Source organism: Triticum aestivum, chromosome 7A (genome assembly GCF_018294505.1).
Source record: "Triticum aestivum cultivar Chinese Spring chromosome 7A, IWGSC CS RefSeq v2.1, whole genome shotgun sequence".
In the NCBI taxonomy this organism is placed as follows: Eukaryota; Viridiplantae; Streptophyta; class Magnoliopsida; order Poales; family Poaceae; genus Triticum; species Triticum aestivum.
The window spans coordinates 393,335,338-393,407,426 of NC_057812.1; the positions used below are offsets into that span (position 1 = coordinate 393,335,338).

Genomic DNA, 72,089 nt, shown 5'->3' on the forward strand with positions numbered 1-72,089 from the left:
ACCAATACACCAAAGAAGGAGTAGGGTTTCACGCTTCTCAGCGGCCCAAACCTAGGTAAAAGACCGCAATGCCTCCTATTGTTCTTTCTCTTTGCGTTTAGTGCACCCCCTCGCCGAACCACAAAGGGGTTGAGCCACCCCATAGATCGTGGGTCCACGCCGACAAGCATCGTCAGTAACCTGAGGATATTTGTTTAGTGATTGCTAAGGCACAATGTGGGTGCACGTTTGTAGTTGGATCGTTAAAGTCGTCTCCACCAAATCGATAGTTATCATCTTACTGAAAGATCAGGACCCTCGCCTCTATCAAGTGGTATCAAAGCTGCTTTTGGATCCCCACTTTTATCAATACTTCACATATATTCGCAATATTCAAATTGGACTACCATATTCTTGCTTGATTTTCGATTGCATGCAGGAATAGACATTCGTGGTCAGGTTGATCGTGTGAAGGCATCATCAGTAACCTCAGGAGATTGGTTTAGCGATTGCTAAGGTGCAACGTTGTTGCACGTTCGTAGCTGGATCGTCAAAGTTGACTCCACCAAATCGATAGTTAACATCTCATGAAAAGATCGGGCCCCTCGCCTGTAACGCCCCGAGACCGACGCGCCAGGTGTCTTCCAGTTATTCACTGGCGTTGCCATGTCATTTGCTTGCGTGTTGCATTTCATCATGTCATCATGTGCATTGCATCATCATGTTTTCAAAACCTGCATCCGTTCGGGTTCCCCCAGTGCCATCTGTTGTCCGTTCTGAGCCCAGACACACTTGCACGCGCCCGCGGCACGTCCGAAATATTATTTTATAAGTGGCCGGAAAATGTTCTCGGAATGGGTTGAAAGTTGGCATGCGGTGTTGTTTTGTTGTTAGTAGGCTGCCTGCCAAGTTTCATCGCATTTGGAGTTCATTTGACGCCCCAACGTTTAACTATAGCGGCAATATAGTCGGTCTAACGTCGGACGTTTTCGGTCTCCGGAAACAGTCGCCGGTCCTCCCTCTCTTCTCTTCTCTCAGCTCGAGACCGTCTACACAGCTCACAACCTACCGCCAGGTCCAACCTAACCTCTCTCGTCAGCCCACGGCTCTCCTCGCGCGCGCGTCCGAAAAATTGTCCCGGACCCGACCCGAGCAGTCGTCACCGTCGTGTCCGGATCATCCCCAAACATCTAGAAAGCGTCTCTGTTTTCTCATTTGGACTTCCCAACCTATATTTTTCTTAGCCGTCCATTTACGATCGTAGGGACGTGATTGCCTCTACCCTAATCCCTTTGCAATATAAATAGTGGGCAACCCTGAAACCTAGGGATCTGTCCCATCCATCCCGTGTCCGCCGCCGCCACCCACTCGAAATCTCTCGGGATCCATCCCTAATTCCTTGTCCCATCAATCCATCCAGCCGGAGCACTCCACTCCTCCCCTCGATCCCTCTAAGTTGCTACTAGAGGCCCTGCCTCATGCGCCCACGCAAGGAGACGAGCGCTCTCCTTCCCGAGCAGGCGAGCACGCCCGTCGCTGACCCAAGCTCCACTTCGCGCCATCCCTTTTCTCTGTCCTGAGCAGAGCTCCGCCTCCGCTCGATCTGCTGCCTCACTGCCGCGCCGGCGAGCGAGACGCTGGAGGACCACAGGTCGACGTCCCTCTGTCCATCCTTCCCCTCTTCTCTTCCTCTCCTGCATACTCCTCCTTCTCTCTCAGTCCTCTGCCTCTCTCTGTACAGGACGAGTAGGAGCTCCCATGGTGCCGCCGCCGTCTTGGCTACCTTCACCGGAGAGCACCCAGCCACCGCTGTCTCTGCTTCGCTGGAATCCGCGGGGTCTTCTTTCGCTTCACACCGCGCCAGGTCATCGCTCGCATTGACCTTCTCCTGCCTTGCTCGCCCGCCAACCCCGAGTGCTCAAGCCCCGCCCCGCGTAATCTTCTGCATCGCCAGGATCCGGTTTTTTTTTCCGATTCTTCAGAAACGATAGAACTAGGAGCTCGCTCGTCCCTCGTTGACCGCGCTCCCGCACCTGGGTCGCGTGCCATGAGCGGGCCCTCCAGCCGCATCAGGTAGGCTCGGCCTGCCTCCATCTACCGGGCCAGGCCCGCTGGGTGAGCTGCCTTCCCCAACGCTTGTTCCTGATGGGCCAACTAGATCCAGCCCATAGTTATATTTTTTCTGCTGCTCCGAATTTGCTTTTATTCCAGTAAAACGGTTTTGCAGAAAACCCCCCAAGCATCATGCATTTTATAACTTGCCAACCATGCATCAGTTTAAAACAAACTTAATGTGAAACTTGCTTAGATTTTCATCTAGTTTAATAATATGCAACTTTCATCTATGTTTAAAATGTTTAAAATGATGTTTGTTTAAATTTGCTTAAATAACTTGCTAAAATGATTTATTTCATAACTAAATAACCATAACTCGGAATTTAATAAACTTTATATGTAAATGGGGTAGAAAAATGCCTAGTTTAACGTGGTGACATTTCTTTGCATGTTTAACAGCTATAAAATATGGTTTAGGGCAGAACAGTACCATAACCAAAATATGCACATGAGGAGTTTCCGGACTTGTTGTTTGTTGTTCCGGCCTCATTTAAACTTGCCCAGATAGGTAGTTTTCATTTGCTTCACCCTCTTGCCATGTTTAACAACATTTAATATTGTTGGGTACATAAACGAGATCGAACTAAATAACTTGAACGTGGTGTTTCGTCAATATGCAACAGAGTTGCATATTGAGCTCCACTTAATTTGTAGGATTGCTTGTGCACTTTGCCATGCCATGCCCTCTTTAAATCGGACATGCATCATACTTGTTTGCGCATCATGCCATGTCTATGTGGTGGTTGTTTACTATGTTGTTTGCTCTTTTCTGGTGTTGCTTCTTCGGGTTGGTTCCAATAACATCGCGTTTGTGAGGATCCGTTCGACTACGTCTGTTTGACTTCTTCATGGAATCGTTCTTCTTCCTTGCGAGATCTCAGGAAAGATGACCATACCCTCAAAATCACTTCTATCTTTGCTTGCTAGTTGCTAGCTCTTTTGCTATGCCTATGCTGCGATACCTACCACTTGCTTATCATGCCTCCCATATTGTTGAACCAAGCCTCTAACCCACCTTGTCCTAGCAAACCGTTGTTTGGCTATGTTACCACTTTGCTCAGCCCCTCTTATAGCGTTGTTAGTTGCAGGTGAAGATTGAAGTTTGTTCCTTGTTGGAACATGGAGATGTTGTTCCTTGTTGGAACATGTTTACTTGTTGGGATATCACAATATATCTTATTTAATTAATGCGTCTATATACTTGGTAAAGGGTGGAAGGCTCGGCCTTATGCCTGGTGTTTTGTTCCACTCTTGCCGCCTTAGTTTCCGTCATATCGGTGTTATGTTCCCGGATTTTGCGTTCCTTACGCAGTTGGGTTATAATGGGAACCCCTTGACAGTTTGCCTTGAATAAAACTCCTCCAGCAATGCCCAACATTGGTTTTACCATTTGCCACCTAGCCTTTTCTTTCCCTTGGGTTCTGCAGACTCAAGGGTCATCTTTATTTTAACCCCCCGGGCCAGTGCTTCTCTAAGTGTTGGTCCAACTGAGCGATGTTCGGAGCTACCAGGGGCAACTCTGGGATGGCCCACCCGACGTCTTGCTCATCCGGTGTGCCCTGAGAACGAGATTTGTGCAGCTACTATCGGGATTTGTCGGCACATCTGGGTGGCTTTACTGGTCTTGTTTTACCATTGTTGAAATGTCTTGTAACCGGGATTCCGAGTCTGGTCGGGTCTTCCCGCTAGAAGGAATATCCTTCATTGACCGTGAGAGCTTGTGATGGGCTAAGTTGGGACACCCCTGCAGGGTTTTGAACTTTCAAAAGTCGTGCCCGCGGTTATGGGCAGATGGGAATTTGTTAATGTCCGGTTATAGAAAACCTGAAGTTGATCTTAATTAAAATGCATCAACCGTGTGTGTAACCGTGATGGTCTCTTTCCGGCGGAGTCCGGGAAGTGAACACGGTGTTGGAGTTATGCTTGACGTAGGTTGTTCTAGGATCACTTCTTGATCATAGTTTCCTCGATCGTGCTTTGCCTTCTCTTCTCGCTCGCTTTTGCGTATATGTTAGCCACCAAATATGCTAGTCACTACTGCAGCTCCACCTCATACCTTTACCTTACCCATAAGCTTAAATAGTCTTGATCGTGAGGGCGTAAGATTGCTGAGTCCCCGTGACTCATAGATACTTCCAAAACCAGCTTGCAGGTGCCGTTGAACCGTGTAGGTGACGCAACCAAGCTCAAGGAGGAGCTCGATGAAGATCTTGTCCTTTATGTTGTTTCGTTCTAGTTGATCAGCAGTGGAGCCCAGTTGGGGTCGATCGGGGATCTGTGTAGCATTTGGGGTAGTCTTCTTTTTATTTTGGTTCCGTAGTCGGACCTTGATTGTATCTGGTTGATGTAATGATTTCTTCATGTAATTGTGTGAAGTGGTGATTGTAAGCCAACTATGTAACTCTTTCCCTTATGTATTGCATGGGTTGTGTGAAGATTACCTCACTTGCGACATTGCTTTCAATGCGGTTATGCCTCTAAGTCGTGCTTCGACACGTGGGAGATATAGTCGCATCGAGGGCGTTACATCGCCTCTATCATGGGTTGCATGGATCGAGACTGGGATTTGTCATTTCATATAACAGAGAGATATCTCTGGGCCTTCTCCGTAATACAACACCATGAAAAGTTTGCAAGCAAGTTACTAATGAGTCTAGTCATGGAGATCTTGTATTATGGAACTAGTAAAGAGACTTGCCGATAACAAGATTGGAGTATGGCGATACTGATGATCGAATCTCGGGCAAGGAACATATCGCAGGACAAAGAGATTTGTATACATGATTATCTGAATCCTTGACATCGTGGTTCAAACCGATAAAGATATTTGTTGAATATGTAGGAGTCAATATGGACATCCAGGTCCCAGTACTGATTATTGATCGAAGAGGTGTCTGGATCATGTCTGCATGTTCTCGAACGCGCAAGGTCACACACTTAACATTCGATAAACGCTAGGGTAGTACTGGGATATTAATGTTGGCAAGACCGAAGGTAGTTCGGAGTCCCTTATGGGACCTCGGACATCAAGAGCAGCTCTGGAATGGTCCGAAAGTAAAGATTTATATATGGAAAGTGGGTTTCAGGGTACCGGAAAAGTTCGGGGGGTTACTGACATTGTACCGGGAGTCTTGAAAGGTTTCAAGGGTCCACCTACCTCGAAGAATCCTCATGGACCCTGGGGAGGGCACACCAGCCCAGATGGGCCAAGCGCCACTCCGCGTAAGGCCCATGCGGCTGGGAAGGGGGCATCCACCCCTTGGCTTGGAGGGGTGGCCAGAGCTAGCCACACCCCCTCACCCCCTATATAAAGGGAGGAGATAGGCTAGGCACACCACCCATCCCATTGCTAGTCGCCGCCCTCCCTCTCCCTCCACTTCCCTTCACCCCAGCGCTTGGTGAAGCCATGCAGAAACTCCACTACCACCATCACCACCACGCCGCCGTGCTGGCCTAGATCCCATCTACCTTTCCACCCCTGCTTGCTGGATCAAGGAGGAGGAGACATCGCCGAGCCATACGTTTGAACATCTCGGAGGTGATGTTCGTGCGGTGCTGGATTGGATTGGATCGTGAAGGGAGTACGACTACGCCAAGGTAATTATGAAGTGTATGAACGAGCTGTATGTGTGACACTTTCGGTCTACACGGGTATGTAGCCTCTCCCTCTCGTTGCTAGCATCTCCATAGAATATATCTTGAGTGTTTTGCAGAATTTTTTCCATGCAACAATCCCCATCATGCGCCCCCTGATAAATACCAATCCCCCTCCTAGGGTTAACCCACACCCAATGCTTTGTCAACCTTTTGATTTCCCTAGTTTGAACCCTCTAGGGCCACAACATGGGCATGATCATATCAGGATGCCGACATGGATGATAGATGAAGATGTTCATTGGGCTTTTCAGCAGCCAATCCAATAATAATGTGGCACTTGATAATGACTGTGAATGAGAACCTGCGGTAAGTTGGTGAAGAGGAGGCTCTTCATATTCAGGATGAAAATAATAGTATTACCACTACTGTTTGTTTATTGGATGGGGCAATTTCAAACAATATTCAATTTGGAGGCAACCCACTGAATGAAGAGGTTAACCAGACGGCTCACAATGTACCTGTTAACTTACATGTTTTTGCTCCTAATGATGCTCATAATCTTGGAGTTGATATGCTTAATATCATGTTGGCTTACCCACACGATGAATTGATTGACCAAGTGAAAATCATGCCTGTTAATGAACAAGAGGCTATTATACCGCTTCCTGGCTTGCCTCCAGCTGTAGTCCTCCATATGCAGCAAGAGGCACCTGTTGCTCATGTGGCCGCTGAAAATGATGAAAATTTTATTGAAAATATTGCATCTATCATGCTGCACTGCGTGTAAATATTATTTCAGTCGATTCAGTCTCCTTGTATGTCTTTTATCAGCACAGATTGGCTGATGTAACGTTCATCCAATTTTGTAATCTAAACTCAGGCCTCCTTTGGTTTGTAGGAATGTTATAGGATTTCTATAGGATAGGATTTGCATAGGAAAATTTCCTTTGAGGCCCTTTGGTTTGTAGGAATGGATTCCTATTCCTATGTAGGATAGGAATCAATCCTTTGTTATGCTTAGTATAATCTCATGCTAGCAACATAGTTCTGTTTTTCTTTCTGTTTGTAATAATGTGTGCATGCGGGATGATGTGACCCAGACATGCACGTAGCTAGGTGGTGGCTCAAGTGCCGTAGCATGCACTGACCACTTCTCCCTCTCCCGTTTTCTTTTCTTGGTGGGCGCATGCGCTGTGAGTCATGGCCGTGGGATGGCGCAGCCATCGCGGATCATGGCGCGCCCGCCGGGAGGTAGCTAGCTAGGTTGTTGCAACTGATATAGAGAGGAATGGAAAATAGAAAAGCAGCGCAGTTGACGGCGGCACAAAACTCACTCTCTCTCTCTCTGTCGTTCAAGTTCATAGCTCTCGCCCTTTCTTTCTCTACTCGATCGCGTCTGTTGGCAACGACAATTGGCATCAGAGCCTGGTGTTTGATCCTCCTCCGGTGGCCGGTGGTGTCTGATCCGCGGCGGCGCGCATATGCCGGGCGACGAGTCAGACGGGAAGAGCAAGGGCGGCGCGAGATCTCCAATGCAGACGCCTTCGTCCAAGGCGCCGGTCGCGCGCCTCACTGGTAGCGGGAGCGGCGAGTTCGGCGTGGTGGAGCGTGTCGTGCGCGAGGAGTTGGGGGCGTCGCTGATGCTCACCCGCACCAATTACCAGGAGTGGGCACTCCTGATGCAAGTGAAGTTGCAGGTTGCCTACGTCTGGACTGCGGTGACCGAAGACAACGCCGACGAGAACGACGACCGGCGCGCGCTGCAGATTATCCTCACCGGTGTCCCGCCGGAGATGCCGCGCGTGCTGGCCGCGAAGGACATGGCAAAGGTGGCATGGGAGGCCATCAAGACGATGAGGATGGGCAGCGCGCGCCCGCGAGGCCAAGGCACAAGTGCGCCGGCACGAATTCGAGGATCTTCGGTTCAAAGACGGAGAGTCCATTGAGGATTTTCGGCTGCGGCTCGCCGCCCTCGTCGCCGATCTCGAGCTGTTCGGCGACCCCGTCACCGAGCACAAGGCTATGCAGAAATTCCTTCGACTGGTGTCGCGCCGCTACCGGTCGATGGCGATGGCGATCGAGTCACTCCTCGATCTGAAGGCCATGACCATTGAGGAGCTCGTCGGCCGCTTCTCTGCGTGTGAGGATCACTATGACCTTGACGACGGCGCGCAGACTGGTGGGCGCCTCTTGCTCACACACGAGGAGTGGTTGGCCCGTGAGAAGGTGGGCAGCAGCGGTGGCTCGTCGTCTGGCGGCGGCGGCAACACTGGCAAGAACAAAGCACACACCAAAGCCAAGCCTCAAGGCGGCGGCAAGGGCGCGTCGGGGAGCACGGGCTCGGGCGGCTCCGGCGGATCTGGCGACAAGAAGAAGAAAGGCAAGTGCCATCACTGCGGCATTACAGGGCATTGGAAGAAGGAGTGCCGAACCTGGCTCCGTGAGCAGGAGCAGAAGGGCAATCAGGAGCAAGCACATCTTGCCCAAGCTGGCGCTGAGCATGATCAGGGCCTGTACATGGTCGTGGTCACCGCTGTGGACACCTCCCAACTCGTGGCGCCCCAACATGTGTACCTCAACAAGGAGAAGGTCATGCCCGTCCCCTCGCCGCACGGGGTGTGGTTCTTCGACACAGGGGCGAGCAGCCATATGACAGGTGATCGACACGTTTTTTCTGTTGGAAATATGCCCTAGAGGCAATAATAAAGTGATTATTATTATATTTCCTTGTTCATGATAATTGTCTATTATTCATGCTATAATTGTGTTATCCGGAAATCATAATACATGTGTGAATACATAGACCACAACATGTCCCTAGTGAGCCTCTAGTTAACTAGCTCGTTGATCAATAGATAGTCATGGTTTCCTGACTATGGACATTGGATGTCATTGATAATGGGATCACATCATTAGGAGAATGATGTGATGGACAAGACCCAATCCTAAGCATAGCACAAGATCGTGTAGTTCGTTTGCTAGAGCTTTTCCAATGTCAAGTATCATTTCCTTAGACCATGAGATCGTGTAACTCCTGAATGCCGTAGGAGTGCTTTGGGTGTACCAAACGTCACAATGCAACTGGGTGACTATAAAGGTATACTACAGGTATCCCCGAAAGTATCTGTTGGGTTGACACGGATCGAGACTGGGATTTGTCACTCCGTATGACGGAGAGGTATCTCTGGGCCCACTCGGTAATGCATCATCATAATGAGCTCAATGTGACCAAGTGTTTGGTCACGGGATCATGCATTACGGTACGAGTAAAGTGACTTGCCGGTAACGAGATTGAACAAGGTATTGGGATACCGACGATCGAATCTCGGGCAAGTAACGTACCGATTGACAAAGGGAATTGAATACGGGATTGATTGAATCCTCGACATCGTGGTTCATCCGATGAGATCATCGTGGAACATGTGGGAGCCAACATGGGTATCCAGATCCCGCTATTGGTTATTGACCGGAGAGTCGTCTCGGTCATGTCTGCGTGTCTCCCAAACCCGTAGGGTCTACACACTTAAGGTCCGGTGACGCTAGGGTTGTAGAGATATTAGTATGCGGTAACCCGAAAGTTGTTCGGAGTCCCGGATGAGATCCCGGACGTCATGAGGAGTTCTAGAATGGTCCAGAGGTGAAGATTTATATATAGGAAGTCCAGTTTCGGCCATCGGGAAAGTTTCAGGGGTAATCGGTATTGTACCGGGACCACCGTAAGGGTCCCGGGGGTCCACCGGGTGGGGCCACCTATCCCGGAGGGCCCCATGGGCTGAAGTGGGAGGGGAACCAGCCCCTGGTGGGCTTGGTGCGCCTCCCATGGGCTCCCCTGCGCCTAGGGTTGGAAACCCTAGGGGTGGGGGTGCCCCACTTGGCTTGGGGGGCAAGTCCCCCTTGGCCGCCCCCCTTGGAGATCCCATCTCCTAGGACCGGCACCCCCCCTAGGGGCCCTATATATAGTGGGGGGAGGGAGGGCAGCCGCACCCAAGTCCCTGGCCCCTCCCTCTCCCCTCGTAACACCTCTCTCTCTCGTTGGAGCTTGGCGAAGCCCTGCCGAGATCACCGCTGCTTCCACCACCACGTCGTCGTGCTGCTGGATCTCCATCAACCTCTCCTTCCCTTTCTGGATCGAGAAGGAGGAGACGTCTTCCCAACCGTACGTGTGTTGAACGCGGAGGTGTCGTCCGTTCGACGCTAGGTTATCAGTGATTTGGATCACGACGAGTACGACTCCATCAACCCCGTTCTCTTGAACGCTTCCGCTCGCGATCTACAAGGGTATGTAGATGCACTCCCCTCTCCCTCATTGCTAGATGACTCCATAGATTTATCTTGGTGATGCATAGAAAATTTTAAAATTCTGCTACGTTCCCCAACAGTGGCATCATGAGCTAGGTCTATGCGTAGTTTCTATGCACGAGTAGAACACATGTTGTTGTGGGCGTTGATTTTGTCAATTTACTTGTCGTTACTAGTCTTATCTTGATTCGGTGGCATCATGGGATGAAGCGGCCCGGACCGACCTTACACGTACGCTTACGTGAGACTGGTTCCACCGACTGACATGCACTAGTTGCATAAGGTGGCTAGCGGGTGTCTGTCTCTCCCACTTTTGTCGGATTGGATTCGATGAAAAGGGTCCTTATGAAGGGTAAATAGAAATTGGCATATCACATTGTGGTTTTGGCGTAGGTAAGAAACTTTCTTGCTAGAAACCTATAGTAGCCACGTAAAAACTTGCAACAACAATTAGAGGACGTCTAACTTGTTTTTGCAGCATGTGCCATGTGATGTGATATGGCCAAAAGGATGTGATGAATGATATATGTGATGTATGAGATTGATCATGTTCTTGTAATAGGAATCACGACTTGCATGTCGATGAGTATGACAACCGGCAGGAGCCATAGGAGTTGTCTTAATTTATTTATGACCTGCGTGTCAACATAAACGTCATGTAATTGCTGTAATTACTTTACTTTATTTCTAAACCGTTAGCCATAGTAGTAGAAGTAATAGATGACGAGACAACTTCATGAAGACACGATTATGGAGATCATGATGATGGAGATCAAGATGCCATGCCGGTGATGATGATGATCATGGCGCCCCGAAGATGGTGATCAAAAGGAGCAAAATGATATTGGCCATATCATGTCACTATTTGATTGCATGTGATGTTTATCATGTTTTACATCTTATTTTCTTAGAACGGCGGTAGCTTAAATAAGATGATCCCTCACATAATTTCAAGAAAGTGTTCCCCCTAACTGTGCACCGTTGTGAAGGTTCGTTGTTTCGAAGCACCACGTGATGATCGGGTGTGATAGATTCTAACGTTCAAATACAACGGGTGTAAGCCAGATTTACACACGCAATACACTTAGGTTGACTTGACGAGGCTAGCATGTACAGACATGGCCTCGGAACACGGAAGACCGAAAGGTCGAACATGAGTCGCATAGAAGATACGATCAACATGAAGATTTTCACCGATGATGACTAGTCCGTCTCACGTGATGATCGGACACGACCTAGTTGACTCGGATCATGTATCACTTAGATGACTAGAGGGATGTCTGTCTGAGTGGGAGTTCATTAAATAATTTGATTAGATGAACTTAATTATCATGAACTTAGTCTAAAAACCTTTGCAAAATGTCTTGTAGATCAAATGGCCAACGCTCATGTCAACCTCAACTTCAACGCGTTCCTAGAGAAAACCAAGCTGAAAGATGATGGCAGCAACTATACGGACTGGGTCCGGAACCTGAGGATCATCCTCATAGCTGCCAGGAAAGCATATGTCCTAGAAGCACCGCTAGGTGATGCACCCATCCCAGAGAACCAAGACGTTATGAACGCTTGGCAGTCACGTGCTGATGATTACTCCCTCGTTCAGTGCGGCATGCTTTACAGCTTAGAACCGGGGCTCCAAAAGCGTTTTGAGCGACACAGAGCATATGAGATGTTCGAAGAGCTAAAAATGGTTTTCCAAGCTCATGCTCGGGTCGAGAGATATGAAGTCTCCGACAAGTTCTACAGTTGTAAGATGGAGGAAAATAGTTCTGTCAGTGAGCACATACTCAAAATGTCTGGGTTGCACAATCGCTTGTCCCAGCTGGACATTAACCTCCCGGACGAGGCGGTCATTGACAGAATCCTTCAGTCGCTCCCACCTAGCTACAAGAGCTTTGTGATGAACTACAATATGCAGGGGATGGTGAAAACTATTCCTGAAGTATTTTCAATGCTAAAATCAGCGGAGGTGGAAATCAAAAAGGAACATCAAGTGTTGATGGTCAATAAAACCACTAGTTTCAAGAAAGGCAAGGGTAAGAAGAACTTCAAGAAGGACGGCAAGGGAGTTGCCGCGCCCGGTAAACCAGTTGCCGGGAAGAAGTCAAAGAATGGACCCAAACCTGAGACTGAGTGCTTTTATTGCAAGGGAAAGGGACACTGGAAGCGGAACTGCCCCAAATACTTAGCGGACAAGAAGGCCGGCAACACTAAAGGTATATGTGATATACATGTAATTGATGTGTACCTTACCAGTACTCGTAGTAGCTCCTGGGTATTTGATACCGGTGCGGTTGCTCACATTTGTAACTCAAAACAGGAGCTGCGGAATAAGCGGAGACTGGCGAAGGATGAGGTGATGATGTGCGTCGGGAATGGTTCCAAGATCGATGTGATCGCCGTCGGCACGCTACCTCTACATTTACCTACGGGATTAGTTTTAAACCTCAATAATTGTTATTTAGTGCCAGCTTTGAGCATGAACATTGTATCTGGATCTCGTTTAATACGAGATGGCTACTCATTTAAATCCGAGAATAATGGTTGTTCTATTTATATGAGAGATATATTTTATGGTCATGCTCCGCTGGTTAATGGTTTATTCTTAATGAATCTCGAACGTGATGTTACACATATTCATAGTGTGAATACCAAAAGATGTAAGATTCATAATGATAGTCCCACATATTTGTGGCACAGCCACCTTGGTCACATCGGTGTCAAACGCATGAAGAAGCTCCATACAGATGGACTTTTGGAGTCTCTTGATTTCGAATCATTTGACACATGCGAACCATGCCTCATGGGTAAAATGACCAAGACTCCGTTCTCCGGAACAATGGAGCGAGCAACCAACTTATTGGAAATTATACATACTGATGTGTGTGGTCCAATGAGCATTGAGGCTCGCGGTGGCTATCATTTTGTTCTCACTCTCACTGATGACTTAAGTAGATGGGTATGTCTATTTAATGAAACACAAGTCTGAGACCTTTGAAAAGTTCAAGGAATTTCAGAATGAGGTAGAGAATCAACGTGACCGAAAGATAAAATTCTTACGATCAGATCGTGGGGGAGAATATTTAAGTCACGAATTTGGTACGCACTTAAGGAAATGTGGAATCGTTTCACAACTCATGCCGCCTGGAACACCTCAGCGTAACGGTGTGTCCGAACATCGTAATCGCACTCTATTGGATATGGTGCGATCTATGATGTCACTCACTGATTTACCGCTATCATTTTGGGGATACGCTCTGGAGACAGCTACATTCACTTTAAATAGGGCACCGTCTAAATCCGTTGAGACGACACCGTATGAATTATGGTTTGGGAAGAAACCTAAGCTGTCGTTTCTAAAAGTTTGGGGATGCGATGCTTATGTCAAGAAACTTCAACCTGAAAAGCTCGAACCCAAGTCGGAAAAATGCGTCTTCATAGGATACCCTAAGGAAACCATTGGGTATACCTTCTACCTCAGATCCGAAGGCAAGATCTTTGTTGCCAAGAATGGGTCCTTTCTGGAGAAAGAGTTTCTCTCGAGAGAAGTAAGTGGGAGGAAAGTAGAACTCGATGAAGTACTACCTCTTGAACCGGAAAGTAGCGCAGCTCAGGAAGATGTTCCTGTGGTGCCTGCACCGACTAGAGAGGAAGTTAATGATGATGATCAAGGTACTTCGGATCAAGTTGCTACTAAACTTCGAAGGTCCACAAGGACACGTTCCACACCAGAATGGTATGGCAACCATGTCCTGGAAATCATGTTGTTAGACAACGGTGAACCTTCGAACTATGAAGAAGCAATGGCGGGCCCAGATTCCAACAAATGGCTTGAAGCCATGCAATCCGAGATATGATCCATGTATGAAAACAAAGTATGGACTTTGACAGACTTGCCCGATGATCGGCGAGTGATAGAGAATAAATGGATCTTTAAGAAGAAGACGGATGCGGATGATAATGTTACCATCTATAAGGCTCGACTTGTCGCTAAAGGTTATCGACAAGTTCAAGGGGTTGACTATGATGAGACCTTCTTACCCGTAGCGAAACTGAAGTCCGTCCGAATCATGTTAGCAATTGCCGCATACTATGATTATGAGATATGGCAAATGGACGTCAAAACGGCATTCCTTAACGGCTTTCTTAAGGAAGAATTGTATATGATGCAGCCGAAAGGTTTTGTCGATCCTAAGAATGCTAACAAGGTATGCAAGCTCCAGCGCTCCATCTATGGGCTGGTGCAAGCATCTCGGAGTTGGAACATTCACTTTAATGAAATGATCAAAGCGTTTGGGTTTATGCAGACTTATGGAGAAGCCTGCGTTTACAAGAAAGTGAGTGGGAGCTCTGTAGCATTTCTCATATTATATGTGGATGACATACTTTTGATGGGAAATGATATAGAACTTTTGGACAGTATTAAGGCCTACTTGAATAAGTGTTTTTCAATGAAGGACCTTGGAGAAGCTGCTTACATATTAGGCATCAAGATCTATAGAGATAGATCGAGACGCCTCATAGGTCTTTCACAAAGCACATACCTTGATAAGATATTGAAGAAGTTCAATATGGATTAGTCCAAGAAGGGGTTCTTGCCTGTGTTGCAAGGTGTGAAATTGAGTTCAGCTCAATGTCCGACCACGGCAGAAGATAGAGAAAAGATGAGTGTCGTCCCCTATGCCTCAGCCATAGGGTCTATCATGTATGCCATGTTGTGTACCAGACCTGATGTAAACATTGCCGTAAGTTTGGTAGGAAGGTACCAAAGTAATCCCGGCATGGAACACTGGACAGCGGTCAAGAACATCCTGAAGTACCTGAAAAGGACTAAGGATATGTTTCTCGTATATGGAGGTGACGAGGAGCTCGTCGTAAAGGGTTACGTCGACGCTAGCTTCGACACAGATCTGGATGACTCTAAGTCACAAACCGGATACGTGTATATTTTGAATGGTGGGGCAGTAAGCTGGTGCAGTTGCAAGCAAAGCGTCGTGGCGGGATCTACATGTGAAGCGGAGTACATGGCAGCCTCGGAGGCAGCGCATGAAGCAATCTGGATGAAGGAGTTCATCACTGACCTAGGAGTCATACCCAATGCGTCGGGGCCGATCACTCTCTTCTGTGACAACACTGGAGCTATTGCCCTTGCCAAGGAGCCCAGGTTTCACAAGAAGACCAGGCACATCAAGCGTCGCTTCAACTCCATTCGTGAAAATGTTCAAGATGGAGACATAGATATTTGCAAAGTGCATACGGATCTGAATGTCGCAGATCCGTTGACTAAACCTCTTCCGCGAGCAAAACATGATCAACACCAGAACTCTATGGGTGTTCGATTCATCACAATGTAACTAGATTATTGACTCTAGTGCAAGTGGGAGACTGTTGGAAATATGCCCTAGAGGCAATAATAAAGTGATTATTATTATATTTCCTTGTTCATGATAATTGTCTATTATTCATGCTATAATTGTGTTATCCGGAAATCATAATACATGTGTGAATACATAGACCACAACATGTCCCTAGTGAGCCTCTAGTTAACTAGCTTGTTGATCAATAGATAGCCATGGTTTCCTGACTATGGACATTGGATGTCATTGATAACGGGATCACATCATTAGGAGAATGATGTGATGGACAAGACCCAATCCTAAGCATAGCACAAGATCGTGTAGTTCGTTTGCTAGAGCTTTTCCAATGTCAAGTATCATTTCCTTAGACCATGAGATCGTGTAACTCCCGGATGCCGTAGGAGTGCTTTGGGTGTACCAAACGTCACAACGTAACTGGGTGACTATAAAGGTATACTACAGGTATCCCCGAAAGTATCTGTTGGGTTGACACGGATCGAGACTGGGATTTGTCACTCCGTATGACGGAGAGGTATCTCTGGGCCCACTCGGTAATGCATCATCATAATGAGCTCAATGTGACCAAGTGTTTGGTCACGGGATCATGCATTACGGTACGAGTAAAGTGACTTGCCGGTAACGAGATTGAACGAGGTATTGGGATACCGACGATCGAATCTCGGGCAAGTAACGTACCGATTGACAAAGGGAATTGAATACGGGATTGATTGAATCCTCGACATCGTGGTTCATCCGATGAGATCATCGTGGAACATGTGGGAGCCAACATGGGTATCCAGATCCCGCTGTTGGTTATTGACCGGAGAGTCGTCTCGGTCATGTCTGCGTGTCTCCCGAACCCGTAGGGTCTACACACTTAAGGTTCGGTGACGCTAGGGTTGTAGAGATATTAGTATGCGGTAACCCGAAAGTTGTTCGGAGTCCCGGATGAGATCCCGGATGTCACGAGGAGTTCCAGAGTGGTCTGGAGGTGAAGATTTAAATATAGGAAGTCCAGTTTCGGCCATCGGGAAAGTTTCGGGGGTAATCGGTATTGTACCGGGACCACCGGAAGGGTCCCGGGGGTCCACCGGGTCGGGCCTCCTATCCCGGAGGGCCCCATGGGCTGAAGTGGGAGGGGAACCAGCCCCTGGTGGGCTGGTGCGCCCTCCATGGGCCTCCCCATGCGCCTAGGGTTGGAAACCCTAGGGATGGGGGCGCCCCATTTGGCTTGGGGGGCAAGTCCCCCTTGGCCGCCGCCCCCCCTTGGAGATCCCATCTCCTAGGGTCGGTGCCCCCCCTAGGGGCCCTATATATAGTGGGGGGGAGGGAGGGCAGTCGCACCCAACTCCCTGGCCCCTCCCTCTCCCCTCGTAACACCTCTCTCTCTCTCTCTCTCGTTCGAGCTTGGCGAAGCCCTGCCGAGATCACCGCTGCTTCCACCACCACGCCATCGTGCTGCTGGATCTCCATCAACCTCTCCTTCCCTTGCTGGATCAAGAAGGAGGAGACGTCTTCCCAACTGTACGTGTGTTGTACGCGGAGGTTCCGTCCGTTCGGCGCTAGGTCATTGGTGATTTGGATCACGACGAGTATGACTCCATCAACCCCGTTCTCTTGAACGCTTCCGCTCGCGGTCTACAAGGGTAAGTAGATGCACTCCCCTCTCCCTCGTTGCTAGATGACTCCATAGATTGATCTTGGTGATGTGTAGAAAATTTTAAAATTCTGCTACGTTCCCCAACATTTTCATCGCTCGACGAGACAGTGCACGGGTCGGTGAAGTTCGGCGACGGCTCGGTTGTGGCCATACGTGGGCGAGGCAGCTGTAACACCCCGGATATGATTTACCCAATATGTACTCCAACTCTTGCCATTTCCGGCGTTAAGTTATTTTATTTTCTCGGGTTCGGGTTTTTGTCTCCGTGTGTTGTTGTCATTGTCATGCATCTCATATCATGTCATCATGTGCATTGCATTTGCGTACATGTACATCACATGCATCCGAGCATCTTTCCCATTGTCCGTTTTGCATTCCGGCGCTCCGTTCTCCTCCGGTGGTCATTTCTACCTTTCTTTCGTGTGTGGGGATTAAAAATTTCCGGATTGGACCGAGACTTGCCAAGCGGCCTTGGTTTACTACCGGTAGACCGCCTGTCAAGTTTCGTACCATTTGGACTTCGTTTGATGCTCCAACGGTTAACCGAGGGACCGAGTAGGCCTCGTGTGTGTTGCAGCCCAACACCCCTCCATTTTGGCCCAAAACCCACCAAAACCCTCTGCATCATCTAGAGCGTTTGATCACGATCGCGTGGCCGAAAACCGCACCTCATTTGGACTCTCCTAGCTCCTCCTATGCCTATATAAAGAACCCCCTCCGAAATTCCCCTTCTCCTCCCCCCAAAAACCTAGTCCCCTTTGTCTCCACGCGCCGGCGGACATTTTTCTGTCCGGACGCGTTCGCTTCGTCCCACCGCCGCCATGTGTCGCTCCGGGAGTGGCCAGCGCCCGCGCCCACTTCGCCGGCCCGCCCGGGCCCAGGCGGGGCCCCCTGGCCCGAGCCGCCGCCTCCCGCGGGCCAGATCTGTCGCCGCCCGCGCCCTTCTCCTTCCCCGACGCCGGCGAGCCGCCCCGCTCCGGCGCGCCGCCCCGCCCGCGCTCCTCGCCGCCGCACGCCCGGGAAGCTCCGGCCATCTCCGTCTCCGCCCCGCGCCGACCTTCTCCTCCGGCAGCCGACTTCATCTCCGGCGAGCTTCAAGTCCCCGGCGAACCTCGTTATCCGTGCAGCCAGATCTGGATCCGGATCTCGGATCGGTTGACTTTTTATCCCCGAAACCCTAATATTTTGCCCTTGTTCATCGCATCGTAACTTTGCATCCGTAGCTCCGTTTTGGGCATATAGCATATCAAAATGTTCGTCCCAGAGAGCACATCATTTCATCTCATTGCATCATTTTCATTTGAGTTCATCTTGATGCCCGAAATGCTGTTGGAAGAGTGCTAGTTGAGATAATTGTCAGATCTGCTGCTCCAATTAGATATTTGTCATTTTTGCCATGATTATTGTGTGCATGATATGCCCCTGAGCTCTACATGTGTTTTGTTATATGTTTTGCCATCTATCCAGAGGTGCAACCCATGTATTTTTGTGATGTGTGTGGTGACTAGCACAAGCTTGCAAAGTGGTGCAATCGTTAATGCTGATTTTAGGGACTTAGCTTTTCCACTAAGTCCTTGATCTGTCTATTTTAATAAGCCATATGTTCATGTTGTTTCCTAGTGATTTGTGCCTCTTTTGAGGATGATCAGTAAGGATGTTTTGTTAGTCTTGTAGTGCTCTATCCATCCATGTCTTTGTTTGCAATTATGGAGCACCCTAGCTTGAGTCAATCGAGCTCTACTTTTGTCATTTCGTGAATCTGGGCAGATTGTCTACTTGTTAGCGATTTTGCCGAGGATGTTGTAGTTGATCCGTGCATGCTATGTTATTGTTCTTGCCATGTCTAGCTTGTATAATGTGTATTCTTGATGGGTGTATGCTTAGATTGTCATGACTTGCTCTGTAGTGAGTGCATCGAGCTCGTAAACATGCCTACTTGATATCTGATTTTGCATGCTCCAGTTTTTCACTAAGTCTGTGATCTGATTATGTTTTTGCCATGTTCACATGCTTGCAAATGTATTTTCTGATCCCTTTTGGCTCAAGGTCACTAAGGGACTTTTGTTAAGCTCTTTGAGTAGCTCCATGCCATGCTTTACTTTGCCATGTTCAGGTCCTGTAGCATATAGTTTTCATGCTCCAAAGTGTGCTACCTGATCTGAAATTCCAGACAAGTGTTAATTTCACTAAGTCTGAAATCTGTTTACCAAATGCATTTTTGCCATGCTTGTTTGAACCTGTTAATGGATGAATTGGCCGTAGCTCAGTGTTCATCTTTTGTTAAGCATCATGTATGGATCCCTGCCATGTATTTTGTTGTCATGTTTGAGTGCTGTAGCATGTTCATCTTGTTGCGTTTAGATGGCTACTTGTTGTAAATCGCAGACCGGTGCCATATTTGAATTGCTTGCCATTTCCAAACCGTGACTCCGATTCCGGCGTTCTTTATATCGTTTTCAAGCGATTTCATCTCACCTTTCCAGTGGCACACTTGGATTTCCAAGTTGAGGCCAGGTTCATTCATTCCTTGTCAAATCTTGCATATGCATCGCATATTGCATCCCGCATAGCATACCATGTTTGCATCATGTTGTTTGAGCTTTGCACGTGGTTGATTGTGTCCTTGTTGCTTGTTTGTCTTGTTTGGGTAGAGCCGGGAGACGAGTTCGCTAACGAGGAGCCCGTTGAGTTTGCTTTCGAGGATCCAGTCAACTCTGACAACTTTGCAGGCAAGATGATCATACCCTCGAAATCACTACTATCTTTGCTTTGCTAGATGCTCGCTCTTTTGCTATGCCTATGCTACGATGCCTACCACTTGCTTATCATGCCTCCCAAATTGCCATGTCAAACCTCTAACCCACCATGTCCTAGCAAACCGTTGATTGGCTATGTTACCGCTTTGCTCAGCCCCTCTTATAGCGTTGCTAGTTGCAGGTGAAGATTGGAGACCGTTCCTTGTTGGAACATTATTTACTTGTTGGGATATCATTATATTATCTTGTTATCTTAATGCATCTATATACTTGGTAAAGGGTGGAAGGCTCGGCCTCTCGCCTAGTGTTTTGTTCCACTCTTGCCGCCCTAGTTTCCGTCATATCGGTGTTATGTTCCCGGATTTTGCGTTCCTTACGCGGTTGGGTTATAATGGGAACCCCTTGATAGTTCGCCTTGAATAAAGCTTTTCCAGCAATGCCCAACCTTGGTTTTACCATTTGCCACCTAGCCTCTTTTTCCCTTGGGTTTCCGGCGCCCGAGGGTCGTCTTATTTAAACCCCCCCCCCCGGGCCAGTGCTCCTCTGAGTGTTGGTCCAACCTAGAGCCCCTTGCAGCGCCACCTCGGGGAAACTGAGGGCTGGTTTTAGTTGTACGGATTGCTTATCCGATTGTGCCCTGAGAACGAGATATGTGCAGCTCCTATCGGGATTTGTCGGCACATTCGGGCGGTGTTGCTGGATTTGTTTTAACTTGTCGAAGTGTCTTGTAGAACCGGGATACCGAGTCTGATCGGAATGTCTCGGGAGAAGGTCTATTCCTTCGTTGACCGTGAGAGCTTGTCATGGGCTAAGTTGGGACTCCCCTGCAGGGATTTGAACTTTCGAAAGCCGTGCCCGCGGTTATGGGCAGATGGGAATTTGTTAATGTCCGGTTGTAGATAACTTGAACCTTAACTTAATTAAAATGAATCAACTGTGTGAGTTACCGTGATGGTCTCTTCTCGGCGGAGTCCGGGAAGTGAACACGGTGTTGGAGTAATGCTTGCCGCAGGTTGTTCTCTAGTTATTCGTTCGCGCTTTGCCTCTCTTCTCGCTCTCTTTTGCGAACAGGTTAGCCACCATATATGCTAGTCGCTTGCTGCAGCTCCACATATTTACCTTGCCTTACCTATAAGCTTAAATAGTCTTGATCGCGAGGGTGCGAGATTGCTGAGTCCCTGTGGCTCACAGATTACTTCCAAACCAGATGCAGGGCCTGATGATTCCGTTCCAGATGACACACTTGAGATCAAGTGGGAGTTCGACGAGGACTCACGCCGTTACTATGTGTCTTTCCCTGATGATCAGTAGTGGTGCCCAGTTGGGGCGATCGGGACCGTGTCGCATGTTGGGTTTACCTTTTATTTTGGCGCCGTAGTCGGGCCATGAGTGTTTGGTTGATGTAATGCTATTTATGTACTTTGTTTGATGTGGCGAGTGTAAGCCAACTATGTATCTCCCCTTTTATTATCTATATTACATGGGATGTTGTGAAGATTGCCTAACTTGCGACATTGCTTTCAATGCGGTTATGCCTCTAAGTCGTGCCTCGACACGTGGGAGATATAGCCGCATCGAGGGCGTTACAAGTTGGTATCAGAGCCTTCCCCGACCTTAGGAGCCCCCATTGCTTGATCGTTTTTAGCAGCCGTTGTTGAGTCTAGAAAAAATGTTTTGAGTCATTTAGGAATTATATATCAGACAGTTTAGGAATTCTTTTTACTCCCCAGTCTCCTCATCGCTCTCGTAAGGCATCCTGACGTAGAGTTTTGACTCTTCTCTTCTCAAATTTCACTAAAAAAATTTAGGATCACGCGGGTATCTTGGAATCGTTCCGATGGTTTTGTGACGAGAACATTGTTCTTGGTGCCTCCTGTGTTTAGGGGTTGTGGCAGTGTCCCGGGGAGTTGAGCTCCGAGGTGTTGTCGTCACAATTTTATCGTTGCAGTTCTGGAATACCTGAGTTTAGTACGCCGACATCGAAAATCTCTTTTATGCAGTTCGTTGGTGAGATAACCTCGACGCCACCCAGTACTGGGGCGGGAGTTCGGGAGTATTGCCATAACTTGTATAACGGATGCTTTTCAAGGTTGAGGTAGATGGTTTCCGAAGTTTTCTTGGTTATGTGTTGAAGGATGGATACAGCTGAATGTAGGATTTGCTAGATTTGGGTGAGATATTATGCTTCCCCTGTATCCCCAACACCTGATTGCATAACCGGAAAGGTTCGGGAGTTTCATAGGTGGGAATTCTTGTAGCTCTAGTTCTTCTTCCACGGATATTTGGTTTGAGATTGGGATTTCTTACCGAGTATTCGTTCTTGATCCGTACCTTGTTGATTTATTCCTCTACCTAAATTCTAAGTGGCTTCTCAATTTATGGATATGTGACCATCTCAAGTGGAATGCATTCGTTCATTTTGTACGGATGTGAAGACTATATGTTGCAATTTCAACCCGTTTGATTCAGCTTCATTTTATCTGTCAATATGCTAACGGTTGTCACCCTCTTCAGGATGGCTCCCGCTAAGAGCAGCAATCAAATCAGAATCAGAATCAGGATCCGCCACCACCTCCTCCTCCTCCGGAGGCATGGCAAGCTGTGATGGCCGCAACCAATGCAAACACACAGTTGATCATGCAAATTCTTCAAGAGCGCAATCAAGCGGACCAAGGCAACCAAGGCAACAATCAGAATCACTTTGCTACACTCAACCAGTTCCTTGCTAACGGGCCAAAGACTATTAGCAATTGTGTTGAGGCAACTGATGCTGGCGATTGGCTCATGGATCTGTGCAAGCATTTCGAGTCCAGTAACGTCAGGCCTGAGGACTGTGTCAAGTTTGCTTCCTTCCAACTCAAAGACCAAGCTGCATAATGGTTCCAGCAGTACAAGGATTCCAGAGGAGGCCGTGTGATTACCTGGGATGAATTCCGTCAAGACTTCAAAGCTCTTCATATCCCTCAGAGCGTGGTTGAAAGCAAGCGTGAGGAATTCCGCAACCTGAAGCAAGGCTCTTTGTCTGTCTATGACTACAACAAGTTGTTTCAGAAGCTTGCCCGCTTTGCTAAGCAGGACGTCCCTGACGAGAAGAGCATGATATACCAGTTCAGGGGTGGTCTTAGAGAAGAAATCCAACTAGCTCTTGTTCTCTTTGAGCCCTTGAGGTACGATGAGTTCTACAACATGGCATTGAAGCAAGAGGCCACTCAACTGAGGTGTGATGCTTCCAAGAAGCGAGTCAGAGATGCTACTCCTTCTTCCTCTACTCAAGTGGCCAAGCAGCAGAAGTATTGGCTTCCTCCTCCTCCGTTCCGTCAGCCGTATCAGCAGAAGAGCAAAGGTAGCAGTGGATCTTCCCACCCACCCAACCCTGGCTTTCAGAACAAGACTTCGTCTCAAGCTCCAAGATCGAGTGCTCCGTATCACCGTCAGCTTTCAGAGGTCACGTGCAACAAGTGCCAACTGAAGGGTCACTATGCCAACAAGTGCTTCAACCAGAGGCGTCTCCCTCCTCCTCCTCCTGTGAGATCAGCAAGTACTGCTATGGTCAAGCATAACCCCAAGCACGCCAAGGTCAACATACTGAATGCAGCTCAGGCAGAGGACTCGTCAGATGTGATTATGGGTAACATTCTTGTTAACGATATTCTAGCTAAAGTTCTTTTTGACACTGGTGCATCGCATTGTTTCATCTCGAGACCTTTTGCATCTAAGCATGATTTTGTTACTCAAGTGTTGTCGAAACCGTTGGCTATTGTCTCTCCGGCCCGTCAAATGACATCTCGAGTATGCGTTCCGGATGTTACAATCACTTTGGGTGACTATAAGTTCTTGTCTTCTCCAAATGTTCTTGGTGACTCGGACATTGATATTATTCTCGGAATGGATTGGCTTTCTAAGCACAAGCCGCATCTTGATTGTGCTGCAAGGCAGATTCAATTGACTCATTCGTCTGAGGATGTAATTGTCTTTGCCGCTCGTGATGATACCATCCGTCTGTTTTCTCTCAATGAGAAGGGTGAACTGGATGCCATCTCGCAAATTCCAGTCGTCTGTGAATATCAAGACGTCTTTCCAGAAGAGCTTCCAGGAATGCCTTCGCACCGGCCAGTTGAATTCGTCATCGATCTTGAGCCTGGCACGGAACCTGTGTGCAAGCGTCCTTACAAGCTCGGACCTGAAGAGTTGAAGGAGCTGAAGAAGCAACTCGATATTCAAGAGAGAATGGGTCTCATCCGACCTAGTTCTTCTCCGTGGGGTTGTGGTGTTCTTTTTGTGAAGAAGAAGGATGGAACGGACCGACTTTGTGTTGATTACCGTCCATTGAACAAGAAGACCATCAAGAACAAATACCCACTTCCCAACATCAACGAGCTGTTCGAACAACTCAAAGGTGCCCAAGTATTCTCCAAGCTTGATCTCCGTATGGGTTATCATCAGATTCGAATCCGTGAGCAAGATATTCCCAAGACGGCTTTCAGGACAAGCTTTGGTTCATATGAATACACTGTCATGTCTTTTGGCCTCGTCAACGCTCCTCCGACTTTCTCTCGCATGATGAACTTCATCTTCAACGCCTACACCAATGACTTCGTTTTGGTCTATCTCGACGACATTCTGGTCTTTTCGAAGAACAAGGAAGATCATGCCAAGCACTTGCGTTTGGTACTCGATAAGCTCAGGGAACACAAGTTCTACGCCAAGTTCTCCAAGTGCGAATTTTGGCTCGATGAGGTTCTTTATCTTGGTCATATCATCTCTGCCAAGGGCATTGCGGTGAATCCTGAGAAGGTGTCTGCAATTGTGAATTGGGAACCACCTCAGAACGTGAAGCAACTCCGTAGCTTCCTCGGTCTCGCAAGCTACTGTCGAAGATTCGTTGAAAACTTTTCTAAGATCGCGAAGCCTCTCTCAAATCTTCTCCAGAAGCACGTCAAGTACGTTTGGTCTCCGGAGTGTGACATTGCTTTCAACACTTTGAAAGAGAAATTGGTCACTGCTCCAGTTCTGACTCCTCCTGATGAATCCAAACCGTACGAGGTCTTTTGCGATGCCTCTCTCCAAGGTCTTGGCGCAGTGTTGATGCAAGAGAAGAAAGTTGTGGCTTATACCTCTCGCCAGTTGAAGCCCAACGAGAAGAACTACCCCACTCATGACCTCGAGTTGGCGGCAGTTGTGCATGCTCTTTTGACTTGGAGACATCTCTTATTGGGAAGAAAAGTGGACATTTTCACTGACCACAAGAGTCTCAAGTACATCTTCACTCAGCCTAATCTCAACCTCAGGCAAACTCGATGGGTCGAAATGATTCAAGAGTATAATCCGAGTATCGAGTATACTCCAGGCAAGGCCAATGTGATTGCTGACGCATTGAGCAGGAAGGCTTATTGCAACAGTCTGATTCTCAAGCCTTATCAACCCGAGCTTTGTGAAGCTTTCCGCAAACTTAATCTGCAAGTTGTTCCTCAAGGTTTCCTCGCCAACCTTCAAGTCTCTCCTACCTTGGAAGACCAGATTCGCCAAGCCCAGCTTCTTGATGCTATGGTGAAAAAGGTGAAGATTGGGATTGCCAAGAGTCAACCCAAGTACAAGTGCTACCGCCTTGATGACAAGGATACTCTCTTCTTCGAGGATCGTATTGTTGTGCCCAAAGGTGACCTTCGTAAAGTGATCATGAATGAGGCTCACAATTCTCTCCTCTCCATCCACCCTGGGAGCACGAAGATGTATCAGGACCTCAAGCAGGCTTATTGGTGGACTCGAATGAAGCGCGAGATTGCTCAGTTCGTGAATGAATGTGATGTCTGCAGAAGAGTGAAGGCAGAACACCAAAGGCCAGCTGGTCTCCTCCAACCTCTTGCCATTCCAGAATGGAAGTTTGACCACATTGAGATGGACTTCGTGACTGGGTTTCCAAAGTCCAAACGTGGCAATGATGCTATATTCGTTGTCATCGACAAACTCACTAAAGTGGCTCACTTTCTGCCTATCAAAGAGTCTATCACTGCAGCTCAATTGGCGGAGCTCTATACCTCTCGAATTGTCTCTCTGCACGGTATTCCACAAGTGATCTCTTCAGACCGTGGCAGCATCTTTACCTCCAAGTTTTGGGATTCTTTTCAGAAGGCCATGGGCACCAACATCCGCTTCAGTACAGCTTTCCATCCTCAAACTAGCGGTCAAGTCGAGCGTGTCAACCAGATTCTTGAAGATATGCTCAGGGCTTGTGTGATCTCCTTCGGCATGAAGTGGGAGGATTGTCTTCCATATGCTGAATTCTCCTACAACAACAGTTTTTAAGCAAGTTCGGGCAAGGCCCCATTTGAAATTCTGTATGGCAGGAAGTGCCGTGCCCCTCTCAACTGGTCTGAAACCGGTGAACGTCAGCTTCTCGGTAATGACTTAATCACAGAGGCAGAGGAAATGTGCAAAGTCATTCGAGATAACCTCAAAGCAGCCCAATCCCGCCAGAAGAGCTACTATGATAGTAAGCACCGTGATTTGGCTTTCGAGATCGGAGATCATGTTTACCTCCGTGTCTCTCCAATGAAAGGTACTCGTCGCTTCGGTATCAAAGGGAAGCTTGCCCCTAGATACGTGGGACCTTTCAAGATCGTCAGCAAGAGAGGCGATCTCGCCTATCAACTCGAGCTTTCAAACTTTGCAAATGTGCATGACGTGTTCCATGTCTCTCAGCTCCGAAAGTGCTTCAAGACTCCTGACCGCACCGTCAACTTCGAGGACATTGAGCTCCAAGAAGATCTCTCTTATCGTGAGCACCCCGTTGCTATTCTTGAAGAGACTGAACGCAAGACTCACAACAAGTCAATCAAATTCCTCAAAGTCAAGTGGTCACACCATTCCGACCGTGAAGCTACCTGGGAACGCGAGGATCACCTCCGTTCTGAATACCCGGCGTTCTTTCAGTCCTAGATCTCGGGACGAGATCCTTTCGTAGTGGTGGAGTGTTGTAACACCCCGGATATGATTTACCCAATATGAACTCCAACTCTTGCCGTTTCCGCCATTAAGTTATTTTATTTTCTCGGGTTCGGGTTTTTGTCTCCGTGTGTTGTTGTCGTTGTCATGCATCTCATATCATGTCATCATGTGCATTGCATTTGCATACGTGTTCATCTCATGCATCCGAGCATTTTCCCCGTTGTCCGTTTTGCATTCCGGCGCTCCGTTCTCCTCCGGTGGTCATTTCTACATTTCTTTCGTGTGTGGGGATTAAACATTTCCGGATTGGACCGAGACTTGCCAAGCGGCCTTGGTTTACTACCGGTAGACCGCCTGTCAAGTTTCGTACCATTTCGACTTCGTTTGATGCTCCAACGGTTAACCGAGGGACCGAGTAGGCCTCATGTGTGTTGCAGCCCAACACCCCTCCATTTTGGCCCAAAACCCACCAAAACCCTCTCCATCATCTAGAACGTTCAATCACGATCGCGTGGCCGAAAACCGCACCTCATTTGGACTCCCCTAGCTCCTCCTATGCCTATATAAAGAACCCCCTCCGAAATTCCCCTTCTCCTCCCCCCGAAACCCTAGTCCCCTTCGTCTCCACGCACCGGCGGACATTTTTCTGTCCGGCCAGACACGTCCGCTTCGTCCCATCGCCGCCACGTGTCGCTCCGGGAGTGGCCAGCGCCCGCGCCCACTTCGCCGGCCCGCCCGGGCCCAGGCGGGGCCCCCGGCCCGAGCCGCCGCCTCCCGCGGGCCAGATCCGGCGCCGCCCGCGCCCTTCTCCTTCCCCGACGTCGGCGAGCTGCCCCGCTCCAACGCGCCGCCCCGCCCACGCTCCTCGCCGCCGCACGCCCGGGAAGCTCCGGCCATCTCTGTCTCCGCCCCGCGCCGACCTTCTCCTCCGGCGGCCGACTTCATCTCCGGCGAGCTTCAAGTCCCCGGCGAACCTCGTTATCCGTGCGGCCAGATCTGGATCCGGATCTCGGATCGGTTGACTTTTATCCCCGAAACCCTAATATTTTGCCCTTGTTCATCGCATCGTAACTTTGCATCCGTAGCTCCGTTTTGGGCATATAGCATACCAAAATGTTCGCCTCAGAGAGCACATCATTTCATCTCACTGCATCATTTTCATTTGAGTTCATCTTGATGCCCGAAATGCTGTTGGAAGAGTGCTAGTTGAGATAATTGTCAGATCTGCTGCTCCAGTTAGATATTTGTCATTTTTGCCATGATTATTGTGTGCATGATATGCCCCTGAGCTCTACATGTGTTTTGTTATATGTTTTGCCATATATCCAGAGGTGCAACCCATGTATTTTTGTGATGTGTGTGGTGACTAGCACAAGCTTGCAAAGTGGTGCAATCGTTAATGCTGATTTCAGGGACTTAGCTTTTCCACTAAGTCCTTGATCTGTCTATTTCAATATGCCATATGTTCATGTTGTTTCCTAATGATCCGTGCCTCTTTTGAGGATGATCAGTAAGGATGTTTTGTTAATCTTGTAGTGCCCTATCCATCCATGTCTTTGTTTGCAATTATGGAACACCCTAGCTTGAGTCAATCGACCTCTACTTTTGTCATTTCGTGAATCTGTGCAGATTGTCTACTTGTTAGCGATTTTGCCGAGGATGTTGTGGTTGATCCATGCATGCTATGTTATTGTTCTTGCCATGTCTAGCTTGTATAATGTGTATTCTTGATGGGTGTATGCTTAGATTCTCATGACATGCTCTGTAATGAGTGCATCGAGCTCGTTAACATGCCTACTTGATATCTGATTTGCATGCTCCAGTTTTTCACTAAGTCTGTGATTTGATTATGTTTTTGCCATGTTTACATGCTTGCAATTGTATTTTCTGATCCCTTTTGGCTCAAGGTCACTAAGGGACTTTTGTTAAGATCTTTGAGTAGCTCCATGCCATGCTTTACTTTGCCATGTTCAGGTCCTGTAGCATATAGTTTTCATGCTCCAAAGTGTGCTACCTGATCTGAAATTCCAGACAAGTGTTAATTTCACTAAGTCTGAAATCTGTTTACCAAATGCATTTTTGCCATGCTTGTTTGAACCTGTTAATGAATGAATTGGCCGTAGCTCACTGTTCATCTTTTGTTAAGCATCATGTATGGATCCCTGCCATGTATTTTGTTGTCATGTTTGAGTGCTGTAGCATGTTCATCTTGTTGCATTTAGATGGCTACTTGCTGTAAATCGCAGACCGGTGCCATATTTGAATTGCTTGCCATTTCCAAACCGTGACTCCGATTCCGACGTTCTTTATATCGTTTTCAAGCGATTTCATATCACCTTTCCAGTGACACACTTGGATTTCCAAGTTGAGGCCAGGTTCATTCATTCTTTGTCAAATCTTGCATATGCATCGCATATCGCATCCCGCATAGCATACCATGTTTGCATCATGTTGTTTGAGCTTTGCACGTGGTTGATTGTGTCCTTTTTGCTTGTTTGTCTTGTTTGGGTAGAGCCGGGAGACGAGTTCGCTAACGAGGAGCCCGTTGAGTTTGCTTTCGAGGATCTAGTCAACTCTGACAACTTTGCAGGCAAGATGATCATACCCTCGAAATCACTACTATCTTTGCTTTGCTAGATGCTCGCTCTTTTGCTATGCCTATGCTACGATGCCTACCACTTGCTTATCATGCCTCCCAAATTGCCATGTCAAACCTCTAACCCACCATGTCCTAGCAAACCGTTGATTGGCTATGTTACCGCTTTGCTCAGCCCTCTTATAGCGTTGCTAGTTGCAGGTGAAGATTGGAGACCGTTCCTTGTTGGAACATTATTTACTTGTTGGGATATTATTATATTATCTTGTTATCTTAATGCATCTATATACTTGGTAAAGGGTGGAAGGCTCGGCCTCTCGCCTAGTGTTTTGTTCCACTCTTGCCGCCCTAGTTTCCGTCATATCGGTGTTATGTTCCCGGATTTTGCGTTCCTTACGCGGTTGGGTTATAATGGGAACCCCTTGATAGTTCGCCTTGAATAAAGCTTTTCCAGCAATGCCCAACCTTGGTTTACCATTTGCCACCTAGCCTCTTTTCCTTTGGGTTTCCGGAGCCCGAGGGTCATCTTATTTAAACCCCCCCGGGCCAGTGCTCCTCTGAGTGTTGGTCCAACCTAGAGCCCCTTGCAGCGCCACCTCGGGGAAATTCGAGGGCTGGTTTTAGTTGTATGGATTGCTTATCCGATTGTGCCCTGAGAACGAGATATGTGCAGCTCCTATCGGGATTTGTCGGCACATTCGGGCGGTGTTGCTGGATTTGTTTTAACTTGTCGAAGTGTCTTGTAGAACCGGGATACCGAGTCTGATCGGAATGTCTCGGGAGAAGGTCTATTCCTTCGTTGACCGTGACAGCTTGTCATGGGCTAAGTTGGGACTCCCCTGCAGGGTTTTGAACTTTTGAAACCCGTGCCCGCGGTTATGGGCGGATGGGATTTTGTTAATGTCCGGTTGTAGATAACTTGAACCTTAACTTAATTAAAATGAATCAACTGTGTGAGTTACCGTGATGGTCTCTTCTCGGCGCAGTCCGGGAAGTGAACACGGTGTTGGAGTAATGCTTGTCGCAGGTTGTTCTCTAGTTATTCGTTTGCGCTTTGCCCTCTCTTCTCGCTCTCTTTTGCGAACAGGTTAGCCACCATATATGCTAGTCGCTTGCTGCAGCTCCACATATTTATCTTGCCTTACCTATAAGCTTAAATAGTCTTGATCGCGAGGGTGCGAGATTGCTGAGTCCCTGTGGCTCACAGATTACTTCCAAACCAGATGCAGGGCCTGATGACTCCGTTCCAGATCATGCGCTTGAGCTCAAGTGGGAGTTCGATGAGGACTCACGCCGTTACTATGTGTCTTTCCCTGATGATCAGTAGTGGTGCCCAGTTGGGGCGATCGGGACCGTGTCGCATGTTGGGTTTACCTTTTATTTTGGCGCCGTATTCGGGCCATGAGTGTTTGGTTGATGTAATGCTATTTATGTACTTTGTTTGACGTGGCGAGTGTAAGCCAACTATGTATCCCCCCTTTTATTATCTATATTACATGGGATGTTGTGAAGATTGCCTAACTTGCGACATTGCTTTCAATGCGGTTATGCCTCTAAGTCGTGCCTCGACACATGGGAGATATAGCCGCATCGAGTGCTTTACAGCAGCGTTGTGTTCCGCTGCCAGGGCGGCGATCAGCGCGCCCTTACCGGTGTCTTCTTCATCCCCAGCCTGCGGACGAACATCGCCTTCGTGGGACAACTCGACGAGGCCGGCTGCATCATCAACATCGCCGACGGTGTCATGACCGTCCTAGACCCGGCCGGCGTATGCTGGCGCGCATCAAGCGCTCTGGAAATCGCCTGTACACCGGAGTACTCACCATTGACGCACCGGCGTGTCTAATGGCGCAGGGCGACGACGCAACGTGGAGATGGCATGCTCGCATGGGGCATCTTCACTTCCATGCACTCCGGACCATGTCCACGAAGCAGCTCGTGCGCGGCATGCTGGTGATTGATCGCGTGGCGGAATACTGTGACGGCTGCGCTCTGGGAAAGCAACATCGAGCACCGTTCCCTCAGGCCACGGCGTATCGTGCCGAGCGCGGCCTCGAGCTCGTGCACACGAACTTGTGCGGGCCGATCACTCCAACAACTCCAGGAGGTAACAAGTATTTCCTGCTTGTGGTAGATGATTACATTCGCTATATGTGGCTAGAGCTCCTAAGGTCCAAGGATGAGGCGTACTCCCGTTTCAAGAAAATCAAAGTGATGGCTGAGGCTGACGGCAACTGCAAGCTGCGCGCTTTCAGGTCAGACCGCGGCGACGAATTCAACTCAATCGAGTTCAGAGAGTACTGCGAGCAGAGCGGCATCAAGCATTTCACCACTACACCGTACACACCACAGCAAAACGGCGTCGTCGAACGTCGGAATCAGACGGTGGTGGAGATGGCCAGGTGCATGATGAAAAGCATGAGCATGTCGGCGTTCTTCTGGGCGGAGGCGGTGAGAACGGCAGTGTATCTGCTAAACCGCGCGCCGACAAGAAGCTTGGAGGGTGTCACACCCTATGAGGCGTGGCACGTCCGTAAACCTAATGTGCAGCACCTGCGCACGTTTGGGTGCACGGTTCACGTGAAACACGTCGGCACCGGCATCACCAAGCTCAGTGATCGATCGACACCTATGGTATTTGTCGGTTATGAGGAGGGCTCCAAGGCGTACCGAGCATATGATCCAGCAACCAAGAAGGTCCAGGTAACACGTGATGTCATTTTTTAGGAGAATAGGCCACGGATGTGGAGCGCTCAGGACACGAGCGCGGTCACCACCGCACCAGCGACTTTCACTGTGGTCTATACCACGGAGAACGGTGTCCAGGAGGTGGATAGCGGGTCGTCCACCCCGCCGGTCACACCACGGTCAACGGCGACACCCTCTACACCAGCCTTGGGGACGCCCGATCAGCTGCAGTCGCCACGCCGGTGGTGAGCATGCCGGACTCGTTGTAGTCCGGGTCAGCGACGCCCACAGACTCATCAAACGGCAAGGGCACGCCTCCTTCACATGACTCTAGGAACGATGTGCCCACGGGGCAGCCAGTGCGCTATCGGAGCTTCACCAGCGTGCTCGAGGAAACTGAAGACCATGCGGTGCGCGAGCAGTTCGAGCGCTGCCTACTCGTGCGCTGCCTGTTCAGCACCGAGGAGCCGCGTGACACGGACGAGGCGCTCGCTAGCAAGGCGTGGAAAGGCGCCATGGACGTCGAGATGTAGTCCATCATTGACAACAAGACTTGGGAGCTCACTCAGCTGCCTTCTGGACACAAAGCGATCAGATTGAAGTGGGTTTATCGTGTCAAGCGAGATCCTGCAGGCAACGTCGTCAAACACAAAGCTCGCCTCGTCGCAAAGGGGTATGTACAGCGTCAGGGGGTGGATTTTGAGGAGGTTTTCGCTCCCGTAGCTCGCATGGAGACAGTACGACTGCTTCTGGCCCTGGCTACACACTCCGGATGGGAAGTTCATCACATGGATGTAAAATCAGCTTTTCTGAATGGTGATCTCACCAAAGAGGTTTATGTTGCTCAGCCGCCGGGGTACGAGATCGCCGGCAAGGAGGAGAGTGTGATGCGCCTTCGCAAGGCCTTATACGGGCTGCATCAAGCTCCACGCGCCTGGTATGCAAAACTGGATGAATCGCTGACTGCTCTTGGATTCACTCGCAGTCCTTTGGAGCACTCAGTCTACAGGCGTGGCAATGCTCACTTGTATCTGCTGGTGGGGGTCTATGTGGATGATCTCATTATCACTGGGACTAACGCAGCGGACATAGCCTCGTTCAAGGAGCAGATGCAGCAACTCTTCAAGATGAGTGATCTGGGCAAGCTGAGCTACTACTTGGGCATAGAGGTGGAGCAGAACAGCAACAACATCACACTCTGTCAGAAAAGCTATGCCGAGAAAATACTGGAGATCGCAAATATGGCGGGCTGCAACAACTGCCACACGCCCATGGAGTGTCGACTCAAGCTGAAGAAAGAGGACGACGGTGAGCCTTTTGACGCCACTCTGTATCACAGGGTGATTGGAAGACTGCGCTATCTGGTGAACACACAGCCTGACATAGCACATTCTGTCGGGATCGTCAGCCGGTTCATGAAGAAGCCTAGTACACATCACTGGGCTGCTCTCAAGCATATATTGAGGTATGTGAAGGGCACCAAGCACTATGGATGTAGCTACAAGAGAGGTCAGGGTGTAGCGAAACTGCTTGGGTTCAGCGACAGCGATCACCCCGGCGACGTCGGCGATCGCAAGAGCACTTCCGGGCATGTTGTCTATCTTGGCAAGAACCTGATCACCTGGAGCTCTCAGAAGTAGAAGATAGTTGCGCTTTCTTCATGTGAGGCAGAATATGTGGCCATTGCAGCAGCGACCTGCCAAGGGTTGTGGTTGAGCAGACTGTTGGGAGATATAACTGGAATTGCTCCTGCGAGGTTCAAGCTCCAAGTGGACAACAAATCTGCTATAGCTTTAAGAAAAAATCCAGTACACCATGATCACAGCAAACACATTGACGTGAAGTTCCATTTTATGAGAGACTGCATGGAAAAGGATCAAGTGAAGATCGATCACGTGGGCACGCAAGATCAACTGGCCGATGCTCTGACAAAAGCGCTCGGACGAGTTCATTTCATTGAGATGAGATAGAGGCTTGGAGTGATCGGTTTGGAGCAGTGAGATTAGGGGGTGAAATGTTATGCTTAGTCTAATCTCATGCTAGCAACGTAGTTCTGTTTTTCTTTCTGTTTGTAATAATGTGTGCATGCGAGATGATGTGACCCGGACATGCACGTAGCTAGGTGGTGGCTCAAGTGCTGTAGCATGCACTGACCACTTCTCCCTCTCCCGTTTTCTTCTCCTGGTGGGCGCATGCGCTGTGAGTCGTGGCCGTGGGATGGCGCGGCCATCGCGGATCATGGCGCGCCTGCCGGGAGGTAGCTAGCTAGGTTGTTGCAACCGATATAGAGAGGAATGGAAAACAGAAAAGCTGCGCGGTTGACGGCGGCACAAAACTCGCTCTCTATCTGTCGTTCAAGTTCATAGCTCTCGCTCTTTCTTTCTCTGCTCGATCGCGTGTGTTGGCAACGACATCCTTCACATTTTGGAGGAAAAAAACATTAGTTAAGACTCAATAGAAAAATTTCTATCCTATGTATCAAATGACATCTTTTTCTTTATAGGGATTGAGATGCATGTTATCTTATTTTTTATGATTTTCCTATTCCTACAACATTTCTATCCTATGAATCAAAGGAGGCCTCATCATTTTTAGGCGGTGGAGATTTTTCTTTGTCACAAAGAGGGAATGTTTCCGCGGAATATTGCGTAGTCCATTGAATCGGTGGGCCTAAATGTGAGCAGAAAACGGCCCTGGATGGCTGCAACAGGCATCCGTCTCCTTCCCCGTGCACTTCGAATCTCCCTTCGACGAAAACCCTAGTTCAGTTAGGAAGGGCAAGGGGAACTAGGAGGCGGGGAAGACATGGCGGCCGCGGCGGCCTCCGTTGGACACAGCAGCAGAGGCGGCGGTGGGCGGATCCATCGGCTGGAGGTGGAGAATTTTAAGTCGTACAAGGGAACGCAGACCATCGGCCCCTTCTTCGACTTCACGGCCATCATCGGTCCCAATGGCGCCGGCAAGTCCAATCTCATGGACGCCATCAGTTTTGTGCTCGGCGTCCGCTCGGCACACCTCCGTGGCGCCCAGCTCAAGGATCTCATCTACGCCCTCGACGACCGCGACAAGGAGGCCAAGGGTCGCAGGGCCTCCGTACGCCTCGTCTACAACCTCCCAGGCACCGGCGGCGAGCTTCACTTCACCCGCACCATTACCGGCGCCGGTGGCAGCGAGTACCGTATCGATGGCCGACTCGTCACGTGGGACGACTACAACGCCAAGCTCAGATCCCTCGGCATTCTCGTCAAGGCCCGCAACTTCCTCGTTTTCCAGGTCTTCACTAATTCTTCCTCCTCGATTAGCAATAATTCCGGAGACCTGACATGAGCATTTGCGTTGCAGGGTGACGTGGAATCCATTGCCTCCAAGAATCCTAAGGAGCTCACTGCACTTCTGGAGCAGATTGCAGGCTCTGACGAGCTCAGGAGGGAGTACGACGAATTGGAGGAACAGAAAACCAGTGCCGAAGAGAAATCTGCACTTGTCTATCAAGAGAAAAGGACCATCGTCATGGAGAGGAAGCAGAAGAAGGCGCAGAAGGAAGAGGCAGAGAAGCATCTGCGCTTACAGCAGGACCTGGTACTTCTCCCACACTCATTTCTTTTGTTCTGAAAAATCTCAAGTTTGGGTTACTTACCAAATATTCACATTGTGCGCCCTATGTCTTTGCTTGTTTTCAGAAACTGTTAAAAACAGAGCATCTCCTATGGCAACTCTACAGCATTGAAAAAGACATGGAAACAATAGAAGCCGAACTTGAGGATGATAGACGTTCTCTTCAGGAAGCGCGCGAAGATAATCAATCCTCTGACAATGGACTTGCTGCAAAAAGGAAGGAGCAAAGTGCATTTCTCAAGAAAATTACCTTATGCGAGAAGAGTATGTCGAAGAAAAAGCTTGATATTGACAAAAAGGTAGGTGCCTTATTTTCACTCCTAAACCCCACCACTTCCATCATGGCATTTCTGTTTGTGGCTGTATGAAGAGCTTATCAAATTCTTTTCTTCTGTTCTGTTTTCTCGTGGCATCATACAACTCTTAATTACGTGTTTAATTTTTAGCTTCTTGCAATTTAGAATTTGTAGTAGAATTCTTATTAGTAGGTGAAACAAGGCTTGCCTTCTAGAGAATTAGAGCGTACCAATGTCGTTGATATTATGAATTGGGCATGTTAATTACATCCTAATTGATATGTTTCTTCTTCAGCAACCCGAGCTTCTTAGATTGAAAGAGCAAATATCTCGGCTCAAATCCAAAATCAAAAGCTGCAACAAAGAGATTGACAAAAAGAAGGATGATAACAATAAACATTTGGAAGAGATGAAAAGGCTGCAGAGTGCTTTGGCTGATGTCACAAGTGCTATTGAGGAGTTGAACGAGCAAGGCCAAGATAAAGGAGTGAAACTGCAATTAGCCGATGACCAAGTCCAGGAATATCATAGAATGTGAGTCTGACTGTCGTATCTCCATGTGTACTATCTAAGGAGAGTAACACCATTTTGTCTTGCCTATCTTTCTAGTTTCTAGGCATAAAACTAGTGTAAAAAATGGTCTTACATGATGGGATGGAGGGAGTACTTGGGAGTTGAATGAGCGAGTGAGTCTCAAAATCGTAGAATGATATGTATTTCTGAACAAACTTTGAATGCCAGAACATCTATTTGTGAGGGGGGGGGGGGGGGGGGGAGACAAGTCTGTAGGTAGATAGTACATGCAACGAGGCCATACTGTAAGATTTGGTTTTACAATCACCTTCGCTACCTCGCGGAATCTGTGAGCTTTTGAGTTTTTTTATTAGTTATGAATAACTGCGACAAAATGGATAAATTTGAACTTTTTGAACAATGTCTATGCATTCTTTTGATATTTGTGCGTGCATCCGTATGACGGCTTCATTGGACCTTAACTTCTGTTACAGCAAGGAAGATGCAGGAATGAGGACAGCAAAGCTGCGAGATGAGAAGGAAGTATTAGACAAAGAGCTAAATGCTGATATTGAAGCCAAAAAGAATTTAGAGGAGAATATGCAACAGCTGCGTAGCCGTGTTGATGAGATATCATCACAGGAGAGTGAATTGCAGACAAAGCTTAATAAGATTCTTCATTCAATCCCCAAGCATGAAGATGAGCTTACACGTTTACGCGAGGATCATAACAAGATTGCAAAGGAACGCCAATCTTCAGGGTTAGTCCATAGCAAAGTCCTTTGATCTCGATGGGTTGCTTGTTCGAATCATTCAGTGTATTAACTTTTGCTCTACCATAAATGTTAGTTTTGAATTTTGATGTCCAATACATTATTTTTTAAACTTTATGCAGAGCTAAGTATCTGACATTGAAGCAGAAGGTGGATGAGATAGATACGCAGTTACGTGAACTCAAAGCTGTGAAGCATGAAAGTGAGCGGGATGCTCGATTTTCAGAAACTGTTAAGAGTCTTAAGAGGCTCTTCCCTGGAGTCCATGGTCGCATGACTGAACTTTGTCGGCCCTCACAAAAGAAATACAACCTTGCTGTCACTGTTGCCATGGGAAAATTCATGGATGCAGTAGTGGTTGAAGATGAAAGCACAGGAAAGGAATGCATTAAGGTGCTGCTTTCATGATTTTAGTTAGCTTGTCTTCCAACATTTTTTTATATATTGGAAAACATATTATACTGTCCGTTTTAGTGAATGCTATTACTTACTTTTTGTTTAATTCAAAACGTATTTCTCCAGAATACATAGCACTTGTTAAATGAAATCGAACAACCAGTGCGCCACTTATATTTGCTTGCATGGTTTCCGAAGAGATGTGTGTATGCTAAAAATTGATGTAGTTCCAATCTATGGAATCTTCCTATAATTCATGTGAAGCATTAAAAGAAACTTGGATGGGTTTCAACTTATCAAATGGATGCCAAAGTCACATGGACGTATGGTTGGTGCATGATTAGCACCCTAAGGACGAAAGCACATGATACTCTTATTGCAAGACTTGCCTTGGGCGAACTTCACCTGAATGAGGCTACTGTAGTTCCATATCCACTGTCGTAGAATGCCACACTTTCTTAGCTACCTTGCCCACTTGTCTTACACTCATTATTTTGACATAGTTGTGGCAAACAATTCGTACACCAAAAAGATGTGGCAAACCACACTTTGTAGCCGTTTTTCTGGCAAAACAAAAGATATCAACCAAATAGGAACAGTCCATCAACCACGTTTTGCATTTGTGTTTGTCATGTTATAGAATTTTCTGATTTAAGTTGGTCCTTTACTTTTGGCATCATCCAGAACGTGCAGTAACTTTATGTCTCCTGTGCTGCAGTATTTGAAGGAACAACGTCTTCCTCCACAGACATTTATTCCCTTACAATCGATCCGTGTGAAGCCAATAACCGAGAGGTTGCGTACCCTTGGAGGATCTGCACAGTTGATCTTTGATGTGATACAATATCCTTTTTTTCTGTATCTTGGTGAATTTTGCTGCATGCTCCTTTTTTTTTGGGTATCCTTTCGAGTTTTCAGTGATCAAATCAAATGTTCATCTACCAGATGATTTTATCTGCCTTACTGAAATTTGTAATGCATCATTCCATGGAGTGAGAAGAGCTGTTGACATTTATCAACCTTGATCGCCCCCATGTGGATATCCATTTTCTATAAAAATTTCATTTCTGTTTCCCCCAGAAAACTTCAAAGGCCCTTTCACTTATTTTTAGACTAGTATTATTATTCAATTTTGTTTGCACACTTGCTTGCTTGTGGTTTTGTTATTTGGTGCAGTCTTTTGCTTCCTGTGTCAGTTGTCGATGAGCTATATTTCAATGACTTTGTATGGTCAAACGCAAACATTTGTGCCAAATTGTTTGGTTTTGTTTGTCATTTGTGCCTTAACATTATACATTTGATCGAGCTTTGGAGAAAGCAGTTCTGTATGCTGTTGGGAATACACTTGTCTGTGACAAACTTGATGAAGCTAAAACTCTTAGTTGGAGTGGTGAAAGGTACAAGGGTAAGTGCATGCGCTCATGTTCTGAAATGAAATTTTCTAAAAAAAATTATGCTTACTTGGCTCTCACATGTATGTATTTAGTCGTTACTGTCGATGGGATACTTTTGACTAAATCTGGTACAATGACTGGTGGAGTAAGCGGTGGAATGGAAGCTAGATCAAATAAATGGGACGACAGCAGAATAGAATGTACATATCCTTTTTTTTTCTATTATTACCAATAGATATGTGCAATATCTTGTAATTTGCCTTACTGGGTCTTCATGCAATATGTGATGTAGCTCTGAAGAAGAAGAAAAGTAAGCTAGAGGCTGAAATGTCCGAACTTGGTTCCCCCAGGGAGTTGCAGAGAAAGGAACTTGCTGTATCTGAGAAAATAACTGGACTCGAGAAAAAGTTACATTACTCGAATGTCGAACAGGTTGGTAGATAGTTTTGACTACCTTGACAATGCTTTAAACTCTCCTAGAACAGTGCTATTTCCTGGCTGTTTCTAATACTATTTCTTGTGTGCAGAATAATCTCAAAGAGAAGCTACACAAATTGGCATCTGAGAAACATAATATTGAGAAAGAAATTGATCATCTGGAGCCAGGAAAGGAGGAGGTGATATATCCATGTGTTCAACTGTTGTTGTTTAAGTCAGGTTCCAAGTGTCACTTGTGCACCAGTCACTAATACATAATTTTCTTAGTTGGAAAGCCGTCTTGCTAAAAACGAACGGGAAGTAAGAAAGCGGGAGAAAAAAATAAATGAGATAGTCGACAGGATCTACAAGGATTTTAGCACGTCAGTTGGTGTGAAGAACATTCGTGAATATGAAGAAAAGCAACTGAAAGATGCTCAAGCACTGCAGGAGAGGAAGCTAAGTCTGAGCAATCAATTATCGAAACTGAAATACCAGTAAGTAATCCTTCATTTATTGTTTTCATGGGAATCAACTGGCCAAGTCTACATTTACTTTCATGTGCATACCTCATATGGCGTTCGGGGCATGATTTTGTTCTGCAGGCTGGAATATGAACAAAAGAGAGATATGCACGCTCCGATTGCAAAGTTAAACAACACACATGAGACCCTAGAGAAGGAGCTGAAGGGCTTGCAGGAGAGAGAAACTCGTGCTAAGGCTGATGCTGAACATATTTCAAATCAGATGGAAGAGCTGAAGGCTGAGGCTGAAGGTAGACTTCTGAAGTATCTTGTCTATTTTTCTGTAGTCCTTGACAAGGATGCAAGTGGGGTGGGATGCGTCCAGCCCGCACCTGCCTTCCCTGCTTGTGGTTGAGCTGGGTTGATGCGGCAGCCCGCATTGCCCGCAAGCTTCGCCGGTTAATGTGGCAGCCTGCATACGCCACAATTTTTAGTCCCAACTAATGCCTGATGGTTTCAGTTGTGCATTTTCAAATACTAAAAACTGAAGAATAAAACAACCAGAAATATGAAAAAAAATTCCTCTAAGGCCTGGTTGTTTTCTCCATCAAGTTAGAACACAAATCTCATAGCACCTGTATCTTCTCCAACTCGTTCCATCCCCAACCTAGGGCAGCCCGGTGCACGTGGCCCCCGCTTGCGCAGGGTCTGGGGAAGGGTCTGACTACTTTGGGTCTATAGTACGCAGCTTTCCCTACATTTCTGCAAAAGGCTGTTTCCATCTCCATCTTTGATGTTGTAAGAAAATGGCTGCTGACCACAGCACATCATCAAGGCGCATTCCTGTCGTTGAGTGTGATCAGTAACATGAAGTTCTTGATCACGGTCACTTGGTGAAGACTACAAATAGCTTCCCCATAAACCATATGGGAAGCATTGTCTTGTATATCATCTTCGCATGTACCCATCATACTTCAATGGACCTTCAAGCTTCAAGCATATGTCCATTCATCAATGTCTGTACGAAGTTTGTTTATGTTCTTCGAATATATCACTCATAACCTTATGGGAAGCCTCTTCGTGTAGACCATCTTCACATGACCATCACGTGATCATCCTCAAGCTTCAAGCTTGTAGTTCCTCGAGATACCTATCTTGAACTCGCCCTTATCTACCTTGATGCCCATCTTCACTTGATTTCATCCTCACATGGGCTACTTGAAATCTTTCTTTTGTTGCAAGACCATGAGAATCACCTAACCCATATAGACATAGAAAACACATAGTATGAGTTAGTTCACAAAATACAATTCGCAAGTGCTTACCATATCACTAGATCCCATGTGGTACATTATTTGCGCTTGTGTGTTGACCGTCTAGAATTCAATCTTTGAGCTTTATCTTGGTCAACCTTTATCTTTATTCCATACTCTATCAGTCTATCTTGATGTCTTGAAGCCACATTGAACTATTCCCTTCACTTTATTGCTTCAAGACATGATAACCAATATCTCATTTCTCTCATCACCATGTCGAGTTTCTCATGTTTATTAGATTGGTCATTACTTGCTCTTCTAAATGCTTCATCACAATATCTTGAGAGGCACAATGAATTCTTTACCTGAATTACTTGCTTCAAGACTTTATCAACAATGACTCACCATACGAGCTCATCATAATCTCATCTTTGAGCCATATATGGAATTCTTCTCTTTAATCATTGTCTTGAGGTCTTGATCCATCATGACTCAACCCATAAGCCCAAGCATGACAATCTTTGAGTTCTATGATTGAATAGAAAATAATCAATATGAAGTCTACTTCTTGATCATAATAGATTCATCACTAGAACTCAATGATCAAGATGCAAATCTTGATGTTGATGTCATTCATTCCAAATCCATCAAATCTCCTTCATGCATCACTGCTATATATTTCAGTGCAAACATTAGTACATAGGGCTTTGTTAATTACCAAAACCACACATGGGGACTATATTCACTTTCAGCCATCCGTGTCGCTGCGGCTGCTGCACCAATCTGTGGAGATAGAGCGGCGGTGGAGGAATGGCCGGGCTCTAGCCACAATCCAGTAAGGGGAGGCCTTTGGAGCTGCTAATGACTACAGCTTAGGAGAAAGGTTGCCAGTGGAGATGGAGGCGCCGCCGTTGAGTCTACTGTCAGGAGATGTGGGGATATCTTTTAGGCATCTTGTGGATATGTTGGCTGTCCGCTGCAGCCAGCCTGGTTCAATCTGCGGGAACAATGCGGCCATATGCAGTCAACCCACGAGAAAGTATGTGGGCTTGCTTTGGGAGGTGGGACACTGGGTTAGCAGGCAGGCTTGCCACACTTGCACCCGTAGTTCTTGATTGCCAAGTAGGTGGCTCTTTTAGGGATGCTAGTTGGCTGATTCATGTCCCTTGCCATTTAATTGGTTCATTGCTGCTTAATTTAAGTACCAAAGAACCCATATCACAGTTATTGCACCTTATTGTTCCTTAAGCTTAGTTTTCCAGCTCTACCAGAAGTAATGGCATTGTGCATTTGCTTAGTAGTATCCATACCTGAATATGTACTGTTTGGGCTGATAACTTGCTGTTTCCTTTCCATAGAGGTATACTAGTTTCATCCTTGTATTTTGTGCAAAGATTTTCTTATGGAGTTCTGTTGATTGTTTCTAAATGGTGTTTTGAAATGTAATATACATCTGCTAGCGTTCTCAATGTTCAATAAAGCATTTTTTAGCGGCGCTTAATCGTTCTTAAGTGCTGAGTGTTGGCTAGCTTCGCTTCTGCCCTGGGTGCAGATTTTAGCGTTAAGTGTTTTTAGCGCAATCAAGTGGTCGATTTAGCGCTAGGTGCTGGCTGAGTGTGCGCGCGCCTAATCGATGAAATAGCGATGGAAACGGTCGGGCGGGAACAGAAAAGTGTAGACGGGAGGGGAAAGGGGGTATAAAGGCCACAGCCCAAATTGGCCTGGTGGCTAGGGTTGGAAGCGGAGGGGTAAGGAGAGGCTGTTGCGGCAACTCCTGGAGGCATGGCTCCCTGGTCCTCCTTGACGTCCACTCTATTCAGTCAGGTGAAGATTGAGACTGATTCCTCCTCTCATTGTTCTTTATGCAGATCTTACTCCGCTGTTCTGTACTTCTGTACTTCTGTTCTTTAGTTCTTCTTCTTCCTCGTTTGTTCCAGATCCAGTGCAGCAGTGCTCCTATTCCTCCTCTGCAGCTCTGCCTCTCTCCTGTACTCATCTCATTCAGTCATTGCCAAATTTGTCTAGGAATTGCATAAGTATGGAGGCAGGAGATGATGCTACTGCTAGTGATGCTGCATCAGCACAAGAGAGAGCACTGACACTGAAGAGGAACTCAGAGGAATTGCATAACTATGGAGGCAGGAGATGATGATACTGCTAGTGAGAGGAACTGCATTTTATATGCTATTTCAGTTACCTATGTGCTATGTTTCATATTTTCCTGTGTATTCAAAAACAGCCAAATTCAGGCCAATTTACAAAAAGTGCTTAAGCGCATAACTCATTGCTCTAAACTGTGTGGCCTTCCGCTTCGCTTCCGCTTTCGTTTTTTGAACATCGAGCGTTCTTGTGAGTGTCAACCGAGCTCTTGCTGTGAATTTTAAACTGAGCATGCCATACAAAGCGTCTTGTCAACCGAGCTCTTCATAACGAATATCAGCTTGTCCAAAATTTTAGTACATCTTGTTCCTTCTCCATTCACCTTTGTACTGATTCATGAAACTCTTCACTAAAACAGACTGGAAGTTGAAGTCAGATGAATGTGAGACAGCAATTGAGGAACTAAAGAAACAGAATGATAGTGTTGCTGCTGCATTGGCAAAGCTGGATCGCCAAGTGAAGTTAAAGGTAGGTTTCTCTAACAGTACAACTGCTTTCATCGAATATTCATTTAGACAGTTTTAATAGGGTTATGGCTGAAGCCTGTTAAACAATTGATTTCTTTGTTGTTTTTGTTTGGGTTTGTGTTTAGACAATTTATATTGGCAATTTGAAGGCTGATGCAGTAATGAAACCATCGTTGTTCTTATAGGAGGGACAGATAGTTCAACTTAGATCACGCCAACGTGAGATTCATGAGAAGTGCGAACTGGAGCAGTTAAAGCTTCCTACAGTTAATGATCCAATGGACACTGGATCATCCTCACAGGAACTTGTCCTTGATTACAGCCAGCTTAGTGAAATCTACCTTAAAGAAGTGCAGCTGTCTGACCGTGACAAACTTGAGGCAGAGTTTAAACAAAAAATAGGTATACTAATGGCTGAGATTGAACGCACTGCTCCAAACTTAAAAGCACTGGACCAATATGAAGCACTTCAAACGAAGGAAAAAGAGGTGAGCGAGAAGTTTGAAGCAGCTAGGAAAGAAGAGCGAGAGGTAGCTGACAAGTATAACTCTGTCAAGCAAAGAAGGTATTGCCCAATTATTTTCGTCTCTAGTTATGGTACTGTTTACTTGCTTCTTTATTTTCAATGCAAATGTATGCTGATCGAACTGTGGAGTTTCGATTGAATGATTGGCATATAGGACTAGCAAAATTCTATGGAATTCCACTTTCTAGCACAGCTTAAACTTACGAGCCTGCATTATCTGACCGGAAACCGCAGCTTAAACTTAATATGTCACTTATGTTAGTATTTGTATGTTCAGGAAGTGTTCTATTTTGGAAACCACTCGTCTAAGTGCTCAATTTATGTCAGAGCTCTAATATATTTACACAAGATCTTACTAATATATTCATTGTTGAAAACATGATAATACGTGAGCATCAATTGGTGCTACCCCAACTCTTATCATGTATAATGATGATATGTGTGATGGAGGTGTGGTAGCACCAATTGATGAGAAGCTTGTCCAACATTGTATGTGATGGTTTGGGCATATACACATACACCGCAGGCCTCCAGAAGCGCCAGTGCATATATAACGTGCTGATAATATCAAGAGAAGTTGGGTAGATCAAACTTCTAGCCATGAACAGGGGTGCGTGGAAGTTAGCTATCAACGTGCCAGAACTATGACTATGTTTTCGAGATCTTATGGGTTTCAACTCTAGCCTACCTTAACTTGTTTGGGGCAGTAAGGCATTGAAAATATGATAATATGCTGCATTCTTTTGGAAGAAATCAGACAGTGTTTGATTTCAGCTTACTATAGCCTCAGATTATTGATTATTCTTAATCAAGCATTGTCGGATTTCATGTATCTTTTTCGGTTTCAAGTTAATATATTGCCTGCTCAGGATATATTTTTGGGTCTGAATATTGTTTTGCTTAGGTATGAGCTGTTCATGGAAGCCTTTGATCATATATCTAAAGGCATAGACAAAATCTATAAGCAGTTAACAAAAAGTCACACGCATCCACTCGGAGGAACAGCATATTTAAATCTAGAAAATGAAGATGAGCCATTTCTTCATGGAATCAAGTACACAGCTATGCCACCTACGAAGCGCTTTAGGGATATGGAACAGTTATCCGGTGGGGAGAAGACTGTTGCTGCACTGGCATTGCTTTTTGCCATTCACAGGTAAAATATTTCTGGTAAACATGGCAATATATTCCCTTTATCATGTTCCCTGTTATTAATTAAAAAAGCTGTCTTGTTCATTAGTTAGTTGTAACATTGTTTGCAGTGAATGACTTAGTTATTTATACAGAAATTACATATTGTGCTTAAGTGGTCACATGTTCTCTTCAGGTGCCAATTTTGCTTCTAATACATCTTGGTGTTTCTTCTGTACCCCATGATTATGTAGTAGGTACCATTTTAAATGTAGGATAGATTACGTAATCTATATTTTCTTGGCCTTTGTAACTACAGTTTGGTAGGGTAAATTGCTCTTTTTGAACATCCCCATTTGTTGTGGTGCGTGTGAGCCACATGCAGACCTTTTGTCCAAAACGTAAACATGTGCGGCAATTGTGCAGTTTCAGGCCATCACCATTCTTCATACTGGATGAAGTCGATGCAGCTCTAGATAATTTAAATGTTGCCAAGGTTGCTGGGTTTATTCGATCAAAGTCATGCGAACGTGCTGGCGAAGAGCAAGATGGTGATGGAGGTTGTGGGTTTCAGAGTATTGTCATATCGCTGAAGGATAGCTTCTACGACAAAGCTGAAGCACTGGTTGGTGTTTATCGGGATTCAGAAAGAAGGTGAAAAGTGCACTTTTGTTAGTATTACCTTTTTTCATATTTCATGTACGCTGATCCTTCAACTCAAATCTGACATGCAGCTGCTCCAGAACCCTCACCTTCGACCTTACGAAGTATAAAGAAGCATGAAATCCACTCCTGTTGGAGTCTTCCTACGTGTTAATCTGTGATGGTGACAATTATCGTCAACTGATTCTGTATTTCAACTTGTGTATATGATTAGTGGCATGTAGTTAATGTAGAAGCGGCACAAAACTACAGTACCATTAGAAGTTATATGTGTCTTTGTGTGCTTATATGTTCTGCCTTTGCAAGAATTAGTTTCTTTTGCGGGGTTTTGCAAGAATTAGTTGATGGGCATATATCACCGCACCAGCATGCGGGAACGCCGTGTTCTTCATCTTAGGCATGTTAGGATGCTAAGCGATGGCCAAATGTCTTCCCAGGCATACAAGAGATTGCTTAATTCGACAAGAAATCTTGCCATATCGCAATGACAGGCCAAATGAGGCATGTTGCAATCGATAGTAGGGTAGCCCGGTGCATGTAGCTTTCGCATGCGCATGGTTCAGGTAAGGGTCCGATCACTTTGGGTTTATTGTACGCTGCATTTTCCTACATTTCTATAAAAGGCAGTTTTCAAGACTTCAACCCATGACCTCATGGTCACAAGGCAACGGCTTTTACCGCTGTGCCAAGGACCCCCATCCATTCCAATAGATAGTAGCTGGTTGTTTTTTTGTTTGTTTCCCAAGTGATATTAATCTAATGTAAGATACTCTGATGTTGGTGCAAATGCGGTCATCAACTCTGATGTTGGTGCAAATGCGGTCATCAACTCGCACGTATCTTGGTGCATTCAGCTTTGTCAATTGCTTGCCACTTCAACTTTGTCAATTGTTCAATCTAACTCGATGGCGACAAGGTATTTGTTCGATCAGTTTGTCCTTTTGTACAAGGACTATGTCTGGTTGGAGGGTCTATGACTTAACACGGAAGATAAACTTCCTTCACCCTATTCTCCTCGATAATCGATTCGCCAACCGATATCGATCACTCGTGGTAAATACTTGAAGTCGATCTCCAAACCTTTACAGACTTTTTCTTCGAGAACCACACTCACTCTTGGTCTTTGAAGAAATTGACACTTAACTGTCTAGAGAGTTTGCAGCTCTAAGGGTAATAGGCGGAGCGTACTAAACTTAGATTCCAGTGATGCTGAACCACTATCTAATTATTCGGCTCTAGGGTTTTTCTCTCAGTGGATTTAAACTCAAATCGCTCAGAGAGGGGGTTGCTCAACAATCTTCTCAGAAATCAAATGGAGTAGCCACTGGACAAAGCCGGCGCGGGGTGGCTATTTAGAGTCCCAACCTTCCTAGATGGGAAATGACAATTTTGGACACGAGGTCCAGCCAATGGCTAACCGACACATTCTCAACGGTCGGATTTTGGAGCAACAATAACATTACTTAAAGAACAAGTAATGCTAACTCCTCGGTCCGAGGCAAATCTCGTACAGCAAAGAAGATCACAGTCTCTTGCTGGCAAGTATTTGCTCGGGGCACAAAGAGATTTCTCTCGTAGCTTTCATAGGTTTGGGTTTAGCATCAGAGAATCAAAGCTTCGAAACGCTATACCCCTCTTAATAGTACGGTGGTCCTATGATTCAATGAAAGAAGAAGAACAACGAAATAAATACTACGTCTTCACTTCGTCTTTATTCTTCCTCGAGCACAGTCATTTGCTTCGAACAATCACCGGACCAATTGCTTAAACTTCAGCAATTTCTAGGGGTCACTCTCGTTAGCTTTATCTTCGGTGATAACCTTCGCTGCTGTGCAGGGAGATTATCTTCGTCGTTTTCATCAAACTCCTCGATTACTCTAGGGCCTGTTACTCCGTGTGCACTAGCAAACACATAAGTCCCAAACTGTTTATGTCAAAAAACTCCAAAACATAAGGGGCCTATCATTGCACCAACAATCTCCCCCCTTTTGGACGGTTGTTGACAAAACAGATAATCATTAAAGTGAAGATAGATAAGTAAATTGTAAATCGAACAAGAGTGAACTTATGTTACTTGATTCGATGATGAAATATACTCCCCCTGGATGTATGCAGGGTAAATTGATATACAATGGAATTCCTTGCAATTCATTTGAGAGTGTGAAGAATTTTCAATCATACGAGGTAATGATTTGTACTGATGACTAATAATCCAATGAGAGTAAAGTGCAATCATTCATACCTTCTGTTAACAATTTCACCTACAAAACAAAGAGCTTCGAGAAAGAGCAGTGCAGCAGGTGGGGTTATTAATATTACAACCCAAAACAGAAGTTTTACATCAGACCACATGAAATGGTGCAATTGTCTCAAAGATAGAGCGAGAAAAACATAAACACCAAATCCAACAAAGCAAATCTATCAAACTCTCGATGTTATTCTCCCCCTTTTGTCAACTAGTGTCAAAAAGGTAATGAAACAACATGAGTGAAAAACTATGAATATGATTCAATCTGAGGCATCGCTTGAGGAACTGTCTGACGAAGTTTCTGTTTCGGAAGTGTGCGGAATATCTTCATCTTCAGCGGCAACAACAGCAACTGATTCTTCGAGACTGACTTGGGTCTTGGATGAGGAAGGAATATTGGGGCCAGCCTCATCACACTCGCGAGACAGAGGATTTTCTTCAGAAGGCTTGACAGTTGGCGAAGTGGCTTCTGATTCATCGAGCAATTTGTGCAGCTGTATTCGAAGTAAATTCATTGAAGGTTCACGAGCTGGCAAAGGTGGAGTGGAGCGATCGTGAAAATCTTCATCATTAAACCCTTGGTCAATGTACTGATAGAGTTCTTGAAGGTGAGATTTGCTGAGTTGCTTCTTGGAGAAAAATTTCTGAAGCAATTTCCATAAACGCTTCTTGTTTTCTGTTGTAATCATATGCACAACTTTTGTTCGGTTGTGAATTGCATTAAGTTCGACAACCAGGTATTCTTTCTATTGGCGGTCTTCGGCCATATGCTTCAGTAGCAATTGTTGAGTGCGCATGCTCACTTCAAGATGTGAAGGAGGTTGAGTATTCGGCAGACGATCACGCTTGGGCAGCTTTGGTCCATTGAAAGTGTTGTGATAGTCAGAAGTACTTGACCCTGGTGCTGTACCTGAAGTGATATCTTCCATAACTTTTAGCGTATCACGCATAGGAGGAATGAAGCTCTTGTGACTGACTTTAGCAAGATATTCAGTCTTCATTGCATAGTCAACCACTTTCTGAATCCATGGTGTGAATACTTTGACAGGACACTAAGCTGAATCCATTAGGATGCGCAAGAACATGTCTTCGACATCGAAGATATAACCCTGAGAGATGGCATGGATGGTGCTTCGAAGAACATCAGATATTACATTGTAAGTATTCATTCCAGCCAGCAAACAGATGGTATATGCGAGGATGTGGTATAGAGTATGATTATCGAAGGTTAAATGTTCAGGCAGAGGAGAACCGTGATAATCACAGATCTTTTCTTTATCCATTGTGCATCAGAAATCTTCATCAGTGACTGCATCAATGTTGTGAACACGAATATCAGTTTTGCCATGTTCAAATCGAGGAAAATGAAAATGAGAGACAAAGTCCATAGCAGAGCATTTGATTATTTTTCCTTCTGTCATCCGTTCCATTATCCACTGTGTGCTATCTGTCTCATCGCTGGAGATATATAGAGTTGCATAAAATTGAAGAATAATCTCCCTATTCCATGGATGCTGATAGCCTAAGGCATGAGTGAGACCATAGTCTTTGATGTCTTGTAGAATTTGATTGAAGCATCCGGTGCTTTTCATGGCTGCAAAGTCTGGTAACTCACGAGGAAAAATCTTCAGGCTGTCATACAAAATACGAGAGTAGTATATCGCCTGTGCCTGAGTCCAAAATTAAGGAGAATCAGATATCCCGGGCTTCCTATAAGGACTCTCTCGAAAGAAAAGTGGGTGAGTATTTCTGTTGAACAAAGGCCCTTTGATGCCGACGCCGGTGGTAAACAAGGGCAGTCTCTCGCGAGGATATGGGTACTTTAGTTCTTCTTCAACAGAAAGTACTTCATCGCCATAGATGAAGGAATCCAAATGATGAGCTGCTGGTGAGTTTGATGCTGAAGGTTTAACATCTAAGGGTCTTCGAGCTAGGATGAGTGAAATCCTCAAGGGAGAGAGATTTGTCACTTGTCCAGGGGTATATTTAGGCACCAGAGCTTTATCATTCATTTGGGGCTATTGAGGAATTTCTTCTGAAGTTGGTGGAGCAAAGGGAGGAAACGAATCTTTAGGTTCATCGAGGAAAGGAGAATCTCGTCGTTCCGACCGAGGAATCTCTCCTTCTTCGGATACTTGATGCTGAGTTGGATTTTCATCATGAGTGGGAGTAACCACAGGCACTGCTTCAGTTGGCCTTGGTGAAGATGGCTCACGTACAACTGGTCCATGAGGAACCTGTGACGCCCGGATAATTAAGCTACAATAATTCCACGCTAATGGTACCACGTCACCTCGGTTACTGTTATTAATCTACCGTTAGTTCCAAAACCGATTCAAATTCAAATTTGAATTAAAGTCAAACGATAAAAGTTTTCAAACATTAAAACTAAAATGTTCATCATGTGGAACAAATTCATTTGTTAATATTGGTGGTGAACCAACCTTTTTAGAAAGTGTTTAAATGCCCTGAACTATCTAAACTATGGCAAACAACCCCAATTTTTATCATTTCTATTTAAACAAAATTTCAACTGAATTCAAATACCTCTCAAACTTTTTGTGGCAGTTCCTAAAAATGGAATAGAAAGTTTGGGCCAAGTTCCATATTTTGCAAAAATCATTTGATGGCTTAGTTAAATACAAACAGTGCCTCTTAAAAGAAAAAGCAGAAAACAAAAGAAGTTTTAGAAAGGGAAAGAGGTAGAGGAACTCCTACTGCTGCACTCGGCCATAGTGGCCACAGTGCAGGCCCATCCCATCCCCGGTCATCCCCTTGCTCTCTGTTCACCAGGCACCCCATGGACACATGAGCGTCGTCCATGGCTGGATAGCCACGGGGCGGCCGTCCCGCGCCTCCCCACCGTCTACCTGCGTTGGATAAGAATGCCCCGCACCCCCTCTATCAACCCTAGCCTCACCATTCCCCCCTCGCGCTGCTCTTTCTCTCTCACACACTCTGGATCAACTAACCGCCGTGCACCGGAGCTTGGTGCCGACGACGCCGTAGCCATCGTCCTCCCCGAGCTCCAAGATGACATCCAGGAGCTGCTACTGCCTCGTCTGCATCAGCTACAGCAGCAGATCGACCGAGATCGTCCCTGTATCGTCACCATCGAGACGTCTTCTTCGCGCACGGTCGTCAGGTCGATCCACCACATCCGAGACTTCCCCGAGCCTCCCAAGCCACCCTACGAGTTCGCTGTGAGCTTGCCGTCTTTCCCCTGCTGTTCTTCCTCTCTCATTTGTCATCTAGCCGTATTTCCTGCCACATCCGTGTGCTCCCATCGACATGCTAGTCGCCGTCGTCGCATCCGGAGCTTAGCTCCCGTGCCCCGCTCATGCTCCTGTGCGCCTTTGGACGCGCCCACATGCGCGCGCCTGCGCCTCCCGCTCAATCACCCTGGCCCACCCGCGACCGCCGCTGCCGTCACGCGCTCATCGTCCGGGCGCTCCGCTCACCGCAGTCGCTCGCCGCGTCCCCGCAGTCCTCCCGCCGGAGCCGCGCTCACTAATGCCCCGGCTGCCGTCTGCTGCTTTTGCTCCGCTTCGCTACGCCGCCACCGCAGCCTCCCCTGCTGCCTGCACCGCCCGCCCGAGCCATCGCCGCTCGCCTCGCCCTGCTGCTTCTGTGCCCCTCCCCTTGGCGCCGCGTCCTTAGCCCCGACGCGCGGCCCCGCCGGACCCTCCCACGACCAAGTTCACGCTCGCCATGCCCGGCCGCGCCCCACACTGCTGCTGGCCAAGGCCGCTGCCATCACCTCCCACGCACGCCCCTGTTCTCCGCCGCCGCCTCTGGCCGCCGCCCGCTGCAGCCAGCCACCACTCCCCGCGCTTTCCCGCCTGCGCCGGCTACTTCCCCTTCGCCAGCCACGCGCCCACGCCCCTGCCATCGCCGGCGCAGCCCCGGCCCGGCCACGACGCGCCCTCACGCTCGAGCGTGTTCGGGCGGGCGCCCGCGCCCATTAACCCGCCCTGGCCTCTGTGCCACTGCCATGCGGGGCCCAGTCCCCCTGGTTAAAAAAGGGATAAAAAACTAATTAATTAGTTAATTAGTAGAATAATTATTTAACTTAATTAATTTGCTTAATTAACTAATTAACAACCTAATTAGTCTAATTAATTCTGTTAAATAAGGAACAAACAATGACAGGTGGGTCCCTCGCGTCAATTTGACCCTGGTCAACACACTTGACTACTGACGTCATGATGACGTCAGGCTGACGTCATAATTTCTGTTTTTGGATTAATTTAAATAATAAAAATTTCAAAAATTGTTTTAAACTTCGAAAAATCATAGAAAATAAAACCATAGCTCGGATGGAAAAACTTTGTACATGAAAGTTGCTCAGAACGACGAGGCAAATCCGGATACACAGCCCGTTCGTCCGCCATGCATCCCTAGCATAGCGAACACACAACTTTCCCCCTCTGGTTCATCTGTCCGAAAACATGAAACACCGGGGATATTTTCCCGGATGTTCCCCCCTTCATCGGTACCACCTCATACCGCGTTAGGGCACCCCTAGCACCGCTACTTGTCATGTCATGCATCGCTATGCATCTGTTTGCTTAATATTTATTGTTTCCCCAGTTGCCAGAGCAACCAGGCAAGCCCCCCCTTGATCAACCTGATATCGCCTATTCTTCTCTCTACTGCTTGCATTAGAGCAGTGTAGCATGTTACTGCTTTCCATTAATCCTATTCTGATGCATAGCCTGTCATTGTTGCTACAACTGTTGATACCTTACCTGCAATCCTAAATGCTTAGTATAGGATGCTAGATTATCATCAGTGGCCCTACATTCTTGTCAGTCTGCCATGCTATACTATCGGGTCGTGATCACGTCGGGGGTTGATCACGGGTAAATACATACATATATACGCACTATACAGGTGGTGACTAAAGTCGGGTCGGCTCGTTGAGTACCCGCAAGTGATTCTGATGTGGGGGCTGAAGGGGTAGGTGCCTCCATCCAGGTAGTGGTGGACCTAGGTTCCCGGCGGCCCCCAACTGTTACTTTGTGGTGGAGCGACAGGGCAGGCGGAGACCACCTAGGTGAGAGGTGGGCCTGGCCCTGGTCGGCATTCGCGGTTAATTCAAAATAACACGCTTAACGAGATCTGGGTATTTGATCTGAGTCTGGCTACTAGCCTATACGCACTAACCAACTACGCGGGGACAGTTATGGGCACTCGACGTCGTGGTATCAGCCGAAGCCTTCGTGACATCAGCGACTGAGCGGCGCACGCCGGGTTGGACTGGAACACCTGCTCTTGTATAAGGGAGGCTAGGTCTGCTCACCGGCCGCGTACGCAACGTGCAGGTGTGCAATGGGCGATGGGCCCAGACCCATGCGCCATAGGATTTAGACCGGCGTGCTGACGTCTCTGTTGTGCCTAGGTAGGGCTGCGACGTGTTGATCTTCCGAGGCCGGGCATGACCCAGGAAAGTGTGTCCGGACAAAGGGGATCGAGCGTGTTGGGAAACGTGGTGCACCCCTGCAGGGAAGTTAATCTATTCGAATAGCCGCGATCTTCGGTAACAGGACGACTTGCAGTTGTACCTTGACCTTATGACAACTAGAACCGGATACTTAATAAAATACACCCTTCCAAGTGCCAGATACAACTGGTGATCACTCTCTCATAGGGCGATGAGGGGAGGATCATCGGTTAGGATTATGCTACACGATGTACTTGGTGAACTTACCATCTATTCTCTTCTTCTGCTGCAAGATGGAGGTTACCAGAAGCGTAGTCTTCGATAGGACTAGCTATCCCCCTCTTATTCCGGCTTTCTGCAGTTCAGTCCACATACGTTACCCCTTTTCCATTTGATACCAATGCATACATATGTAGTGTAGTTCCTTGCTTGCGAGTACTTTGGATGAGTACTCACGGTTGCTTTGCTCCCCCCTTTTCCCCTTTCTATACCCGTTTGCTGCGACCAGACGTTGGAGTCCAGGAGCCAGACGCCACTGTCGATGACGACTGCTTCTACTCGGGAGGTGCCTACTACTACGTGCAGGCCGCTGACGACGACCAGGAGTAGTTTAGGAGGATCCCAGGCAGGAGGCATGCGCCTCTTTCGATATGTATCCCCGTTTGTGCTAGCCTTCTTAAGGCAAACTTGTTTAACTTATGTCTGTACTCAGATATTGTTGCTTCCGCTGACTCGTCTATGATCGAGCTCTTGTATTCGAGCCCTCGAGGCCCCTGGCTTGTAATATGATGCTTGTATGATTTTTTTATTTGTAGAGTTGTGTTGTGATATCTTCCTGTGAGTCCCTGATCTTGATCATACACGTTTGCGTGTATGATTAGTGTACGATTGAATCGGGGGTGTCACAAGTTGGTATCAGAGCTGACTTCCTGTAGGAATCCCCCTTCCACACTCCTTGGCCGAAGTCGAGTCTAGTCGATGAAAACTGTTTTACTAACATGGCTGTGCGGCCCATGGGCCCACGTCGCCACTAGGTGGTATTATGATCTTTTAGTCCTCGATCCTTACTCTAGGGATCTGATCTCTCTTCTATTCGGGATTAAATGATTTTACTAAATCCGACTCTAGGTTCTCGTAACTACTTCTCCCGAAGAGCCCCTTATCGCAGATGATTGCCTACTGCACTAGAAGATTCTGAAGATACTCTTCGATCATTCCCGAGACCCTTGTGCCCTCTGCCTTTTCAATTCCTTATTACCGATATATCCATATGTATAACGACATACACTTGTTGTTCATACAATTACTCTGAGTTTTTCTTGTTATTACAAGATGCATCGAATTGCTCTCCGACTCTTAAGAATCCCTTCTACCATAGCCTTGTAGTTCCTTGCCGCAGAAATACCCATACGCATAATTCCTCGCACTTATCGAGTATCCACTCATTCCCAGTTGTTCTTGTGTTCCACAAAAGACTTCAAAATAATATTTGATCTTTCAAAAATCCTCAACAACCTGTTGTTCTAGGAATTCTTGCATACTTGCATTCCGGTTAATTCCTTTGGTCTAGCAATTTACTTTAAAAAAACCTTTGTGATTGTCATTTTGATCCTTTTCATTCAACATGTGTGTGAATGCACACAATCACCAGTTGTTCCCTGGAGTTTATCCTTCCAATATTAGACGTCATTCCGGACATGAGCTGGATCTCGACCAATCAAATTGCCATCGATTGTACCCCTAAGGCTATTCAACTTATCCATCCCTAATCAGAGCATTGCTTCTGATCCCTTGTCTTGTAATTTATAATTCCTTTGCATTTGAGCCTTGAGTTAGTCAGTTGTTTCTATAATTAGATGCGCTTGCATTCGTTCTTCCTTTGATAGAGTACCGATACTCACGTCAGCTCCGTTGTAGACCACCAGACCTCTTGTTGGATTAATATCCGACAGTGTCCTTCATATTGAATAACTTTGTGAGCCTTTCCTTGGATACATAATGCCTTTGGTAAATTGTATCCTTTGCTTTCTCAAGCATGCTCTGCTATCGAGCTCGTGTTATTTACTCCAAAGTTTGTGGTATATGTTTCTATGATACTCCGATGGGTTTAACCTGCCTTCCTTAAATCTGTGCGAACCCGAAAGATTTCACGGGTCATACTTATCGAGTATTGCACCAGGTATAACTTTCAACAACTAATGTCATTTTCGAAAAGCGAGAGGTGAATGGAAGGTTATACGTTGAAGAAGTGGGAGTCGACCTTGAACTTTGTGTTCATGACCATGGACACGATGTATATCCTATCATGGAAGCTTCTTGTAATAATAACTATTCCCTTGATATAATATCATTTGGTATATGTGAATTGAGCCTTTGCAATCATGGTTCCGATCATATTTTCTCCTTGATTCCATTTCTCTGACTAGTTAAAGCACTTGTCTTGTGCAGATCAATACACCTCTGCAACCTCTATTATGTTCTACCTTCGAGTATTACCCCGTGGTATCTCGATAAAATCATAGAACCATATTACCTCTTATGAGTTCTTCTTCAAGTATTATTTCTCACCAATTCCAAAATTTCCCCGGGTTCTGAGTTTAGACACTCAGGGACACCGATAGTGAATCGAGTCCGTAATACGATTCATTAACTCTAAGTAATTTTTGTGCTTATGAGTTTAATAATCCTTCAAGTCATTCCTAGCCCGATCGGCTATATCATTATCGTGCTAAATTTTAATTGTGCTACCTAGTCCCTCTTCTCGGAGCACTATTTTCAATGATAAGCTAATCTTACGTCGAACTTCCTCGTCATATCATTTCTCCTTGAACATCAAACTTGATTTCGAGTTTGTGTTGTACCTGTGGTTCCAATAAAACTTGCGCTTCATCATTCCTTTGACTTGATGCCATCACTGACCAATTACATCTTCATCAAATCTCTCAACAACTGTGTCGTGATCATCATCAACATTTTGACTCCTTCCAGGATATCAACGGAATTCTTGATGATAAGTGCCATCCTCATTCCTTGGTATATTGAGTTACCATCAACAACATCCTTACCTTCCTTTCATCACAAACTTGTTCATGTTATGGATGCAACTTGCTATCCAGCTCGTATTATGATCTACCTTGAAGTATTACTGCCTTTTTGTCAAGGATGTTATGAGAATTTCACCACCTCTTGAGAATTCTTGATATAAGTGATACTTCACCATCACCATTCTTTTCTTGGTCTCCGTGTTGTTCCTAAGAGGAATACCGACAAATGGACTAGTAATTTTAAAACTTCTAGCAACCTTATTGCCTTGAAGTTAATGGTCATCATTTCTTTCTTGGACCATTGGTTATCGAATCGCCATTCTAACATTGTTTGTGCTACCTAAGTCCGTATTTCGAGTGCACCGTCAACCAATGTTTAATCGTGTATGTTTTCCTCGAGCATACCTCATTATATCATTTGATATGACAAAAGTTATCTCCTTGTTCACATAGATGTGGAAATCCATCTTTTTGGAAATCTTGATGATATGTCGCTGAGTCCACCGGCCACCTCCTCATCCTCTCCTTGGTTTAATGACGAACTCTGATTTCGGAACTTGCTTCCATGGTTCATTTCCTGAGAATCTTAAAATGTCTTTGCGTCAATTTGTGTTGCACCTTTTCTTCTCGGGCATCCTGAGTCTGAGGTATCCTGACACCAATTAGATCTGAAACTCGACCAGATATGATGGTTGGAACATTTTCCAAGTGTCATAGCATTGGTCTTTCTATAACACAATAAGTTTATGCCATGCCTAGCACACCTGGCTAGAGGACCTATTGCTAAAGTATCCTTTTGGCAAGGTTAGCCATTCGTCCATGAGGAAATTGTAAGACTTATTCTATAAGTTGTTCCCGATGGATCCTTTGTGTATCCAAAGTCTGATAATTACCTAGTGACCATGACAATGCTATCTCGAAGCATGTCTATGGTACTTTGATCTTCTATAAGAACATTTGAAGCGTGATGCTAAATTTTCCTTACCAACTATCCAGACACTGTTGTATTGGTAATGTCATGAAATTCCTCTCCCCGTACCCAAATGGTTTTCTACTTTCTATGCTGTCATGGATATCATGCTCCATTTGTCCTTGGGAAGTATATACTCCTGAAATATGTGTTTAAACACATTTTACTTTCCATTTTTTTGTTTAAATCTGATAATCACATTTCCTCTCCATTGTTTTGTTTAACCTTTCTTGTAACCGGACTTAGCTGAGTAGTGATAATTCCCTGCTTAGTTGAGCACCTCATTGTACCACTCTGTCAGTAAAGACCCTGTTACTTTTGTTGATGACCTTCTGGTAACCACCGATGGACGTGAACTTTGCCTATTGTTCCGCCTCGTTCAATGAGCAGGAGAATGGTTCTCTTCGTCCCTCGCCCTTGGTACCGATATTGTTGGCGACATAAATGATAGGCTATCCTCTAACATGCCTTGTTATCATGACTGTGCAAAATATCACCGCCCTTCCTACTTATAACCCACAGTTCCACATGATCGAAACCTGACTCTCCTGTACACCCTGTTGTCCAAGTTATTCCTCGCGCTTGACTTCGTATATGATTCACGGGCCACCTGCCTAGTAATCTATTCTGGTATCAGATGAAATACTTACTCCCATTGCTCTAAACCCCTTTCACGCTTCATTTCAGGCATCAAACGATTGCCTGCTCGCTTGAAACTTCTCAGAGTACCTTCTTACTTTGCTCTTGATATCTTCTTAAGTTTCAATTCGAGAGTTACTTCCGCCACCTCTTCTGATGTTATCTACCAGATAAGCAACATTGTACCGGTTCATTCTTTCGAAGTTACTCCTTGTGCTTCGTACGTAAGTTGGAGTTCCCGAGGAAAGGATGCCGACTTCATCATGATGAACTGAAGCAGGGGAATGGAGACATCAACGTGATGGATCGACCTCTTCGAGAAGAGCAACCAAGACCGAGAAAACTTGTTAGAATTTCATAACTAGAACTTCCCCCCTACTCAACCTCTTAAACCTCGGGACGAGATTTCTTGTAGTGGAGGAGAATTGTGATGCCCGGATAATTAAGCTATATTAATTCCATGCTAATGGTACCATGTCACCTCGGTTACTGTTATTAATCCTGCGTTAGTTCCAAAACCGATTCGAATTCAAATTTGAATTAAAGTTAAACGATAAAAGTTTTCAAACATTAATACTAAAATGTTCATCATGTGCACCATATTCATTTGTTAATATTGGTGGTGAACCAACCTTTTTAGAAAGTGTTTAAATGCCCTGAACTATCTAAACTATGGCAAACAGCCCCAATTTTTATCATTTCTATTTAAACAAAATTTCAACTGAATTCAAATACCTCTCAAACTTTTTGTGGCAGTTCCTAAAAATGCAATAGCAATTTTGGGCCAAGTTCCATATTTTGCAAAAATCATTTGATGGCTTAGTTAAATACAAACAATGACTATTAAAAGAAAAAGCAGAAAACAAAAAAAGTTTTAGAAAGGGAAATAGGTAGAGGAACTCCTACTGCTGCACTGGGCCATAGTGGCCACAGTGCAGGCCCAGCCCATCCCCGGTCACCCCTTGCTCTCTGTTCACCAGGCACCCCATGGACACAGGAGCGTCGTCCATGGACGGATAGCCACGGGGCGGCCATCCCACGCCTCCCCGCCGTCTACCTGCGTTTTAAGAATGCCCCGCGCCCCCTCTATCAACCCTAGCCTCACCATTCCCCCCTCGCGCCCGCTCTTTCTCTCTCTCGCACTCTGGCTCAACTAACCGCCGTGCACCGGAGCTTGTTGTTGACGACGCCGTAGCCATTGTCCTCCCCGAGCTCCAAGAGGACATCCAGGAGCTGCTACTGCCTCGTCTGCGTCAGCTACACCAGCAGATCGGCCGATATCGTCCCTGTATCTTCACCATCAAGACGTCTTCTTCGCGCACTGTCGTCGGGTCGATCCACCACATCCGGGACATCCCCGAGCCTCCCAAGCCACCTTATGAGTTCGCTGTGAGCTTGCCATCTTTCCCCTGTTGTTCTTCCTCTCTCATTTGTCATCTAGCCGTATTTCCTGCCACATCCGTGTGCTCCCATCGCCACGCTAGTCGTCGTCATCGCATCTGGAGCTTAGCTCCCGTGCCCTGCCCGTGCTCCTGCGCGCCTCTGGACGCGCCCACATGCACGCGCCTGCGCCTCCCGCTCAATCGCCCTGGCCCACCCACGCGCAGGACCGCCGCTGCCGTCACGCGCTTGTTGCCTGGGCGCTCCGCTCACCGCAGCCGCTCGCCGCCTCCCCGCAGTCCTCCCGCCGGAGCCGCGCTCACCGGTGCCCCGGCTGCCGCCTGCTGCTTCTGCTCCAACTCACTGCGGCGCCACCGCAGCCTCCCCTGCTGCCTCCACCGCCCGCCTGAGCCATCGCCGCTCACCTCGCCCTGCCGCTTCCTTAGCCCCGACGGGCGGCCCCGCCAGACCCTCCCGCGACCAAGTTCACGCTCGCCATGCCCGGCCGCGCCCCGCGCTGCTGCTGGCCAAGGCCGCCGCCGTCACCTCCCACACACGCCCCTGTTCTCCGTCACCGCCTCACCAATTCACCCTGCCGCCTCTGGCCGCCGCCCGTTGTAGCCAGCCACCGCTCCCCGCGCTTGCCCGCCTGTGCCGGCTACTTCCCCTTCGCCAGCCACGAGCCCACGCCTTGCCGTCGCCGGCGCAGCCCCGGCCCGGCCATGGCGCGCCCTCATGCTCGAGCGTGTTCGGGCGGGCGCCCACGCCCATTAACCCGCCCCCGCTGGCCTCTGTGCCACTGCCAGGCGGGGCCCAGTCCCCCTGGTTAAAAAGGGATAAAAAACTAATTAATTAATTAATTAGTAGAATAATTATTTAACTTAATTAATTTGCTTAATTAACTATTTAACAACCTAATTAGTCTAATTAATTATGTTAAATAAGGAACATACAATGACAGGTGGGTCCCCCGCGTCAATTTGACCCTGGTCAACACACTTGACTATTGACGTCATGATGACATCATAATTTCTGTTTTTGGACTAATTTAAATAATAACAATTTCAAAAATTGTTTTAAACTTCGAAAAATCATAGAAAATAAACCATAGCTCCGATGGAAAAACTTTGTACATGAAATTTGCTCAGAACGACGAGGCGAATCTGGATACGCAGCCCGTTCGTCCGCCATGCATCCCTAGCATAGTGAACATGCAACTTTCCCCCTTCGGTTCATCTGTCCGAAAACGCGAAACACCGGGGATATTTTCCCGGATGTTCCCCTCTTCACCGGTACAACCTCATACCGCGTTAGGGCACCCCTAGCACCGCTACTTGTCATGTCATGCATCACTATGCATCTGTTTGCTTAATATTTATTGTTTCTTCCCCCTCTTCTCTCGCTAGACACCGAGACTGATGCCGCTGCTACCCAATACGACTACGGTGTTGACGACCCCTCTCTCTTGCCAGAGCAACCAGGCAAGCCCCCCCCTTGATCAACCCGATATCGCCTATTCTTCTCTCTACTCCTTGCATTAGAGAAGTGTAGCATGTTACTGCTTTCCGTTAATCCTATTCTGATGCATAGCCTGTCATTGTTGCTACAACTGTTGATACCTTACCTGCAATCCTAAATGCTTAGTATAGGATGCTAGATTATCATCAGTGGCCCTACATTCTTGTCAGTCTGCCATGCTATACTATCGGGTCGTGATCACGTCGGGTGTTGATCATGGGTAAATACATACATATATACGTACTATATAGGTGGTGACTAAAGTCAGGTCGGCTCGTTGAGTACCCGCAAGTGATTCTGATGTGGGGGCTGAAGGGGCAGGTGCCTCCATCCAGGTAGTGGTGGGCCTGGGTTCCCGACGGCCCCCAACTGTTACTTTGTGGCAGAGCGACAGGGAAGGCGGAGACCACCTAGGTGAGAGGTGGGCCTGGCCCTGGTTGGTGTTCGCGGTTAATTCAAAATAACACGCTTAACAAGATCTGGGTATTTGATCTGAGTCTGGCTACTAGCCTATACGCACTAACCAACTACGCGGGGACAGTTATGGGCACTCGACGTCGTGGTATCAGCCGAAGCCTTCGTGACATCAGCGACTGAGCGGCGCACGCCGGGTTGGACTGGAACACCTGCTCTTGTATAAGGGAGGCTAGGTCTGCTCACCGGCCGCGTACGCAACGTGCAGGTGTGCAATGGGCGATGGGCCCAGACCCATGCGCCATGGGATTTAGACCGGCGTGCTGACCTCTCTGTTGTGCCTAGGTAGGGCTGCGACGTGTTGATCTTCCGAGGCCGGGCATGACCCAGGAAAGTGTGTCCGGACAAAGGGGATCGAGCGTGTTGGGAAATGTGGTGCACCCCTGCAGGGAAGTTAATCTATTCGAATAGCCGTGATCTTCGGTAACAGGACGACTTGGAGCTGTACCTTGACCTTATGACAACTAGAACCGGATACTTAATAAAATACACCCTTCCAAGTGCCAGATACAACTGGTGATCGCTCTCTCACAGGGCGACGAGGGGAGGATCATCGGTTAGGATTATGCTACACGATGCTACTTGGTGAACTTACCATCTACTCTCTTCTTCTGCTGCAAGATGGAGGTTACCAGAAGCATAGTCTTCGATAGGACTAGCTATCCCCCTCTTATTCTGGCTTTCTGCAGTTCAGTCCACATACGTTACCCCTTTTCCATTTGATACCAATGCATACATATGTAGTGTAGTTCCTTGCTTGCGAGTACTTTGGATGAGTACTCACGGTTGCTTTGCTCCCCACTTTCCCCTTTCTATACCCGTTTGCTGCGACCAGACGTTGGAGTCCAGGAGCCAGATGCCACTGTCGATGATGACTGCTTCTACTCGGGAGGTGCCTACTACTACGTGCAGGCCGCTGACGACGACCAGGAGTAGTTTAGGAGGATCCCAGGCAGGAGGCCTGCGCCTCTTTTGATATGTATCCGCGTTTGTGCTAGCCTTCTTAAGGCAAACTTGTTTAACTTATGTCTGTACTCAGATATTGTTGCTTCCGCTGTCTCGTCTATGATTGAGCCCTTGTATTCGAGCCCTCGAGGCCCTTGGCTTGTAATATGATGCTTGTATGATTTTTTTATTTGTAGAGTTGTGTTGTGATATCCTCCCGTGAGTCCCTGATCTTGATCGTACACGTTTGCATGTATGATTAGTGCACGATTGAATCAGGGGCGTCACAGAACCGAAGAACTAGCTTGCAGAGGAGAATTTTCTTTGTGAGTGTCAGCTTCTGGAGGAGGAGGAGCATTCTTATTTGCAATTTTCTTCTTTTTTTTCTTCGAAGGATGAATGTGTCCCTTGACTAGATCATTGTAACCAGTCACATTTGCTTGATGATCAAGGCAAATTTTGTGAATGGTCTGGTCTAGATCCGAATGAAATCCCAGCCTTCTGTGATGAAGATATTTCAACTCCTTATTGATATCAGCATAGGATTCTTCAAGCTGCCCGATGACAAACTTGGAATTAGTAGCTTTCATGCGATTGTCAAGCTCCTTCAGTTGACCAATGAGGTCATTTATTTGAGCTAAATCATTTCTCATATCTTCGATCAGAACAAAAGCTTCAGAGATAACTTCAGAAGGAATTGGCAAAGATGACAATTCTCCATCAAATAATTTTTTAACAAAACGGTCTAGTTGCTCCATGATGAACTGATGATCAAAACAATATGGTGCAACACTGTATTTTCAATTTGAGCAGTCGATGGAGTAGTCTGAGCCATATTTTGCTTGGTCGGAGGCATAGAAGCCAGAGGTTGAGTCAGTTTGGAAGCAAATTGTGCAAATTTTTCTTTCACAACATCAGACTTGGGAACCTTCTGCTTGGCATCTGGTCCTTTGATTTTCTTCAATTTATCTTTTGGAAGCTTTTCTCCTGGCTTTGCTGTGCAAACATGGGCGTCGATCACGAAATCTTGCAAGTTAATTGCATCAGGATGAGGTTCGGTGTTCACCTTGTCAACCATGGTAACAGTGGTTGGTGGGGTCTTCCTCTTCAAGGTGTTCTTCTTCAGGGGTGTAACTGGAACAACATCCACACGAAAGTCTGGTAGAACAGTGGATGTGGTGGCAATCACATGTTCGGTGAGAGTTGCATTAATTTCCTTTGGGGTAAGCGGTGGATCATCTTGACCAGAGGAATGACTTTCAGGTTCAACTCGCTTCGCATGCCTTTTCCCCAGGGCACTCTTTTTCTTCAGAGTAGCGGATTTTGGATCGTGCTTATTCTTTGTTCTGCGCTCGTCTTTTCCTTCAGCCTTTCTCTTCTCGACGTCTGACTTGATGAGACAACGATTTTCCTCTTCCTTTGCTTGATCTTTGGCGGCCTTCTTGGCGCGTTTCTCAGCATTCTGGAGGTGCATGGCCTTTTCTTTGGGATAAGAATCTGGAGTCTTGATGGAAGTTTCATGAGCATCAGGAGGTGGTGGAGGTCTTTGCTGCAGTCCACCAACTCGAATGAGTCTAATCTCACGACAAAGTTCTTGGTGTACCGAGGGTGAACCATCTTGTAGTTTAACCATTTCTTGACCCAGTGGTGCCGAATATTTTGCACACGTCCTTTTCTCTGATTTGAATCTTCTCCTGGAATGGTGTTATATTCATCGTGAGAAACAAGCTCAACTGTGTTTTTGATGGGTTGCCTGCCACCTCTTCTTTTCTTCGGGGCATCTGCTTCTTGATCATTTGTATTTTGTTCGGCTCATTTTATTTTGCTCATTGATGGGCCTACCATTGGGCCCTTTGGTGCTTTGGACTCGTCAGCTATTCCCCATCATCAGCCATGCTGTGAACCTTGGCAGAATCTGCAATTGACTGCATTGACCCGTGAAAGAGAATAAAAGCGAGGGAAAATGGGGACAGAGTCACAAATGATCACAGCGAAAGATTTTATCGAACAAAACATTTTGAGGAAGAATCAGACACATAATTCGATAACTGTTTCGATAGAATGAAACATATAGATCGAGCTAGTAAGTCTGAAAAATACTAGACAACGAGCTAGGCATTTCATTCGAGCGAAGCATAATCACAAACCCTAGCTCTGACAGATTCGGATGTGAGGAAAAACTACAAATCACATCCGCACTAGAGAAGTAAAAACCTAGATCTAATATAAGCGGTAAAATCGGTGAAAATCAACCGCGGACGAACCCGAATCAGAAGGAAGGAAGTTTGACCACAAACTACACGTACCCTAGTTTGGTGACGTGCAACAACTACAACGGCGCGAGGGAGAAGATATCTCGCAGCGGCATGGAATGACTCCGGTGACCTCTTTCCGACAGCAAAGCAGCGAAGGGGTCGTCCGCATTGAGCTCAAGGAGGAGCAGTGCAGCGGGGGTTTTGGTGGAGAGAGGGAGCGAGGAGAAAGAAGGTAAGGAGGACGAAGGGGGTGGTGCAGTTTATATATAGGCGAGGAAAATAACCACACATCGAGGTTAAGATCGAACGGTTTCTATACGGGGATGATTGCAATTCAATGGATAGGATGGACTGGCAGTTGATGTACAACGCGTGGCAACCGTCACAGAACGTGGTCCTAACTCAGGCGGGAAAGCCCAAACTTTGGACAGCTTTCGCCAAACAGATTAAAGTTCGGTCCGAAGCAAAATCATGGTCAAGGACACCAGATAAGTTTCGTTCCAGATAGAATTGAGCATTTGTAACAGGACAACATAGACTGGAAGAGATAGATTAGAGGGAAAACAGGGTCCTAGGCATTTCACTGAGCAGAGAACAAAAGAGACCGAGCAAATAGCAATGAGAGAAATGATCGGACAGAAATCAAATCCATCGAATCGAATAGAAACTAATCGAAGAAAATTGTGTGGCGTAACCCACCGTATAAGAACTGTATGACCCCGAGCATCGCACAATTATCGTGGCACCCGGTTAATCTAGTTCTTCGTTAATGTCACTTTTAGAAAGAAACTTTCACTTTGTCAAAAGTTTCAGACTTGTTGAGTGTTATGCACACATTCCTTTCAAAGATATGAAAGTGTTAGCACGAGTGCCGAGTCTAGCTTATTGCACATTAGCGAGGTCTAGGATATTTAGCTGACACCTTAACACACAGAAATTTTCTCGTCGAGAGGCTTGGTGAAGATATCAGCGAGATTGTCTTCGGTCTTGACGTGATTGACAACAATATCCTCTCGAGCCACATGATCACGAATAAAGTGGTGTCTGATGGCAATGTGCTTCACGTGAGAATGCTGCACCGGATTGTGTGCAATTTTGATGGCACTCTCATTGTCACAATAAAGAGGTATATGCTTGACCTTGATGCCATAATCCTTTAGTGTCTGCTTCATCCACAATAACTAAGTGCAACAAGAGCCAACAACAATATATTCGGCCTCAGCCGTAGATAGAGAAATCAATTCCGCTTCCTTGAAGACCAACAGACCAAGGATCTACCAAGGAAATGACATGTCCCCGAAGTAGATTTCCTATCAACCAAGTCACCAGCCCAATCTAAGTCTGAATAACCAACAAGATCAAACTGTGCTCCCTTAGGGTACCACAAACCTAATGTGGGGGTGTGAGCCAAATATCTCAAAATGCGCTTGACTGCTTGGTGATGCGATTCTTTCGGTGCAGCTTGATAGCGGGCACACATGCAAACACTCAACATAATGTCAGGTCTGAATGCACATAGGTAAAGAAGAGATCCGATCATCGAACGATAGGCTTTCTGCTCATAATCCTTACCGTACACATCTGCATCTAGCACTACAAAAAAATACACTTCCGTGATGATACGTGTTTGTCACAGTAGGTCACGTTTTCTGTCATGCATGTACATCCATGACAATTTTATGACAGAATCAAGATAGTCATACCTGTGCTGTCGTAGAAGTGTTCCATGACATTACCAAAATTATCATCACGGAAGTGTCCACTTCCATGACGATAAATGGTGCGTCATGGAAGTGCTTTCGTCAAGGGTGACCGACACGTGGCATCCACTAATGGGTCACCGTTAAGCTATCGGGTCCGGTTTTTGATCCGATAACCCGCTAACAACCTGAACGAATAAGGATTTTCCATGTGTAAAATTATAATTGGTCGGAGGAAACACGTGTTGGCTCACCTTTGGGACATATGTCATCCATTCATTGGACAGGATGCGCCTATGATACGTCGACACGTGACACGGCCCAATAGAGGCCCATTCTGGTGAAAAGGCCTTCCCATTTGACTTGGTCAAAAGGTAACGGGCCGGCCCACGGAAAGCCTGGTAACAACCTGTTCGTATATAGCCCATTTACGACCCGCTAACTCACGACACGTTACGGCCTATCGAAATTAAGCCCAGTAGCTTCATCTATGCCGTACAATATGTTTCCAGCCCGTTGTAACTTCCGGCCCATGTATGGCCCATGATGTCTTTCGGCTCATACGAGGTCATTTGTAACTCTTGGCCCATTAACGACCCATGGTGAATCTGGCCTGCAATGAACAGTGTACCGCTTTATACCCATTAATGGCCCATTATTCCATTGGGTCGTTTCCAACCCATGTTATTTTTCGGCCTTCTCAAGGCCCATTTATTCTTGGGCTCATTTCCAACATTCGTTTACTTACAGCATGTTACTTGCCTTTTCTGCTTGTGGGCCAAATTCAGCCCGTGGTTACAATCGGCCTGTTTGCAGCCCGTTAATCCGTTGGGCCGTTTTCATAGCGTCATCAACTACGGCTGATTAACGATGACACGTTATTGTCGGCCCATGAACGGATGATTCCAAATCTAGCCCGTTTACGGCCCATAATGTGGTATGTTATTGGCCCATGTTTGGCCGATCGATCATACGACCCGTAGAAGTCCCATTGATGCTACGACCCATAGAAGGCGCATTGATGCTATGGCCCGTAGAAGGCCCATTGTTTCTACGGCCCGTAGGAGGCCCATGGTAACTACAGTAAATATGTAGCCCATGGTTATTGTGGCCTAGTTTTAAAAAATAGGTTATTGTGGCCACTAGCAAACCGCGAAAAAAGAACTGCACTGACTACAAGCAAACAAATAAACAAGACAATAAGGAGATGAATAAGCAAGCAACTTACGCTAGGCTATCACGGCTATTACACATATGACATCCACTAGGCATCAAAGTTTGCCACCAGTACAAATATAGGGAACAAAGCAGCATATCATATACACTGGTTGTCAAAGTTGGCGACCAGTGCAAATAAACACTAGAGCAAAACAAGTCCAGAACTGAAACCACATCAGAAGAGCTCAAGAAACAATATCTTGGGTACCCATAATGCTGGGAAAATGCTTAGCAAGCTTATTAACTTTCTCTTGTTTGGCGCTTAAATCCTGCTGAAAGAAATATGCCATAGAGGCAATAATAAAGTTGTTATTTATATTTTCCTATATCATGATAAATGTTTATTATTCATGCTAGAATTGTATTAACTGGAAACTTAGTACATGTGTGAATACATAGACAAACAGAGTGTCCCTAGTATGCCTCTACTTGACTAGCTCGTTAATCAAAGATGGTTAAGTTTCCTAGCCATGGACATGTGTTGTCATTTGATGCACAGGATCACATCATTAGAGAATGATGTGATGGACTAGACCATCCGTTAGCTTAGCACTATGATCGTTTAGTTTATTGCTATTGCTTTCTTCATGACTTATACATGTTCCTATGACTATGAGATTATGCAACTCCCGAATACCGGAGGAACACTTAGTGTGCTATCAAACGTCACAACGTAACTGGGTGATTATAAAGATGCTCTACAAGTGTCTCTAATGGTGTTTGTTGAGTTGGCATAGATCGAGATTAGGATTTTTCACTCCGAGGTATCTCTGGGCCTCTCGGTAATGCACATCACTATAAGCCTTGCAAGCAATGTGACTAATGAGTTAGTTGCGGGATGATGCATTACGGAACGCGTAAAGAGACTTGCCGGTGACGAGATTGAACTAGGTATGATGATACCGATGATCGAATCTCGGGCAAGTAACATACCAATGACAAAGGGAACAACGTATGTTGTTATGCGGTTTGACCGATAAAGATCTTCTTAGAATATGTGAGAGCCAATATGAGCATCCAGGTTCCGCTATTGGTTATTGACTGGAGATGAGTCTCGGTCATGTCTACATAGTTCGCGAACCCGTAGGGTCCGCATGCTTAACGTTCGATGACGATTTGTATTATGAGTTATGTGATTTGATGACCGAAGTTTGTTCGGAGTCCCGGATGAGATCACATACATGACGAGGAGTCTCAAAATGGTCGAGACGTAAAGATCGATATACTGGAAGGCTATATTCGGACATCGGAAATGTTCTGAGTGGTTTGGGTATTTTTCGGAGTACCAGAGAGTTACGGGAATTCGCCGGGGAAAGTACTGGGCCTTCATGGGCCTTAGTGGAAAGGAGAGAAGGGATACAAGGGGAGGCCGCGTGCCCCCCCATGTGCTGGTCCGAATTGGACTAGGGAGGGGGCGGCGCCCCCCTCTTTCCTTCTCCCTCTCCTCTCCTTCCTTCTTCTCCTACTTGGACTAGGAAAGGGGGAAATCTACTCCTACTAGGAGTAAGAATTACTCCTTTGGGAGCGCCCCTTGTGGCCGGTCCTCCTCCTCCTCCCCTCCTTTATGTACAGGGGAGGGGGGCACCCCATAGACACACAAGTTGATTGCTTTAGCCGTGTGCGGTGCCCCCCTCCACAAATTTCCACCTCGGTCATATCATTGTAGAGCTTAGGCGAAGCCCTGCACTGGTAACTTCATCATCACCGGCATCACACCGTCGTGCTAATGAAACTCTCCCTCGACCTCAGCTGGATCTAGAGTTCGTGGGACGTCACCGAGCTGAACGTGTGCAGATCACGGAGGTGCGGTACCTTCGGTGCTAGGATCGCTCGGATCGTGAAGACGTACGACTACATCAACCGCGTTGTCATAACGCTTCTGCTTACGGTCTACGAGGGTACGTGGACAACACTCTCTCCTCTCGTTGCTATGCATCACCTAGATGGATCTTGCGTGTGTGTAGGATTTTTTTAAGAAATTATTGCGTTCCCTAACAGTGGCATCCGAGCCAAGTCTATGCGTAGATGTTATATGAACATGTAGAACACAAAGGAGTTGTGGGTGTGGGTATATACATATTGCTTGCCATCACTAGTTGATTCATGATTCAGCGGTATTGCTGGGTGAAGCGGCTCAGACCCACATTACACGTACGCTTACGCGAGACTGGTTCTACCGATGTGCTTCGCACACATGTGGCTGGTAGGTGTCACTTTGTCCAACTTTAGTTGAATCAGATTCAATGAACAGGGTTCCTTCTGAAGATCAAAAGCAATCACTATACCACGTTGTGGTTTTTTATGCGTAGGTAAGCACAGTTCTTTCTAAGCCCGTAGCAGCCACGTAAAACTCGCCACAACAAAATAGAGGACGTCTAACTTGTTTTTGCAGGGCATGCTGTGATGTGATATGGTCAAGATGTGATGAGATATAAATTGTTGTATGAGATGATCATGTTTTGTTAAAGTTATCGGCAACTGGCAGGAGCCTGATGGTTGTCTCTTTATTGCATAAGATGCAAGAGCCATACAATTGCTTTACTTTATCGCTATGCGATAGCAATAGTTGCAAAAGCAATAGTTGGCAAGATGACCATATGACGACACATTGATAGAGATCAAGATGATGGAAATCATGGTGTCATGCCGGTGACGATGGAAATCATGATGGTACTTTGGAGATGGAGATCAAAGGTACAAGATGATGATGGCCATATCATGTCACATATTTTGATTGCATGTGATGTTTATCTTTTATGCATCTTATTTTGCTTAGTACGATGGTAGCATTATGAGATGACCCCTTACTAAAATTTCAAGGTATAAGTGTTCTCCCTGAGTATGAACTGTTGCTACAGTTCGTCGTGCCGAGACACCACGTGATGATCGGGTGTGATAAGCTCTACGTTCACATACAACGGGTGCAAGCCAGTTTTGCACAAGCAAAATACTTGGGTTAAACTTGCCGAGCCTAGCATATGCAGATATGGCCTCGGAACACTGAGACCGAAAGGTCGAGCGTGAATCATATAGAAGATATGATCAACATAGTGATGTTCACCATTGAAAGCTACTCCATCTCACATGATGATTGGACATGGTTTAGTTGATATGGATCACGTGATCACTTAGATGATTAGAGGGATGTCTATCTAAGTGGGAGTTCTTAAGTAATATGATTAATTGAACTTAAATTTATCATGAACTTAGTCGTGATAGTATTTGCATATCTATGTTGTAGATCAATTGCTCGCGTATAGCTTCCCCGTTTTATTTATGATATGTTCCTAGAGAAAACTATGTTGAAAGATGTTAGTAGCAATGATGCGGACTAGCTCCATGATCTGAGGATTATCCTCATTGTTGCACAGAAGAATTATGTCCTTGATGCACCGCTAGGTGACGGACCTTTTGCAGGAGCAGATGCAGACATTATGAACGTTTGTCAAGCTCGGTATGATGACTACTTGATAGTTTAGTGCGCGATACTTTACGGCTTAGAACCGGGACTTCAAAAACGTTTTGAACGCCATGGAGCATATAAGATGTTTCAAGAGCTAAAATTGGTATTTCAGATTCATGCCCGAGTCGAGAGGTATGAGACCTCTGACAAGCACTTTGCCTACAAGATGGAGAAGAATAGCTCAGCTAGTGAGCATGTGCTCAGAATGTCTGAGTACTACAATCACTTGAATCAAGTGGGAGTTAATCTTCCAGATAAGATAGTGATTGATAGAGTTCTCTAGTCACTATCACCAAGTTACTAGAACTTCATGATGAACTATAACATGCAAGGGATAACGGTAACGATTCCCAAGCTCTTCGTGATGCTGAAATTGGCGAAGGTAGAAATCAAGAAAAAGCGTCAAGTGTTGATGGTTGACAAGACCACTAGTTTCAAGTAAAAGGGAAAGGGAAAGAAAGGGAACTTCAAGAAGAATGGCAAGCAAGTTGCCACTCCCGTGAAGAGGCCCAAAGCTAGACCTAAGCCTGAAACTGAGTGTTCCTACTGCAAAGGGAATGGTCACTGGAAGTGGAACTGCCCCAAATACTTGGCAGATAAGAAGGATGACAAAGTGAACAAAAGTATATTTGATATACATGTTATTGATGTGTACTTTACTAGTGTTCATAGTAACCCTAGGGTATTTGATACTAGTTCAGTTGCTATGATTAGTAACTTGAAATA

At 46.5% G+C, this 72,089-nt stretch overlaps 1 protein-coding gene across 1 annotated transcript; it reads left to right on the plus strand.

Annotated features, from left to right (window-relative positions):
- The first annotated feature begins 34,669 nt into the window (after positions 1-34,669).
- On the plus strand, positions 34,670-46,350 carry LOC123147068 (structural maintenance of chromosomes protein 1). Its single transcript, XM_044566315.1, has 18 exons — positions 34,670-35,265; positions 35,335-35,571; positions 35,673-35,906; positions 36,199-36,437; positions 36,911-37,177; positions 37,312-37,582; positions 38,304-38,428; positions 38,881-38,990; positions 39,072-39,179; positions 39,272-39,411; positions 39,507-39,596; positions 39,685-39,893; positions 40,002-40,171; positions 43,635-43,744; positions 43,929-44,308; positions 45,174-45,425; positions 45,827-46,054; positions 46,135-46,350. The coding sequence occupies exons 1-18, from the start codon at positions 34,798-34,800 to the stop codon at positions 46,181-46,183; spliced, it is 3,687 nt and encodes a 1,228-aa protein (XP_044422250.1). The 5' UTR covers positions 34,670-34,797; the 3' UTR covers positions 46,184-46,350.
- Positions 46,351-72,089: the final 25,739 nt, after the last annotated feature.

Bases quoted from the DNA above. Each gene is read 5' to 3' on its own strand.
- LOC123147068 (XM_044566315.1), top strand. From the start codon at position 34,798: ATGGCGGCCGCGGCGGCCTCCGTTGGACACAGCAGCAGAGGCGGCGGT. The intron at 35,266-35,334 runs GTCTTCACTAAT...TTTGCGTTGCAG, and splicing joins GCAACTTCCTCGTTTTCCAG to GGTGACGTGGAATCCATTGC. The intron at 44,309-45,173 runs GTATTGCCCAAT...TGTTTTGCTTAG, and splicing joins AACTCTGTCAAGCAAAGAAG to GTATGAGCTGTTCATGGAAG.